The 57,734-nt window shown below is 31.7% G+C and overlaps 3 protein-coding genes across 3 annotated transcripts in view; 1 reads left to right on the top strand and 2 right to left on the bottom strand.

The window, feature by feature from the left end:
* The window catches only part of LOC134695814 (E3 ubiquitin-protein ligase TRIM45-like), a 2,190-nt gene extending 2,077 nt beyond the window's left edge, over positions 1-113 (bottom strand). Inside the window, exon 1 of the mRNA XM_063557232.1 lies at positions 1-113. This exon is cut by the window's left edge and continues 2,077 nt beyond it. The gene's annotated coding sequence lies outside the window, so the exon portion shown is untranslated.
* Positions 114-6,486: 6,373 nt separating this feature from the next.
* Positions 6,487-24,464, bottom strand: LOC134695592 (ribose-phosphate pyrophosphokinase 2). The gene is made up of 8 exons (XM_063556869.1): positions 24,194-24,464; positions 14,384-14,567; positions 13,974-14,072; positions 13,434-13,558; positions 12,388-12,561; positions 10,937-11,096; positions 10,255-10,350; positions 6,487-8,583 (listed from the first exon to the last, which is right to left on the bottom strand). The coding sequence occupies exons 1-7, from the start codon at positions 24,370-24,372 to the stop codon at positions 10,258-10,260; spliced, it is 1,014 nt and encodes a 337-aa protein (XP_063412939.1). The 5' UTR covers positions 24,373-24,464; the 3' UTR covers positions 6,487-8,583; positions 10,255-10,257.
* Positions 24,465-24,595: 131 nt separating this feature from the next.
* On the top strand, positions 24,596-40,826 carry LOC134695593 (ubiquitin-conjugating enzyme E2-22 kDa-like). Its single transcript, XM_063556871.1, has 6 exons — positions 24,596-24,851; positions 27,011-27,163; positions 27,717-27,799; positions 28,794-28,957; positions 29,915-29,979; positions 36,163-40,826. Exons 1-6 carry the CDS (start codon positions 24,789-24,791, stop codon positions 36,232-36,234), a joined length of 600 nt encoding a protein of 199 aa, XP_063412941.1. The 5' UTR covers positions 24,596-24,788; the 3' UTR covers positions 36,235-40,826.
* Positions 40,827-57,734: the final 16,908 nt, after the last annotated feature.

Below are 57,734 nucleotides of genomic sequence, written 5' to 3'. Positions count from 1 at the left end.
AAATCATAGCTTTTTGCACTGGTTACTGTTTATACTTGGTCGTTCACAAGGTGTGTCTTCTTCTAGTTGAAACTGTACAACTTTTATGCTCTGCCTTTATGAGCAAGTTGACCAGTAATTTGTGAACCTACATATAGTGCGATCTCAATATAAAATATAAATCAGTACACTTTTTTTTCAAATGTAATTCCAGGAATTAGTCAACTGATGATTTCTACAGTTTTGTAGATCTTGCTAGGCTGATCAGTTTTGCTATTTAAAATTTCTTCTCTCCATCTACAGTAATAGTTTCTGTAAAATTACAAAAATGGTCAACATAAAATGGCAAATATCTACTAGGGAGTCCATACTGGATAATTATAATCATTTGACTGTGTTTTGCCGTTTAATTGGAGATTTTCACTGTAGTACATATATCAAAAAACGTTTCTAGGACACTTAATCCAACCAGATGCTCCGCAGGACGCAGCTTTATACGACTGCAGAGGTCAAATCCTGAACGGTTGCGGCTAGTATGGACACAACATTCAAATTGGATACAGCTCTGAATATGGATTGTGATTAAATAGTTGACACAGGATAGGTTTCTGACACAGAATGAATGCGGTCTAATTGAACTTAAAATGTTTTTTTTTTTTTTTTGCTTTTGAGCAATTCAGTATGCTGTTGAATATTAATCCTTTGATATTTGAAGAAATTTTATTTTTATTTCTGAAATCTGAAACCAGAAAAATTGAACCCCAACATTTTTTTTCACCTCCCCCTTTCCCTTATTCCAAAAATGATCTCAATTCAAATTTCTTATGGAGTTTTCAACAATAACTACTCATTTAAATACATCATAAAACATAAAATGTCATACAGTCATGATTAAAGTTAATTTAACTACTATTCTGGACAAAGAAAGATAACTCCAATGCAACATTTTATCTTTGCAAATTTCCAATGAAGTTCATTAACCTAAAGTTTTTGGCAAATTTCCAATGGAATTTATTAATAATAAAGTTTTTTGTCAAATTTCCAATATACATAATTTATTAAAGAGCAGTTTAGGTGAGATATTAAAATAAGTTTCAATTACCAACCTTACACTGCTTTTGAATTATGTTTTGTAATTGTCCATTAACCTGGAAACCCTCATCCCCCTTTTTTGCACCTTATTCCTTAACGGTTAGAGCCATAACTCCCAAAGACAATTATTATCGTCCCTTCGTGGTATTCCAATATCCAAAATCTAAATACATGGTTAGATTCATCATATCAAAGAACCCCAAGAATTCATTTTTTGATGAAATCAAATAAAGTTCAATTTTGGACCCTCTAGACCTCAATGTGAACCAATTTGATAACCGGTTCTAAATATCACAAATCTAAATGCATGGTTAGATTCAGCATATTGAAGAAACCAATATATTGAATTTTTGTTGAAATCAAACAAAGTTTTAATTTTGGACCCTGATTTGGACCAACTTGAAAACTGGGCCCATAATAAAAAAACTTACATGTTTAGATTCAGCATACCAAAGAACCCTAAGAATTCAATTTTTGTTAAAATCAAACTAAGTCTAATTTTGACCCTTTGGACCTTAATGTAGACCAATTTGAAAAGGGGACCAAAAATTAAGAATCTAAATACATGGTTAGATTCGGTATATCAGAGAACCCCAATAGTTAAATTTTTGATGAAATCAAACAGTTTAATTTTGGCCCCTAATTAGTTGGGACCAAAACTCCCGAAATCAATCCCAAGCTTCCTCTTATGGTCATAAACCTTGTGTTTAAATTTCATAGATTTCTATTTACTTATACTAAAGTTATTGAGCAAAAACTAAGAAAAATGCTTATTTGGGCCCCTTTTTAGCCCCTAATTCCTAAACTGTTTGGACTTCAACTCCCAAAATCAATCCCAACCTTCCTTTTGTGTTCATAAACCTTGTGTTTAAATTTCATTGATTTCAATTGACTTATACTAAAGTTAGTGTGCGAAAACCAAGAATAATGCTTATTTGGGCCCTTTTTTGGCCCCTTATTCCTAAACTGTTGGGAACAAAACTCCCAAAATCAATCCCAACCTTCCTTTTGTAGTCATAAACCTTTGTCAAAATTTCATACTTTACTATTGCCTTAAACTAAAGTTATAGTGGGAAAACCAAGAAAATGTCAAATTGGGCCCTTTATTCCTAAACTGTTGGGACCAAAACTTCCAAAATCAATCTCAACCTTCCTTTTGTGGTCATAAATCTTGTGTTCAAATTTCATTGATTTCTATTGACTAAAACTAAAGTTAGAGTGCGAAAACTAAAAGTATTCGGACGCCACAGATGACGACAACGCAAACATGATACCAATATACGAACGAACAAAAATTTTTCATTTTTTGTGGTCATTTGAAAAGAATTTGTTGTATGTTTGTGGTGCTTGATAAAATTGAGAAATTGAGAATTTGTCAAGATAAGATGAGGTAAGATAATTACTTACTTATTGGTTTAAAATTCAAAATTAAAGGATTGATACCAAGACAAAGAGACAACAACCCAACAAAAGAGCAGAAAACAGCCCAAGGCCACCTACAAGAAAATCCTGCACTTAGCCCTTGAACACAATTGTATACTTATTCAGTGAAAAGATACGTCACACTTAACTCGGAAACATATAATTGACATAAAATTAAAAAAAAAAAAAGACTAACACAGGCCAGAGGCTCCTGACTTGGGACAAGAGCAACCAGATGCTCCGCAGGGCGTAGCTTTATACGACCGCAGAGGTTGAACCCTGAACGGTTGGGGCAAGTATGGACACAACATTCAAGCTGGATTCCGCTCTAAATTTGGATTGTGAGTAAATAGTTGACACAGCATAGGTTTCTGACACAGAATGAATGTATTCAAATGAACTTAAAATTTTGTTTTCTCTTAGAGCAATTTACTATGCTGTTGAATATTAATGCTCTCAAAAAAATGTTTGAAGAAATTTTCTTTTTATTTATGAAATTTCAAATGAGAAAAATTGAACCCAATTTTTTAATCACATCCCCCTTATTCCAAAATTAATTTCAATTAAAATATTCTAATGGAGTTTGCAACAATTACTACTCATTTAAATACATCATAAAATATTAAGATGTAAAAAAACTGCTTGTTATCACTGAATGGTAAAGATTATTTAAATTTATCAGTTGGTAGTAAAAAGTGAATATACATTGTATATTGTATATAACAAAGATTTAAGTTGATTCTGGACAAAGAAAGATAACTCCAATTAAAAAAAATTCTTGCAGATATTTCTTGAGTACTATACTGGACAAAGAAAGATAGCTCTTAATTAAAAAAAAAAATTGCTATTTCACAATATTGTGAAATTAGATATTTCTTGCCATTGCACAATACTGTGCAATTGAAAAGACTTGCTATTGCACAATACTTAATATAATAATTTCAGATCCTGATTTGGACCAACTTGAAAACTGGGCCCAAAATCAAAAATCTAAGTACATGTTTAGATTCAGCATATCAAAGAGGCCCAAGAATTTAATTTTTGTTAAAATCAAACTTAGTTTAATTTTGGACCCTTTGCACTTTAATTTAGACCAATTTTAAAACTGGACCAAAAATTAAGAATCTACATACACAGTTAGATTTGGCATATCAAAGAACCCCAATTATTCAATTTTTGATGAAATCAAACAATGTTTAATTTTGGACCTCGATTTGGGCCAACTTAACAACTGGGCCAATAATCAAAAAAATCTAAGTGCATTTTTAGATTCAGCATATCAAAGAACCCCAAGGTTTCAATTTTTGTTAAAATCAAACTAAGTTTAATTTTGGACCCTTTGGACCTTAATGTAGACCAATTTGAAAACGGGACCAAAAATTAAGAATCTACTTACACAGTTAGATTCGGCATATTAAAGAACCCGAATTATTCAATTTTGATGAAATCAAACAAAGTTTAATTTTGGACACTTTGGGCCCCTTTTTCCTTAACTGTTGGGACCAAAACTCCCAAAATCAATACCAACCTTCCTTTCATAGTCATAAACCTTGTGTTTAAATTTCATAGATTTCTATTTACTTATACTAACGCTATGATGCGAAAACCAAGAAAAATGCTTATTTGGGTCCCTTTTTGGCCCCTAATTCCTAAACTATTGGGACCGAAACTCCCAAAATCAATACCAACCTTCCTTTTGTGGTCATAAACATTGTGTTTAAATTTCATTGATTTCTATTTACTTTAACTAAAGTTATTGTGCGAAAACCAAGAATAATGCTTATTTGGGCCCTTTTTTGGCCCCTAATTCCTAAATTGTTAAAACCAAAACTCCCAAAATCAATCCCAACCTTTCTTTTGTGGTCATAAACTTTATGTCAAAATTTCATAGATTTCTATTAACTTAAACTAAAGTTATAGTGCGAAAACCAAGAAAATGCTTATTTGGGCCCTTTTTGGCCCCTAATTCCTAAAATGTTGGGACCAAAACTCCCAAAATCAATACCAGCCTTCCTTTTATGGTCATAAACCTTGTGTTAAAATTTCATAGATTTCTATTCACTTTTACTAAAGTTAGAGTGCGAAAACTAAAAGTATTCGGACGACGACGACGACGACGACGACGACGACGCCAACGTGATAGCAATATACGACGAAAATTTTTTCAAAATTTGCGGTCGTATAAAAATGCGACTAGGTTAAACATGAGTTGTAAGATCTCTTGCCAATTTAGAACAAATACACATCAGTATGGGCTTCGCTCATTGTTGAAGGCTGAATGGTGACCTATAGTTTTTAATGTCTGTGTCATGTTGATCTCTTGTGGACAGTTGTCTCATTGGCAATCATACCACATCTTCTTTTTTTATATATAGGAAGCAACACGTACAGTAAACACAGTTTAAAAGAAGTCTAGTCTGATGTAAGAATGTAAGAAAAGGTAAATGTCCAGAACCAGAAAAACCTTGTCCCCCTTATTCCTGGATAGTTTGAGACATAGCCCCAAGCTTCAAACCAAACCTTCCCTTTATATGGAACCATATGTTTTAATTTCATACAGATTAGACATACTTAACTAATTGTCCATTCACCAGAAAAGCCTTATTTTTATGGCCCTGCAAAGAAGTTTTTCAGATATTGGGATGATTTTTGGCATGCGAGTTAATGAAGATGAGTTACAGGTCAAGTTTAAGTTTTGTTCTGCTCCGCTATTTATTGCCAAAATTACATCTATGGACTTTTCAAAAATTGTTAAATTTAGTTATAAATTTTTTTCTAAACTCTTCCAGATAATGGGCTGATTTTTGGTATGTAAGTAACTCATGATGACTTACAGATCAAGTTTAAGTGTTGTTCCCCTTTGCTAATTTTTGCCAAAATTAAGGGTTTACAACTTCAAAAATTGTTGAAAATCAGTTATATAGACTTTTTTCTATACACCTCCAGATTTTCAGTTGATTTTTGATATGAAGACTACCATCATGTTTGTGTTCACATGTAGTTTGGGCCATAACCTCCTAAGTCATTACTAACCTTCCAGAGATCCATACACAAGTTATTGTCTGGAAACTATGGAAAAATGATGTTTTTTTTACCTTTTTGACCCCCTAATTCCGAAACAGTTAGTACCATAACCCCAAAAATCAACCAAAACCTTATTTTTATGTTATCAAACCTTGTGTTAAAATTTCAAAAAGAAACATTTACTTATACAAAAGTTATTGTCAGAAAACCAAACATCTTCAGCCCATGATGACTTGATAACAGAAAGTTTAACTATTCAGTACTTACATCAATAATTTAAGTGTTGTTCCCTTTTCCAACTTTTAAGAGAGGTCACAGAAAAAGGGAAAATCCTCTTTTTTTTCGCTTTTGAAATATATGCGAGACAAGTCAGTGTTTATCAGTCTTTGTGAAATAATCTTTTTCATTTCCTGATAGACAACTTCAAGAGGCATTGCTTATTAATTGCTTATATGACAAAAAGAAAATCCTTCCTGCTGCTTTAAATAAACCCGACTACAATGTGGCTAAAGTTAAACAGTAAGCATTTTGAGATGACCTTCTTGCTAGATAAATATTGCTAACTTCTTCCAGAATAAATCTTTGCAAATATAAAACTTCAGAAAATGCCTGTACCAAGTCAGAAACATGGCAGTTGTTGTTCACTTGTTCTGTTGATAAACTGCAAGTACAAACTGGAAAATAATTATCGAGGACAAGGACAGACACCAATTGATGGCATTAGCTTAAAGGGTCCGCATTATTTGTTGACTATGTATGGCAATATTGGTACACTATTAAGGGTACGTCTAAACACCGCTCAGGACCTCCTGAGTGCACTCAGAACATACAAAGTGCACTCAGGACCCTTTATAGTCATCGTATCTGCACACAGGATGGATGTATGTATTCATAATACGCTTCTTATTTTAGAGTTAAATTTTGGTGTTTAGACGTACCACACTATTAAAGGTAAATTGAAAAAGATAGTTGTCAATACTGAAGAGTTTTATTTTTAACATGTGAATCCATGAATTTCAAAACATAATTACATGAGGTCAAAACCTTATTCAAATTGAATATATCTGTTAAACAGGTTCCAGGAGTTGGTTTCACATTAAATTTACAACTAAGATTGGTTGTAAGTATACTGAACTGTTCATGACTTATGATCAATCTTAGTCACCAGGTTTTTTGTGTGAAACAGGTTCCAGGTTACTATACATTATCTTATCACATTAATATATAAACATCATTGACTGGCACAATCTAGCACTTTCTTAATAACAAATATCCTTTGTTAATCATTCTTAATAAAAAATATTAGCACTTCATATGCTAATTATTATAATTTTTATGTTGTAATTCTTAAAAATTTACATACTGACCTTTTTTTCATTTTGCAGATATTAAAAAATATAAAGATATTAAAGAGTAAACAAAATTATGAAAAAAGACACAACCTTATACATGTACATCTATTCTATCTATTTATGAGAACATTTATCATGGAACCTATCTATGAGAACATTTAGCATGGTATAATATCAATTTAATGTGTGAAATGTGCACATTGAAATTCTATTTATTAATAATAAGTAAATTGAAATTCTCTTTATTAATAATACGTAAATAAAAATTCTATTTATTAAAAATAAGTAAATTGAAATTCTCTTTATTAATAATAAGTAAATTAAAATCCTATTTAAGAATAATAAGTCAATTGAAATTCTATTTACTTATAATAAGTATATAAACATTCTATTTATTAATCATTTGTAATAGATTATTTCCAGGTATTTTAGATCCCGGGAGATTCACACTCCAGAACTAGCCATATTTAAAATCCCTTCCCCAGATACGGTCATATTAACCCCTTATTAACATTAATTCCTCAAAATAACTACAGAAATTCCTTTTCAATACAGACTTTCTTTTACAAAACATATAATACAACACATTGTATACATGAAATGTCACTTCAAGGTCAATAAAAATTAATTTCAAAAGTGCAAAGTTTTAAAATGACATATTATTTATAATAACAACAAAATCTGATGACAATTGTGAATTTTCAATAAAAATTGATTGTAATTCCATAATATTAATGAACAATTTTACCCATTGAAATGCATAAAACATACAGAAATTAATAACCTGACCAACAATTAGATCATGTTTTCAAATTACCCTGAGTGCAATAAATACTCTTTTCTAGAGCTGCTTAGTTTAAACAATAGACAGTTTTTTTGAATGGAGAACAATTTTTACTCGGTTTTTTAGTTTTAGATAGTGTCATGGGGGATTTTTTTTAAAGGAATGTAAAACAAATTGTTAATGAAATGAGACAAAATATTAAAATGGTCAAAGAAGAATAACAGCATGATGTTGAAACATTTCACAAATATAAAATACAATGGTATAAACACATGATGACATTTAGTATATTATGGAAAAAGAAACATTTTTTATAGTTAGACAGCTTTTTTTTTTTATAATTTTTTAATAATTTCACATACATGACATACTTAATATCAAAACAAAACATTCATTCTTAAATTCAATGAAGTACTTATTGAAATTTTCTTTTGTGAAAATTTTGCAATTCTTTGTCAGTAATGTTATAAAGTAAATTGAAACATAATTATCAATAGCACTATATTTAACCCCATGTACAGTTTGAATCATCATTACTTCAAATCTTCTTAATCGAATCATTAACTAATAAAATTGTGAACTTTTAATTTCAAATTTTCCCCCTACTTTTCTACCATATTTTTTTTATTGAAACAGTCAATCTGACATTTATATCTTAAGTAGATCCTCTACAATCTTACAACACATTGACAAATGATAGATGTTTGAATAACAAGGTTTGTGTATGTACATCAGGTCATAACAATGTGACAAATAAAAATAATAGGAAAAAAGAAATATGAAGTAATGAAAATTTAAATGTTTGCAGTAGATACACATAATCTTCCTAAACATCAAACATGATTTTATAACAATCTATCCATTAACATGATGTGTTTTACTGGTGAAGTCTTCTCACTAACAACAACTTGATGCAGTACTATAATTCTTCTGAAATCATAATAATACAAATTTAAATAATAGTATACACATAATGTGACAACTTTAGATCACACAATGAAGTTATAAAACAGGTACTGTAAATTCTGAAATTACTGAGTGCATTTATTATTGCAATTTTATCATTTATGACTTAAATGCGATTTTAGTTTTTACCATTTTGAGAAAAATACTGTTAAATTTATATAAAATACAATGTACATCATGTGTATTTTTATGCATATTTCGATGTTAAGAATAAACATTGTACTCACAAAATATTTCACCTTTTCCTTACACTACATTGTCCATCTTGGGCATTTGTGAATTATAAGTGCTAATGTACATGAGGGCTATTCCAAAAAAAAAATGTATGGGGGGGTTAGAAGGCAGTTTTTGTCAGCACTCGCCACCCAGACAATTGTAATTGAGAATTATAGTGCATAATAGTTGAAAAGTTGCTCTGATACCCATCACCCATGTATTATTATTAAAATGTGCCTTCCAACTCTCCCATACATTTTTTTCTGGAATAGCCCTCATGTAAAGCCTCAATGTTTTATGTCAATATCACAATTGTTTTCCAAAAGATAAACTAAAGAACTCTATCAGATACTTAGGATATCTGCAGGTCATTGACTTATGTATATGAACTAATAAGACAGTTTACTGCTTTAAAAAATTTGTAAGGGTTCCGCGGAACCCAGTGTCTCGCCTACTTTTGCTGTAAATCGCATGCTCAACAAAAATGAGGAAAAAAAATCAATAAAAATATTCCTCTTGATACAATCTTTTGATTGTAAGAAGCTACTGTCCAAGTTTGGTAAAAATCCAGCATAGTTTATGAATCTAATAAATGCTTTAAAAACTTTACCTGCAGACTTTACATGTCTGTATGTTAAATGAAAGAAAATCTAAGTCCATTTAAAAGTAAAATACTGAAAAAGTGGATTTTTTTTTTCAAAATTTACTTCTGGATTCTATCTTATGATCATAAAAAAGCTTCTGTCCAATTTTGGTACAAACCCAGGATAGTTTAAGAAAGTTATTAAAATTTTAAAAACTTTAACCACAGAGTGAATGTAATGTTTCCCCGCAGAAAAACTAAATCCATTTACAAGTAAAATATGGATTTATTTTTTTACAAAATTTACTTCTGGATACTATCTTATGATCATAAACAAGCTTCTGTCCAAGTTAGGTACAAACCCAGAAGAGTTTAGGAAAGTTATTAAAATTCTAAAATCTTTAACCACAGACTCAATGTACTGTTTACCGCAGAAAAACTAAGTCCATTAACAAGTAAAATATGGAAAAAATGGAATTTTATTTTTACAAAATTTACTTCTGGATACTATCTAATGATCATAAACAAGTTTCTGTCGAAGTTTGGTAGAAATCCAGTTTAGTTTAAGGAAGTTATTAAAATTTCAAAAACTTTAACCACAGAGTGAATATTTGTTGACGCCGCCGCCGACGCCGACGGAATGTAGGATCGCTTAGTCTCGCTTTTTCGACTAAAGTCGAAGGCTCGACAAAAAGAATGCAAGATAGAATTAAAATTGATAATGGAAATGGGGAATGTGTCAAAGCGACAACAACCTGACCATAGAAAAAACAACAGCCGAAGGCCACCAATTTAGTGAGTTACTTCATGATTGTATGGAAAAAATAATTGTTTACCTGTTATAATGGTACATGACTAAACAAATATGAGACAGATTCTCCATTGTGTGTTCTTCTCACAGCCTCAGCTAGAATAACGGATATATCTATACACTGAAAAATAAACAAAGAAAAAATGGCCCAATAACATCAAATACAGTTCTTCTTTGGACTGTTTCATTTCAATAACTGATAAATCTGTACACTCATTAATCAACGAATATCTGCTTTACTTCAGACTATCTAACCAAGAGTTATTGAATAATAATAAATATGTGCCCTAAAATATTACACAATATTGTCACATTCCTGTTTTAGCTAGGTCAGTGGATATTACACAGTATTTCATGCAGATAAAAATTTAGATGCAATATTTGCTGATATTTCTACTGGTCTTTAAAATTAGAGCATTTCGAATTCATAAGTTTTAAAAATATTGCATCTTGACTAAATTTGAATTCTCTACTTTTGCCATATGGTTTAAAACACACTAAAGAGATTCCAGTGAAATGGTATATATATGTATGTATGTATGCAAGCATAAGGGAAGGAATAAAATGCCAGCCTAAGCTCATTATGTCGACCTTGACCAACCAGTCTACTCTAAATAGAAAAGTTTTAAAAGTTTTTCAAGGTTAGAAAACTTTTAAAAGAAAGGAATCAATATTTTAACCATTTTTTGTCTAAATTTAAACCGTACCTGTATTTTTGGAGCTTGTTTTTGCCTTTCTTCCTGAGGTACTGTATTGGTTACAACAACAGCTTCAAACACAGATTCATTGATGCGTGTAATTGCTGGACCAGAAAATATCCCATGTGTACAGATGGCATAAACTTTACTGGCTCCAGCTTCTATCAATCTAAAATACAAAAAAAAATGTACTGAGAGCTATTACTCCATTTTTATTTTTATCATACCCTCACCCTATATATGTTGTTGACTCTTTTGAAGTAAATATATGTGCATGAAATCTTAAAAATGTTTTTGGCAAACAGAAATTTAAAGACAGTAAGGCATTACCAAATGCTTGAAATGGTGCTCTTTATCAAGAATCAATATGGTTTTTTTTTTACTTCTATTGTAATTTTTGTACAACTTAAGGTCAAGGAACAGTAAATGGGCTATGTCGCAGATTTTGCTCAAATTTTGCATACAATCTTGGCTCAGTGAACTACAACTGACAATCGAAAAAATAATGCATTTATCTCTTTTATTATCTGAAATATTGCAGATTGATTTCTTTTAATATGGATGAATATTTGTATAGAAAGCACTTAAAATCAGCGAAAAAACATACAAAATTTGTCTTAAAATCGCTAAATCTTTTATTCTACTCCATAGATTTTTCTTTAAAAACTGTATGTTGTTGACACATAAAATTCCGTTAAAATGATGCAAAATAAAGATAGGGTCACCGACTTCGTTTGTTGTCTAAAAATCTTTTTTACACCTTGTTTGTAGTGAAAAACGTCAAAAATCAACGTTTTACGGCCGGCAACACGGCGACATTTCAATTATTTCGACGTTTTATAGTATTTTTTCACAAAGAACACAACATTGAATGATCTATACCGTAAAAACGAAGTCGGTGACCCTATCTTTATTTTATATCATTTTAACGGTAATTTATGTATCAACAACATATAGTTTTTTAAGAAAAATCTATGGAGTAGAATTAGAGATTTTGTAATTTTAAGACAAATTTTAGAAGGTTTTATGCCGATTTTATGTGCTTTCTATACAAATGCTCACCAATTTTGTAAGAATTCAATCAGTAATATTTTAAATAATAATAAGATAAATGCATTATTATTTCGATTTTTAGTTGAAGTTCATCGAGCCAGAGTTGTATGCAAAATTTTACTGAAATCTGTGACATAGCCCATTTACTGTCACTTGACCTTAACACTTTATAGACAAATATCTAAGAAAATTTGCATGAGTTTTTATTTTCGGAATATTCGAACTTTTTTGAATTTTATTTTACTTACTTTAAAAAAATGCTCATCCCTATTCACATTGTTAAAAGTGTTTTTATTCTGTTAGCAGTTTACATGACATTATATTTTCCCCAAAAAATATAAGTACTATTTTCCCCAAAAAAATATAAGTTCTATCATGTCTATAGTTTAAATCATCCGATTACATACTTTTCAGCAGCATGACAGAATGTACCACAAGTATCTGCCATATCATCCAATAAGATAGCCACTTGGTCCTTCACATCTCCCACCAGTACCATTGATGCCACCTCATTGGCTCTCTTACGTTCTTTGTGAATCAAAGCAAAGTCAACATTGAGACGATCTGCCATAGAAGTTACCCTGTGAAAAAAAACATCCTTTTATTAATCATTATTTTATTATTTTTTTCTAGAACAGGTATGGCCATGCAAAAATGATTGTTTGTACCCGATTTAAAACCAAAACACTTTGGTATTAACCAAAATAATTAAAGATTTTCCAGTCTGCCAGCCTAATAATATACACATGTAAGATGATATCAATATTCATTTTTCCATGGCCCTACAGTGATAGGGCCATGGAAAAATGTATTTTGGTTTCCCCTAACAAGTGAATATTATTAGGGCTGGCAGGCTGGAAAATCTTGAACTTTTTTGGTTAATACCAAAAATCATAGACCTACCAATCTTGGTTGTTAATAAACTAACCTAATTTCAAACTAATACATTTAAACTTAGCAAAAATTTTCAAAGACAATAGACAATGGCTTGGGTCCAAAAAAATCTCCATGCAAACAATAAGTACAATACTGGTAGCATATCAAATTTCATTGACCTCATCACAATCTAATACATTGTCGACGCAATCTGAAACAGCAGCTGCATAACTATGTTGTGCTTTTTTTAGGAGACAAAAATTGGAATGCATTAACAGTTCTTGTAAGTGCTAACAAATGCAGTACTAGTAATGGCGGTTAATATAATCATACTGTAAACCAAGTTATTTTCCTAAGCATTTTATTTTCGTAAGTAGAAAAATTATGTGAATATAATAAATTTATAAGACAAGAATATGTAAAACTTGGATCATTATATCAAGTTTAATTGAAAATTGCAAAACCTAATAGCCTTGACCTGGACTAGAAAGTGAAAAACGCCAAATAAATCATCCACAAAAATAAGTTGGCTTACATTATTCAATAGTTAATATGATGCTAGTTGCCCAAATCCTACCTTTTTGCACCTCCAGCATCAGGGGAAACTATACAACTGTTTCTCCAATCCTTAATATTCTCTTTAATCCATTTAATAACAGCTGGCTCTGCATATAAATTGTCTACTGGAATGTCAAAGAAACCCTGCAAAGATAAAACAAATTAATCAGCTAAAAGTATTTAGGTCTTTTAAAGAGAAGAATGTAATGGAGTTTGATAGTCGCTACATTTCACTGTATCTACAGATTATTTTCAAAATCTTATTAAATACATCCATATGTCAAAATGACTACTAAAATTGTCTCTCTTTTTTATTTACTGTGGATTCATTTATTTTCGTGGGTACCAATTCTCGTGGATTGATGAAAACTTGGGTATTCGTGGAAATGTAATTTTGTGGTTTAGCCAAATTCTGCATACATTCCTTTAGAAAATCTGTATTTTGTTGAACATTGAAATTCGTGGTTTCCCTGTCCCCACAAAATCAACTAAAATTAGTATCCAACGAAAATTAACGAATCCACAGTACCAAAAGCAATCCCAAATAAATGTGACCAACCTGAATTTGAGAAGCATGTAAGTCCATAGTGATGATGTGATCTGCACCAGCTACTGACAACATATTGGCTACCAATTTGGCAGATATTGGAGCTCTGCTCTGAAATACAAGGATGAAAGTCAATATCACAGCATATAAAATAACATTTTTTTTTTTTTCCAAAACCTCTCAAAGGATTTTTTTACATGTTCATGATGATGCCAGGCTATAACAACCAAATACCAAACCCGAACAAGGTCCTTTCAGTTACCTTTTTTCCACATAGAAGTTCTAAGAGCAAGTGCTGACAGTAAAAGGCTTGCTACCATAGAAGATTAACTACTTAGACATCTTAATCACTTATATTTAAATAGATATGTTTAAAACTTGAAGTAAAGAAAAATTGAGCAGGGTTCTTTATAAGTACTTACTTTATCTTTTTTGTCCTGTCTAGCGTATGGGAAACATGGAATGAGAGCTGTGACACGACATGCAGATGCTATCTTACAGGCATTTATCATGATCAACAATTCCATCAGCATGTCATTCACTTCATCACAACCACTCTGTACAATGTACACATCTTCTCCACGGACAGACTCTCCGATCTCAACACTGAAAATAAAGATTTATAATTAAATACTGCTTCTCAACAAACAAATTGTATAATCTCAACACTGAAAAAGGATTTTCTCTCTACATATCATAGTTTTTATGATAATAGGCAACAACAAAAAACTACAGGCTCCAAAGAGGCTGAGTCTGTGCCTGTTACATGATATTTTTATTTACAATTGATGCATGAAATAATGAAACCATTATACTCTTTCTCTAGTTTAAGAGGTAATTACTCTAGTTTTAGAGATATTGATACAAGTAAAAAAAATGCCTTTTTCGGCAATGTTCTATTTTAGCAGTGTCTGTGCATACCGTCATGCCTGTACAAATAGTCAAATTGCCGTTCATAGGCTACGTGTTCCAGCATACAGTTTTATAATAAAATAGCATCAGATCGTTAATGAAACCTGAATACGGAATTTGTCGCAATTAGTGAATAAATTGATTATAACAACTGACTTTTATAAACATTTATGTAAGTGAACAGCTTTTCTCAGTTAATAAAAATTCTTCAAATGGAAGAGAGTGATATACATGCGAGGAGACATTTCAAAGTTATCATGAATCGGAACAATATGTTCAAAATTAAAGTATCAGTCAATTTATTTTATACATTTGAATGAAAGAAACTTTGAGTCAATTGCAGCTGCAGAGAAAAGAAGAACTGGAAACACAAAAACTAAAGAGGAATGAAACATTCACAGAGACAAAAAATTCCAAACAAATTTGACTGGAAAAAAGCCTAAAGTAATACCAGGTTTTTATTTTAAATTGTAGTTTTAAATAGACTTTGTTGCATTGCATTTATTAGTTAAGTTTTTTGGTTGATTTTGTCGAATACTTCTAGTTTTCCTATTGTAAACTGTTCATGATATAGAGGATATATCATGTCTACTTTCAGTTTTATACTGAAAAGTATTAACTTTTATCATGTTTTTCTTTTACAAGGACTGTACAGTTTCATTTTTCATCAGTGCAATTAATTTGCAAAGTTTTATTATCTGATTATGTAAATGTATTATTATCTAATTATTACAATTTTAATATATTATTTTTCACACTCTTCACTTGTTCTACACGAAATTATCAACAATTTCTGTGAATATTTCATGTTTCATTCCCAAGCCATTGGCATTTTATTATAAAACCAGGTGTGTGTGCGGGTACATATATAGCCTATGAATGGCAATTTAACTATTTGTACCCGCATGCTGTTACGGGCAGACAATGCCTTCTACTTTTGTCCATGTCTGTGGCCATGTTTGGTTTAATTTGTCTCCGTTGTTCAGGAGAGGACTTTTGTAAAAGATTACAATGATTTATGAAAAGTTGTTAACTCCTTTAGTATGGGGTCAATTGGCTATTTTGGTCATGTTGACTTATTTGTAGATCTTACATGTACTTCGCTGAACATAGTGACTGTTTACAAATTATCTTTATCTATGATTATTTTCAAAATAATAACCAAAAACAACAAAAATTCTTAAAAATTACTAATTCAGGGACAGCAACCCAACTAGGGATTGTCTAATTTGTCTGAAAAAATCAGGTCAGAAAGATCTTGACCTAGGGACAATTTTACCTCAAATCAGACTTGCCCTAAATGCTTTGGTTTCAGAGATATAAGCCAAAATCTACATGTTATCCTTCATAGATAAAATGTATTAATAATTTTTCATATACATGTAGGTAGGGAAATACTCTATGGTCGAAAGAACTCAGGGAGAATAGACCCAGGGCCACCAAAACCTATGTCTAAGCCACAATCCCACATAATTTTACTATCATATTCATAATGATAAAATCAAATGCCATATAAATTTTTTGAAAACATGCAAAATCCAGAATCCATGACAAATTGCCCCACTGGCAAATCCCCCCACTTTTTCACAAACTTGTCCCACTTTATAAATCAAAGCGCTGTAAGCACTGAAGGCAGTTAACCAAAAACCAAGGCAAATGTAATCATGAAAACTATTGCAATGTTGCTTCAACATTTATCATTCATTTAAAGTAAATTTATATTAATCTAATGAGTTAATTATTAAGGCAAATAATTCATATGTAATCAAGGTTTCAAAAGCAATGCATATATCAATGTATATTTTTATGGTGAGTCTGCAGTGATACAAGTTTGCAATGATTGCAGTTATTCTACTTGGTAGTTAACATTGGTTTTCGTTGATTGCTAGAAGTACAAGTTGAGGTCTGACTGACTGGCCCATATTAATCAAAGAGCTGAAAGCTCTGAAGAAAAATGACGCCACTGTCTCTAATATTGGGATAGCTTTTATGCAAGTCTTGATTTTCACATACCGTAATTAGTTTAACAATGCAACATGTATCGTGAGCATATAATTGATATTCGTATATGTGTGTGTGTGTGAAGTGAAGGTGACAACTGGCTGTTTTTTTAAGACAAATGAATAGGTCAAGACTGAATTGTACAAATAAATACCGTAGAAAGGCTTGTATACTTCTCACTGGTACATAGTCTGAATCTGGGTCCGTTCGCTTCCATTCATGTTTGCGCCCACTCATTTTCACCCCTTTCACTTTCACACCCTACATGTTCGCACCCAATCTTAATTGGTTTTGTGTTTAATAACTCTGTAAGCAAGTGTTTTCTTATAAGTATAATTGTTGTCATTGTCTCAAAATAAAGTGAGACAGCAATTTTTTTTTTGTGTTGAATAAATCTTAATCATGTTTTGGATAAGGTATTGCTAAAAATAATAATAATCCTTTCTAAATAAAGTGGTATTTTGTCAACGTTTTATTTTGTGTTGAATAACTCTCAATCATGTTTTGGTTAGTGTATTGCTATAAATTGTTTCATTGACTTGTTTCAAAATGAAGTGAGATTCTGACTATAGTTGTTTGTTTCTGCGTGTTGAATAAATTTAATCATGTTTTGGTTATATTAGTGGATTGCTATATTTTGGTTTCTATGTTTTATTGTTTCGTTGTTTCAGATCAATGGGACCAAGCTGTTAAAAACAATTATCTTTTGTGTTACTTCCTTTAAAATCTTCAATGTTTTGCTCATACCAAGCTATAAATACATTCAGTATTTACACCAAAGCAATTTAAAACAACAACCATGATTTTCCAATTATTCAACTTGAATTTGAATTAAAATTGGGCGCGAATGAGTAGAGTGTGAATGTGCGAATGTGTAGGGTGCGAAAATGTATTGGGCACAAACAGACCTGATACCACAAAGTCTGAACCCCCTACTCCCACAAAATATTAAGTAAATTATCTTTTTGTTACTGCTATCAAAGGTCTTATGAAACTCAGATAGTTTCAAACATTTGTCAAAGAATTCTAGTTTGAAATTCTAATTGACTTGTTTTTACAATTACAAAAATTGTCTAATTGTTAAAACAACAGCTTTGGTAAGGGCTTCGTTGTTTACCTTTATACACTACATATTCACTTTCGTTTCGTGGTTTACCAAAATACACAACAACATATTCACTATGTACTTGGTAACAGTAATTAATTAATTGAATAGAAAATATTATAACAAATATTATTGGATGCCGAATTGACGTCGAATAGGTGCCGATTTGACTAGATGCCAATTTGACCAGGTGCCGACTTGACTTGTACGTTTCAATTCCTCTGCGATCGTTTGCGGTATTTTCTTGAGAAAACCTATTTTCCATCATCAAAGAGAAGAAGAAACTGCTTTAAAATGATTCTGGAACGCTTCATGATTGTTAAAATAAGTTTAATTCACTCAAAAACAATTTTAAAACTTGCGATTAAACAGGAAGTTTCCAAAGCACGTGTAAAAGAAGAAATTAACCGGTGAGAGTGGAAATCCGTATATGACAGATATCCCTATAGTACGACTTTGAAAGTAAAACAGTTCAATCCTTTTGTAAAACAATCTTTAATATACCTATCACATTAATGTTTGAAGGGTCTTAAGCTTATTCAAACCATATAAGTCGGTATGAAACACCAAAACGGAATGAACAATAACCGATTACGTTTTGTAGTTTACAAATTCTAAAACTGGTTCCCGTCAAATTACAACAATTTGTTCAAGTGTAGTGGAATACAAGCAAAAACCAGTGTAAACTGGGTCCTGGCTGATTTAATACTACACAATGATGCATAATGATAACACAAGCAGATTCCAGTTTGTATGGAAAATAGGAAATACGAAACCAAGCGCGGTAGGCAGAGAAATGTAATGAAGTTCAGGTCGGCAGTTATGGAACAATGACTGCGTCATTTTCCAAAAATGTAAATGATTTGCTATTTTGTTCCATACATGAATATATATGGTTTAGGGTTGGGGATCTCAACGGTTTTCAAGTTCTCAAACAAGAAGGGGTAGGTTGACCCTAGGGACTTCCCCAAAATTTCATTTTATTTGTTATATTGTCCTATACATTAATGTATATGGTTTAGGGGTGAGGATATCATCGGTTTCCAAGTTCTCCAACAGGAGGGGGTAGGGTGACTCCAGGGACTCCCCTTTTATTTCATTCAACTAGCTATATTGGCCCAGACATTAAATGTATATATTGTTTTACAGTTGGGATCTCAACTGTTTCCAAGTTTTCAAACAGGAGAGCTGGGGTCACCACAGGGACTTCCCCTATATTTCATTTGATTTGTTATATTGTCCCATTCATGTGTATATATGGTTTAGGGGTGAGGATTCTTGACCATTTCCAAGTTCTCAAACAGGAAGGTGTACCGTGACCCCAGGGACTCCCCCTTTATTTCATCTGATTTGTTATATTGTCCCATACATGAATATATATGGTTAAGCTGGGCACTGGTGAATCTAGAAATGTTCATAAGTGGGGGCCCACTGACTGCGCTAAGAGGGGGCCCGCTCCAGTCACGCTTCAGTGATTCCCTATATAAGCAACCATTTTTTTTCCCAAAAAGGGGGGCCCTGGCCCCCCTCTGAAGGGGTGGGAATCTCAACCGTTTCCAAGTTCTCAAACAGGAGGGGGGTGAATCCAGGGACAACTCCTATATTTTATTTGGTTCATTATATTATCAAACAAGAGAGGGTAGAGTGGACGCCACTTATATATCATATTATTTGCTTGCATTCAGGTATTATATAATATAGTTGCATTATTAAAATAAAAAGTAAGAAACTTCCAGCTACTTTAATTGACCCTACAAAATTGAGAAAAAAAAATACCCCTTTAAAATTGCAGTAATTTGTTTACACTTTAAAAGCATCTCACATGCATTATCATCATTTATCACTGATAAAGAAAATGTATACTGTAGTGTGACCATGAACATATATATTGTTAGATACACTGTTCCCAGCTGTCACATTGTATTGGATTTTGACATTAAAATTTGTCACAAAGTATTAGTTTTGAGTGTCTGTATAAAATATTTTCTGCTGAACATTTCTTTCTTTAACATATATCTTTTGCTTTTAAAATCTAGTGTTTATATTCATTTACTATGCATAGATGTATTTTGTCACCTGTCTGGATTTTTTTGTAGTTGACCGCCAAACCCGGAATTACCATTATCCGCTTCCGGAATCGGATCCGATATTGTAAAATTTTGTCTTCACGGCAGCCATTTTATTGTGTTTACAATTTCTTCTTTGTCAATCAGATACGATTTTAGTCAAATTTAAACACTATTTGTCAGCGATTTTCTGTATAAAGCTAGCGGTTGAACAAAATAAACATCGCTGTCATGAATTATAATGATGAAAATAAGTTTTTAGATCTTTTATTTGAAGACTGTTGTGAAAAGGTTTGCAAAGTTTTTTCTTATTTTCTTTAATTGGACAGTGACTCCGTCCAGCGTACATATAGCTAGAAACCAAGTCAAATTTCTGCTAATTTGAACACCTGCCTAGAAATTGAAAAGATATAAAAATTTCGTCTGCTAATTTGAAATTGCCGCCAACAGCATGAACAGTTGATCTTATTATATAATAGACTACTAACGTTGTACTACATATTGACGACAAACAATATTCCTACGACTTTTGCAATTTGGTAAATCTTAACTACTTGTCTTTAGAGATTTTCAGCGATTTAATATTTCATACATATGTTCTTTCACATCTTATCCAAAAGCTCAGGTGATAATAAACTACACAAGGATTCTTAATGAGCTCTACTTCCTATGTGCAACTTAAAAACTTTTGGGAAAATCGACGATCATTTAAAGTCATAAGAAACCTCAAATTAAAAAAAAATATGCATATGTTTTTTGTAACTAAATGGATAGTTTTCATTATACAACTTATGTACATGTACTTTTTTCTGAGGAAAATTCTTTAATTTGTCCACATTTAGAAGAAGTTTACTTATTTTTCATTGCTTGCTTCCAGCAAGCAATTCGCCGACATATTTTCCGTATGCACAGTGACCCGAGCGTAACCCTCCTCGTAAAAATCCGGTGACCACAATATGCATGGATCTGTCATTGAAATAAACAAATATCTTATTATACATGTTAAACACGTGCTCAATACCCATGCTTTTTGTGATTTGTTTACTATAAAGTGACAATTGGTAAAACTTGGCTTCAAAACACGGCATTTAATGAGCAACCATATTTGTTAAATCATAACAAACAGAGAGAAAAAAAATTGACGATTATATGATATATTTGCGAAAATAATGATAAAATCGTGCACAGAGGACTAAGTTTATGATGTATACATGCATTGGTTCAAGAATTGAACATACATTATTTTTCACCACTCACTCGTTTCATATGACTTAAAGGTTTTTCTGTTCATATTCTTTTTAATCCAGAATGTAAAGTATGAAAAAACAGTCAAATAAGTTGTAAATAATATAGTAACCAGCTAGATGATAACAATGGCACGTATTTCAGCATTTATTGGGTAGGACACAAATCCAGGGTGCTCGCATAAGGCAGCTTACTCGAGCTTACCAATTCATGCCACTTGGTTGAACAACATAACCCACTTATGAAAAGGACTGAAATCCCGCTAAAATAAGGTTTGCCAACTAGCCCCACACGAGACAAATAGATAAACCACAATGAATTTATTAGTGTCAAATGCAACCCACCCCTTTTATGAAAAAAGATGCAATCCAGTTGTAAATCTATAATGTCCCTGTCCCACTTCAATACCTATGAAAACCTTAGTGAAGTGCTATAACATCAAATTGCTGTTAATTGAAATCCTTCAATTGTATGATTATGATTGCTATACAATAAAATTTGTAAGGGTTCCACGGAACCCAGTGTCTCGCCTACTTTTGCTGTAACTCCCAGGCTCAACAAAAATGAGGAAAACAATCAATAAAAATATTCCTCTTGATACTATCTTTTGATTGTAAGAAGCTTCTGTCCAAGTTTGGTAAAAATTTCAGGATAGTTTATGAATCGAATAAATGTTTTAAAAACTTTTACTGCAGACTGTATGTAATGTTAACTGGAAGAAAAACTAAGTCCATTTATAAGTAAAATACAGATACACAGGTACCAACTATTAACAAAATTTCCTTTCTAGATACTAGCTTTTGATCATAAACAAGCTTTTGTCCAAGTTTGGTACAAATTTAAAATAGTATAAGAAAGTTATTAAATTTTTTTTAAAATTAACCACAGAGTGAATGTGTTGTTTCCTGGTAGAAAACCTAAGTTCATTTAAAAGTATAATATGGAAAATATGGATTAAATTTTTTACAAAATTTACTTCTGGATACTATCTTATGATCATAAACAAGCTTCTGTCCAAGTTTGGTGCAAAACTAGGATAGTCGAAGAAAGTTATTAAAATTTTAAAAACTTGAACCACAGAGTGAATGTAATGTTTCCCCGTAGAAAAGCTAAGTCCATTTATAAGTAAAAAACTGAAAAAATGGAATTTTATTTTTGCAAACTTTTCTTCTGGATACTATCTTATGATCATAAACAAACTTCTGTCCAAGTTTGGTAGAAATCCAGTATAGTTTAAGAAAGATATTCAAATTTTAAAAACTTTAACCACAGAGTGAATGTAATGTTTCCCCGCAGAAAAACTAAGTCCATTTAAAATAAAATACAGAAAAAATTGAATTTTATTTTTACAAAATTTAGGTCTGGATACTATCTTATGATCATAAACAAGCTTCTGTCCAAGTTTGGTAGAAATCCAGTATAGTTTAAGAAAGTTATTAAATTTTCAAAAACTTTAACCAGAGTGAATATTTGTGGACGCCACCGACGACGACGCCGACGACGGAAAGTAGGATCGCTTAGGCTCGACAAAAAGCTTACAAGTTTAAAGTTATTCTCCAATGAATGATACGAAAATGTATTTGCAATTATATTTTAAGAATGTTTAACTTAATTCAACTTAGAAACTAATGGTTTAATCAATTTTGTTTTTTTTTGTATTCTGTGTAAATTAGTTTTCATTTTAAGTGGGGCCACACTTAAAAATATTTTGATTAGCCCAAACCCTACCCAAAGGTTGAGAGAGTGGGTAGGTAGGTAGGCATTTTCTTTCTTTTTTTCAAAAAAAGAAATTGAAGTATCATATGTTTATTAGTCTTCATGCCTATTTGATTAAAAAAAAACTTCTTCAAATCAGGACAATAAAAGAATTTGAGTAGGCAGCTTTTTTCTGGGTAGGTAGCGTTTGGGCAAACAAACCTATTATTTATTATAGCCTGGGGCAGAGACATATATACACATATATGTCTCTGAGTTGGGCTAGTTTGAAGACCTGAAAATTATATATTGAATTAGATTTTACCTGTTTACCTTTTTTCAATAAGTGGAGCAAGTTGACCGCGGAAAATTAACGGGATTTTACCCTTTTCACAATTGAGGCTATATTTTTTAAAAGTGGGGCGAGTTGGTAAACCCGTTAGGGACTATTTTTTAATAGTGGGGCGATTTGGTATGGGGAATTTTGCCAGTGGGGCGATTTGTCGGTAAACGGACAGAAAGTCACAGGACATAAAGTCACAAATTTGGTAGGACAAAAAGTCACAGGACAAAAAGTCACAAATAATATGTTGACAATTGTCTGAATATGTAAGAGAAATATCTTGAAATATTTACTTTTAAATACATATATCCATATTAAAGTTAAGAAATGTGTCATTATACTTGAAAAATAAAGATTTATTTAGTTTTAATCGTGCAAAAGAAAGATTTCTTGGCACCATGAAGCCATTTAAGTGGCAAACCACTTTGACATTTTGTTTTTTTAACAATTATTTATCATCTTTGATATTTTTTTGATAAATGTTGTTTACAAAGTTGGTTTGTATACAATAGTTCAAGAAAAATACAAAAATATTTTTGTAGAAATAAGCGTTTTTTATTCAAAGAAAATAATCAGAAACAAATAATTGTGACTTTTGGTCCTGTGACTTTTTGTCCGTGACTTTTTGTCCTTTCTGTCCTGTGACTTTCTGTCCTACATTCGATTTGTCCTGCTTCCCAAAATCCACTATAGTGTTTTAAAAACCAACTTTTATATAACCTATCAATACGTGGGGCAACTGTCTCACATCAGAAATATCAACTACAAAGCCTAATTTTCAATTAATGTCACTATTCAGGTCAAATAGTCTGTTGGTGCCCCATGGGCATGGATACAAAATAAAGATAAAATCACTCATGATCACCTGCATTCACCGTTGCTAAATTTTTTGGTAACAACTTTTCCTTGTTCTATTCCAAGACGATCGCAGATTTTCTGTGCAAGATCAACATGAGAACTTCCACTGAAAACCTTAATGTTAGGCATTCTTCCGAAATCTGTCAAGCTTTTTGATTCAGAAATTTGTTGACGAATACCCAACATTAAACACGTTTGGCCTCAGGATGCATGTGAGTATTTTCGTTTCTGTTCTGCGCTTGATTGTAACGGATTTTACTGCAAAGCGTGAACATGATTAAGACAACTTGACCCTAATATTGACCTTAAATGACCTAATATATTCCAACTAAACGTAGAAAGAGTTAACCTCAATGAAACATAAGTGGAATCATATATAATTTTATTTTATTTTATCGCAAATATATTTAATTCAAAAATTTCTGTGAATAAAGTAAAAAGTTCAGTTTTGTATTCAATGCGCAACTTCTTTCTATGTGCTCACTTCCGGAACAAGCACTGTTGAAAAAAACATTGAAAGTGTTACTCATCCCGTTAAAATTAGTTCTATCGATTTATTTTGCCCTTAACTTGTGATTGATGTAACATTTTGTCTTGTAAATATGGCCAATATTGCTGCTGCTCGAATACAAAGAGAATTCAAAGAAGTGGTTAAAAGTGAAGAGGTACAGACTGCTAGTGCTATGTGATCCTATGTTTTTTGAGATATTATATTTATTTCATGGTCGCACTATCTCCAAAGGCCAAACTTTATCATGAAATCGTTTCAAAGCTAGAACCATGTATTTACTTATTTCATCATGAGCTATTCATTTCCTTATCAGAAGTGAATATGAGTTGCAATGTATGACCAAGACATTTTAACAGGACAAACTGAAGATGACTATTCCAAGTTACCTAATTTCCTGATAGCTGCGTAACTGTAGCTCTTAGGTCCTTATGGTATATTTTGACTATTTGCAGACCGCAAAATAAAATAAAAATAAAAAAGGACCATAAGAGTAACGGTTCCGCAGCTAATTTCCTGATTGATGGGTATAATTCCCCAAATTCATTGTCAATAGCTCTGATCGCTCTTGTCATTGCCAGTGATGCTAAAAGTTGTGAATTTTGTCTGCTGGCAAAATTTCTACATCACTATTTAGTAATATCACCACTTAAGCATATTCATACTCATACTACAATGTATAAAAAGAAAATGCTGTATGATTGCCAATGAGACAACTCTCTGCAAAAGACCAAAATGAAACAGAAATTAACAACTTTAGGTCACTGTATGGCCATCAACAATGCCCAAAGCCAACACAGAATGGTCAGCTATGAAAGGCCCCAAAACGACTTATTACATGTACACAGTGTCACTGATTGATAGCAGAAACCAATATAGGGAAATTGAGTTGACTGCAAATATGCATGTTCTGATAATCACTTGTACAGGCTTATATTTTGTTTGACCTTTATAGAATCTGGCACGTTTCACCTTGATTAATGCTCATTCTGGGAGTGTGTCTGACTTCCCCAATACACATTTTATTTTGTAAACCATATTCAGGGGTGGATCCAGCCATTTTAAAAAGGGGGGTTCCAACTATCCCATTCAAAAGCATTGATCAGCAAAAAAAGGGGGGTTCCAACCCGGGGAACCCTCCCCCTGGATCCGCCACTGATATCATGTCACTTAATTAGCAGTATAGGTTTATTTAAAATTTAAATTTCACACATAATTTGATTAAAGTTATCTGATTATTGTGAGCTATCAAGGTAAAACTCTGAAAAGGTGTAAAAAGTTTATGCATCTATTTCTCATACATAAAAGATACTTACATGTGAATAAATGAAAAATACCAATGTCCTAGCTATATATACAAACAATTTGAAGTACAGACTTTATTCTGGCAAATTTAACAGTTAAAATAATTGTTCTACATCTCTGGCTGCATGGGATTTTTTGATTGATATAAAATGAAAAATGCTGTTGTTGTTAACGCTTTTATCATTTGAACTACTGACTGCAGACATAAAACAATGCCAACCACTGGACTACAGTAAGCCACAAATAGAATTGGTAGGGTTAAACATGTTCTCTAACCTAGGACAGTAATGTAAATGCACAACACAGAACAAACTTAACAAAACTAATTATGATAAAGGGAAAACAAATGAGAAAACAAAAAACATTACTACTCTATTACAGGCTACTGACTATGGACATATGTTGGTCAGGCATATAAAGATTATTGCATGGTTTTAAAGATGCCAATGCAACCCTCAATTAAACTGGGAAATTGATGCAACATAAGAACAAATACTTAAAATCAGTTGAAAAAGATCTAAAACTTGTTACAGTGTTGAATTGCATTTGGCAACCTTTTAGAATAAGGTATTCAACATGTTCAAAGGATTAAATAAGTTTATAAGTTTCTGCACTCTTACAGTGAAAGTTACTCTACCAGGCCTCAAACATATATTATGAAACTTTAACACATTGGCTTTTACCACCAAACACTGGTCATGTTTAAATTTGAGTGGCATCACTTTCACTGTTCTTGAGTTATGCCCCTTTATAAATGAAAAAAAATATAAATTGCCATACATTTACCAGCCCTAGGCATCTGTCCCGTGGATAAATTCTTCATTTAATTCAGTTTAACAAAAATAACATAAGCGAAGTGACGGTCGGGAAAGCGACTTCTTCGCCGAAGTCGCCTGGTAGCGTGAGCCCTGCAAGTGGAAAGTGATGATGACTTTTAGTAGACTTTCCTTCTTACAGATATATAACATGTACATAATGTATAAAACACTGTATTTTTCTTTTATAATCCAGGTGGAACGATGTAAGATAAAAGTTGCTCTGAAAAATGATATGTATAATGAGTTAGAAGGGACAATAGCAGGACCTCCCGACACACCATATGCTGGAGGAACATTTAAACTAGAAATTAAAATACCAGAAACATATCCATTTAATCCTCCTAAGGTAAACTGAAATATTTACTTGTATTTTATCATTTACTAGGCCAAAAAAATAATGCTCATTTTTGATGTGTTATAAAAGCTAAACAATAATTAGATATCATTGCTCAGGGTTTCTTTTGCAGTTTACATGAATACTTTAAATACCAATTAGTTCTAAGGATAAAAATGTATACCACCATTGTTAAACATTTTATAACCGAGTTACATGTAAAAAAAAATATCAAATTTTATCATAAAACTGAAAACATGTTCCTCTTGATTTCTTATTTATAAATTTACAATAAACTTGTACATATTACAATAATATGTACCCGAAATTTTATTATTTGAGAGATTTTAGGCTGGATGAATATTCAGTCCAAGCTAGACCATAGAGAAAAAAGTTTAAAGTTAATTCCCTGTAACAACCATAGGACACTGTATAGCCTGCAACAATGAGCAAAACCCATACCATTATTTGTCAAAAATTAAAGTTAGAATTCTAATGAGAAAACTAATGGCCTAAAGTCTCTTTTGTTGTTCAGTATAATAAAAGTAAACAATCTTTTTTACAGGTAAAATTTACGACAAGAATTTGGCACCCAAATATTAGTTCTGTCACAGGAGCTATTTGTTTAGATATTTTAAAAGATCAGTGGTGAGTTTTTGTGATTAAAAGACCTGTTGTTTTGATATAAAAATTGAAGGTAACTGAAAATCTGCATTATGTCGTTTGTGAACTTTTAAAATTAAATGCCAAATTCTATTTTTTTATGCCCTTGCCTTAGCAGAGAGGGCTTTAAGTTTCACCCTTGTCTGACTGTTGAAACATACCAACATCCCAAAATTGACTTACGTTTTCAAACTTAAAATTGCCTCAACCAAATATTATGAAAGATCAAAATTATACACAAAGCTTATACTGTCTACAGTTATGCCCCTCTACAAATGAAAAAAAATGATGAATATTTCATTTCTGTTTTCTAACTTAAGTTTGCTTCAACCAAATGTAATGAAACTTAAACTCAATGCTTATTTGTACAAAACACAGATCAAGTTTGAATTTTAGTGGCATCACTTTTACTGTTCTAGAGTTATGCCCCTTTACAAATGGAAAAATTGATTAATTTTACAATATCCGTTCTCTTACTTTTATAGTTTGAATGAACTAAATGTTATAAAACTTATATACAATGTTTGTTACCACAAAACTCAAATGAAGTACACATTTGGCCAGTTTCACTTAAAGTCCTTGAGTAATGTCAGCTCATAACGTAATATTCAAGCGGGGGCATCATCCCCATTTATTTACCAAATTTTGCAATTCACAGAAAACTGAAATTTGTTTGTACGAGCAAGGAACCTCCAGTAGGATTTCCCTCAGGTCACGCTTAAAAATTAACTCAAGTCATGTTTATGCCTTCTACACAGTTCTAAAGTAATATCATTCTGGTTTTAATAATAAAAAAAAATCATAAGTCCTTTCAAATGAGATATCTGGTCCCAATTTCCCAAAGCCACAAGTCTAATTTGACCATGCTGAAACCACAGATGACAAGCTGCACGTGTCACATAAACACATATTCTTATTCTTTTCTACAATGTATATCAAAATTTAAACTCTAAATTTTATTCTGAAATATTTTTTACAGGGCTGCTGCTATGACATTAAGAACAGTTTTATTATCGTTACAAGCTTTGTTAGCTGCAGCAGAACCCGATGATCCACAGGATGCAGTTGTAGCCAAACAATATAAAGATTGTCAAGAAATTTTTATAAAAACAGCCAGACATTGGACAAATATATATGCTGGTGGTTTGTATTATATATATCTTTTTCAAATTAAATAATTAATAATTCGAGACATTAATTATAAATGGAAATATCATCATTGTTCTCTTGAATATTAAGTGTTTTGGTGAAGCCAGTTCTTAGATCTGCATGTTCAGATATTAATATTTTGCTACCAGATTACTACATGTAGCTAGTGGGTTTGTTATCTGTATCTGTATCCCCTGCATAATGATTTTTCATTAAAAACTTAATTTTATAAAGTTTCATTTCCTTGATACTTTGATTAGATTTGATAACATAGATATTTTAAGTTTCATATATTATATATTTAACCTAGAATGTATAAGCATTTAAAATTTTAAATATTGACAAGTTAAATTTATTAACCATGAAGACAATACTCTGATAATATGATTTTTCGATCCTGTAAATAAATTGATGTAACTTAAATAATCCTGCTTCAAAAACGGTCACCATGTCTTACATTTTGATCATGATAAGTTAAGTTCTCATTGCTTTGAGAAGCTTATTATCTGATTTATTTGACACTTAAAAAGCTGTTGTTTTGAGGTTAAGATGTAAAGTTAATATTGAACTTTTCACATGCTTCAGCCAATATGATAGGGTTTAAAAGATTATTCATCATAGCACATTTCAGTTCCAGGGAATCTTGAAGGTCCTGCAACAATTTACAGAGAGGTCCAACCTTCAAATTATTTATTTAGAAGGGATTACATTTGATTATGGAATTGTGCAATTGCTTTTTGGTTGAATTTCCCCAATTTGCCTTTATAATCTATAATCAGAACATCACTATTTTTAATAATAAAAGAGGGATATAAATAGCAAAAATATCTAAAGTAGAAGAACAAACAAACATGATATAAAACGGAAACATATTTTTAAACATTGTTAAAATATGATTAAGATAAACAAAAAACAAAATGATGTTATAGGCTATGAATTATATTTTTGTAGGTCCCCATAGAGAATTGGATTTAGAAAATAAAATTACACAAGTAATGGGAATGGGATTTGATGAGGTAAGTACTAGGTAGAAAATGCTGTTACTTGTTTCTTTATCTGCATTGAAGGTTCTGTTCACAAAATATCTCTGCCTTTTGTTACAATTGAAATAAATGTTGGGACTCACCAACAAATACTGGTATTACCAGGGTTTCCGCTGGCGGTCGCCATTTTCGCAATTTGCGAAAAAATAATAATTGTGGCGATAAAAATTCGTCATTTGCGAAAGAATTTGGCAAAAGAAATATATAGAACGATTTAAATATCCTCCATCTTGTTTATTTACTTTTTTCGAGTTTCTCGGACTTTACCCGATCAAACAATACTCGGAATTCACCTTGACCTCATTAAGGTTTGGACAGAAAATCAATTATCAGCTGATTGCATTTTAAAGCTATCGACAACAAAGGAATATATTAATAAAGGTGTTGATTGAATTGTTTGACAAAATGATATGGTTAAATGGCTTCTGCTAAATGTCACATACAGAATTTATTTACCACTTTGCGACGCACATGTTTGAAGCAAACTTTTGACGTCTCCTCCGCTTTAAAAGATACAGTACGCCCAGAGAGTATGTAATCGCGAACTCTAATCACCGATTTCCGTGTGTAGCGGATTGACACCGCGAATCACGGATTATACTCCCAATTTCCTCCAAAGATTCCCTCCCAACACCGCGTGGCTGTTAATTGGTTTATTGCCCATCGTATGAACTGAAAATTAATGACGCGTGACAACATCATCGGATTAGCCAGATTTATTACCTTTGTACATTTAATCGATCTTGATTGCACCTGTGTTCTTTAAAATACGGTATTTAAATGTCCTTTCATTGTCAGATAAAAGTGTGACATTTTTATTTAAAATAAGATAATTATTTTTGTATGTATATGCCCATGTCATTGTCTTATGACAGGCAACGTACAACGTATAAAAATACGAATAAAACACTTATTTTGTATTTTCATTATAGTCCGATCCGGTCATATTTTTTGTTTTTTTCAACAAAGATGATTTTACCACAATCAGAACCTTTTATGACCTACTCAGTGAGCAATATTCGGTTCATTAATAGTTCAATATTATATAATTAATATCAACTGGCTTAAATCAAAATGATGTGTTTACGGTTATATGTGTGAGCAATATTCGGTTCCTTAATAGTTCAATATTATATAATTAATATCAACTGGCTTAAAACAGAATGATGTTTTTACGGTTATATGTTCAATCTAAATTAAACCCAAGAGTTAATTTATCAGATCAACAAGTGAACTCTGCTTAAAACTTTCAATTTATTTTGAAATGTAAAATATTATGTTTCACTACCTCGGTAGATTACCGACTTGAAATATTTGAATTTAAAAAAGAAACTGTAAAGTGACAAATAGTTTTGTATGTATGCAATGTGGCAGCCCTATATTCATAAATACTGAGATACATTCGCCGCCTAGACACAACACAATAATCACAACCTTATTTATTTATATGGAGAAAAAAATCATGTGTTTTTATCCGTAGTGATCTGTTATTGATCTTTAATTATTTAGAATAAAATTGGATTAGCGCAATCCCTCCGTATTTAACTGCTTGTTAAAATCCTCGGCGAAATATAAAAAGAAGTATTTCAACAATTTATAAAATAGAATATTCAAATGAAATTATATCGTATTTCAAGAAAGAAATATGTAAAAAAGCAAATTGTGGATCGGATTTTTACGATATCGACAAATTTTCACAGAGGATCTCTACCAACGCCCATTAGGAACTGAACGACATGCATCCTGTTTTCATCTACCATTAATATATAGTGTTGACTATGGACGTATAAATATATAATGTCCGGTTTTATGTCCTCTGTTGACTGAGAAACGTAAAAAGAAAAGACTGATGTTGGTTTATTCAGAAAAGGAATATAATTTAGAATCCGGTTAATCTATTGTAAAAGGACCTTCTAGAGCCTCAATCTTAACGCACACATTTATGTCAATTTTTTACAAAGCAAGTTTAAACCTTGAATGAACTTTCCCACGGTTATCCAGAAAGGTCACCTGAGTTTACTGTTACATGATACTATTTCCCGCCAAATAAAAATCTCGTGGACAAAATTGATGTCACTATTTTTAGCATTCAATATTGTGAGCGAAGTCAAGTTCAAGTTCAACTACGCACTGTTGATCACTGAGATGCGTATTTTCTTCCCACGGCAATTAATTGCTTTAAAAATATTTAAAGATCACTCTTCTAAATACAACACAAAAGTTTACATTCATTGTGCGTAAATGAATATTATGCAACGACGAGTTGATGCAGCTATAGAAGTAATCCTGTTGTAGCCGAAATGTATTATTTTATCCTAAAGTAGTGCTAACAAACCGTAAGAGAAAATGCCGTAGACTTAATAAGCATAAGGAATGGTGAATAGTATTTTCTTTTTTTCTTGCATATTGCATATACAAGTTTTAAAACGTTATTTTCTTTCTTTCTCACATTTTATACCTTCAGCGTTAATTTCCGTTTATTTTTACGCAAGTATGTCTCTTTTCATAACTTAAGTTATATAAATTACCGATAAAATAAATCGAGATCATAATCAAGTATAGATTTTTTTTATAAAACTTTAATGCAATTGTAAGCATTAATAACAACCTTTTGCTTTTTAAAACTTTTATTTTGTTATCGTAAAATGGAAATTGCGTAGACTTATTAGCATAACAGATAGTGAATAATACTTTCTTTTTTACTTGTATAAACAATTTTGAGACCTGTAATTTATTCAACGATAGTCTCTGTTTATTGTTTCACAATTATACTTCTTTTAGTAAATTAAATATTTATTAACTGATAAAAAACGGAAGTCAAAATCAAATATAGTTTGTTTTTAAAACTTGATTTAAATGTACAGAGTCAGTGCAATTAAAAGAATTAACAACAACGTTTTGATTTTGCTTTAATCTTTCAATTGTTTAAAGCAATCAGATATAAACGGATAATAAATAGACAGGAAATGCAATTGTTTAATTACATAAGAAATCTCGCATACCTTGACTGTCGCTTGCCGGCATAGATCAGAAGGATTAGGGCAATTAATTACCTGGTGTGACACCGCGTCACTCCAGACTGGGAGAGATGTCGCTAATACAATAAACAAAAGGTAACGGATTTACGCGAAAGTCGGAGGGAATACTCCAAAATTTCTCCGAGAATTTAGGGAGTGATGTCGGAGTTCCTGGTGTAACACCAGGAAAAAACACGGTGTATGGAGTATGGGATGGCTTTCACGAAAACTGTACTGTAGTTTAGAATAGAAAGCTGTTGTTCTGACAAAAAATGTCCAAAAGCAAGAAAAATCTCGGATTTAAAACTTTAATTATCCTTTGACTTAAAAATCGGTAACTGATAAGGAAGACGTTTTTAAAGTCGTTTGAGTGACACACGTGTTTTAAGCCTAGTTTTACGTCTCATATTTTTTTTTTATTAACGATGGTCAAGAAAAGAAAACTGTCGTTATGAAGAAATCTATCCAAAAGGTTGGCTTGAATGAGAGTAGCCCTTCAATGTAATGACTACACATGAAACGCGGGATCAATTTCATGTGATAAAAGCTTTTGTTTTGTTGTAAAAAAACCCTTCTTAGTACAAAAGGGAACATCAGTATTTTTCTTTTAAAGAAACTTTCCCTACGAACTATACTGGTATTATATAATCAAAACATGTCCATTAATTTTGTTATATTCCAGGACGTATATCTTCTTTATTATTAAAAGTATAGTGGCCCAATCAATTAGAAAAGTTGTTTAAAATACAATGAATAGTTTTCCCTTTTAAATTAAAAAAATCTGTTGTTTTAAAGTAGATTTTTAGTGTTTATTCATTAACAGGTAAACTCTAAAATAAGTTTGAGAGCATAATCATAGACACAATGGGCAAAATCATCCTATTTAAGGGAAAGGGGAGGGGGGTAGAAAAAAATGTAAATTTTAAACGAAAAATATAGTTATGTTATTTGGCGAAAAAAATAATAAAGTGGCGAAAAAAATATTGTTTTGGCGAAAGAGGTGGCGAAAAAAATAATTGACCCAGGGGAAACCCTGGGTATTACCAAAAGACATCTAGAGGGCAACACACTTTCTTCAACAACAGGCAGACAATCAGATCATATGTCAAACCCTTCATCATTGTTTTTAGTTCATCGTTTCGAAGGAACTGTGAGCTTTAGCCATCACTTGGCATCCATTGTTGTCCATCTGGTGTAAACTGTTTTAAACATCTTCACCTTTGAAACAACTGAACCAATTTATCTAGAATAAAGTTTGTGTTTTATTTTCTGTTTCATAAAAAAACATTGCTGTCATGTCTAAAAATTGAATATTGGGGTAAAATGCAGTTTTTGGCTTATCTCAAACACTGAAACATTGAGAGCAAATCTGATGTGAGCTAAAAATGTTCATTAGGTGAAGTTCTTTCAGCCCTGAAATTTTCTGATGAATCTATCAATCCATTGTTGGATCACAGGCACTTGTCTCAGAATTTTTTTCCCTATATACCTTATTATAACACAAGGTACTTAACTTGCATTTTAGAAAAATGTTAGGTGGTGACGAAGTTCCATTATATGCCGCTTTATAGGCTGTCAACCCCACTAAAGCTTGTTATATCGTAAATCTAAGTTGATTTATCTATACAATGGTGTATAACATGCATACATTTGTTGTCTGAATCATCCGTAGCAATCCTACCAAAGTATGTCAATCGTAATAATTTTGCAAACCGCTGAAGAATTGGCAATAAACGGCCGCAGTAAATGATTTATTATAAAAATCGTTTTAAAAAAAAACTGATAGTTCTCGTATGAATAGAACTTATCATACAGTTAGTAAAATTGTATGATATACCGTGACAAAAATCTAACAAGTGTTGTTTGTGGTATTCTAATAAGTTACAAATTTTCCCATGACGTCAATGTCTTTCAGACTCTCTCTTGACTTTACGTATGAAATGAAACAAGATCAGATAACTCCGAGAATCATTTAGACTTTCCCATAGAATTGACCAATCGGAAACCGAGATATACAAGGAGCATGACGCGTTTATGCCAATTCTTCAGCGGTTTGCAAAATTATAACGATTGACATACTTTGGTAAGATTGCTACGGATGATTCCGACAATAAATGTAGGCATGTTATACACCATTGTAAAGATAAATCAATTTAGATTTACGATAAAACAAGCTTTAGTGGGATTAACAGCCTATAAAGCGGCATATAACGGAACTTCGTCACCACCCAACATTTTTCTAAAATGCAAGTTAAGTACCTTGTGTTATAATAAGGTATATAGGAAAAAAAAATTCTGAGACAAGTGCCTGTGGTTGGATGACTGCCACTAATCAATAATTGTAAGGAAATATTGCAGTTTTGCGTTATTATCTTGAATATAATTTAAAAGAATAAACATAAACTGTTAACATATAAAAATGTTCAGAAAAGTAAGATTTACAAATAAGTTTATATGATCAATATTATCAATTGTCCCTTTTAAAAGGAGTTAAAGCCCTTTAAAGAAATGTTTCACAATTTGTTCATCAAGGTTATTTTAAAAATCTTGTCCTATAAATCAAGGCAACAGTAGTATACTGCTGTTTGAAATTCATAAATCAATAGAAAAAAAACAAATCCGAGGTACAAACTAAAACTGAAGGAAAGGAATCAAATATAAAAGAACAATGACACAACAGAAACACATAAAAATGTTACACACACAGAAATGACCTATTATATAACAATGGCTATTTCTCTGACTTGGTACAGGGCATTTTAAGATAAATATGGTGGGTGGAACCTGGTTTTGTGGCATGCCAAACCTCCTGCTTTGATGGCAATGTTAATTATAACATTAAAATAACAATGTTATTGTCCTATAAAACTGTTGAATGGATTTAAATAAACTAAAATGAGTTTCAGAGTATCTAGTACAATTTTTGTATTTTATTTCCAAGTAACATAGCCACTATTGCTAAAATTAAACATAGGGTCAGAATGATTTAAAATGTCTATCATTTTAAAATGGGGTAGTTGGTCGGGGCTTTCTTGTGTGTAAAGAAAGAATTGAAAAACAGAATGAACCAATTGAATTCATATGTATTCACTAACTTTTTATCATATATTGAAATAATAAATTTTCTGATTTTTTTCAGGGCAAGGCTAGAGTAGCACTATCATCACATAATTGGGATATAGAAAGAGCAACAGAGAATTTACTCAGCTAATATTCATGTGTTATAGACATTTTAACAAATCTACGTCCTTTTGTTATTTATGTTGATGATGAAACTCATATGTGATATTGTTATGCTGGAGGGCAAGGAGAAGGGTAACGCCAATACTATGGAAGACATCATTGTTATAAATCAACTATTTGTCAGAATAGTTACCAATCATCATGTACAGATTTAAATCAAAGGGCTGTTCCATAATTGGTTTTTGTTGGAGATGGGAGACACTCATATTGTGGGTGGTTCTATATTCCATAGAAAAGGATAAACAAAAATGTAAATGAAAAATTAATATAATCGTAGGTTGAGGTCTTAAAAATAGGTACTTCTCATGTCCCCCATGATTTTTGTTCTGGAACAGCTCTAATGATTTTTCAATAATTTCATTTTTTTATGGGCAATGTTTATAGCGACTCCTGAAGTTGTTACATGTACAAAAGTTATATAGCTTGTAATTTGGAAGATTTTTCTTTATAATATCTGTTTTTATGTTAAGGAAGATTGTACCTTTTAGAGTTGAACTTCACCTTTAAATAGATTATTTTTCAAAATTCTACCCATTGCTGAAATAAATGTTGAAAATCTATGCACTGAAAACAATACAGCCATGAAACAAAATAAAATAAGTTAAATGGAAAATATGATTTTAAAATCTTCACTGTATTAACGTTATATGCTGAGAAACACTATTAGATATAAACCTTGGGTTAAAAAAATCACACTCAAAGTGTTTTATCCTGTTTATTCCATGGAGGCATAAGTGTGAAAAATTGTGATTACTAATTATATCATACACATTTTTAAATTGGTGAAACAGGCATAAGAAAAAATATACCATCTCTTTTTGAACAAATGACATGTGATTGACCTTTGTATGAACTTTCAAAATGTTGACAAAAAATAATCATATATGACAAACTAAATAATGTGTTTTTAATAAACATTGTTATTGTATACACAATTGTCAATCTTTATAGCATTGCACAAAGTTCTGATGCTATCTCTAAAATTTCCCCATAACATTAAAAAGTTGGAGGATTTGCATGAACTTTAATTCAGATCAGAAATAGAGTTTTCTTAGCACAGGAAACAGAAAAAGGGAGATAACTAACGTGACAAAGTAGTATTAACCTTTAACTCTGGTCTTGCCCTCCATAATATCACCTCATTGTATGTTATACCTACTTATATCATGTGATCACTATGTCAACAGAGACTTATGTCATGTGATCAAATAACATTATGTCAACAGAGACTTATGTCATGTGATCAAATAACATTATGTCAACAGAGACTTATGTCATGTGATCAAATAACATTATGTCAACAGAGACTTATGTCATGTGATCAAATAACATTATGTCAACAGAGACTTATGTCATGTGATCAAATAACATTATGTCGACAGAGACTAATGATTGCTTGTACAATTACTGTTTTATTGAAGTTTAAAATTGATTGTTTTTGTTAGAACATTACATAACATGGATCTCCACAGACTAACATTAAAATTGTTTGCACCAAATATCTATGACTACATGTTATATTGGATTACTAGACAAATTATTTATGGCTTTTGACTGCTTTCTTTGTCTTCATTATAGATTTATTTCAACATTTTTTTAATGTTTTCTCTCATTTTGAGTCATAATTTTAAGGATATGATAAGGTCCACAGTCTTCACGACGAACTTTTAAATCTACAGACCCAGAGCTCAATTTTTGAAAATTTTTAGTTAAATTCTGTTGGCCTGTAGATATGATTTGTACAGGCCAGAGAGCAATCTAACTAGCCTGGGCTGCCACTCAGCGTGAAGACTGGGTCCATAGGATATGTTTTACTTAAGGAGAAACAATGTAAGGTTTACATTTTTAGAATACAGATTAAACCTGTTAAAGGATCAGACAGGCAGTGCATATAAAGTATGAAATGAATTAACATTGGTCGTAATAGCAACAATGTATTTTACCTTAAATTTAGAAATTGGATGGGTTTGCTACCTATGTTTTCTGTCAAACTTCTTTATTTGAACTAAGGCATCCATTATATTTGTAGATGTCAAATATAGTCAATATTACAAAATTTATTTAAGTTGATCTAGTATCTGAATGTTTTTCAATTGCATAGTTTACAAAGGACTAAGATTTGAAAACAATCAAAAATTGTCTATATCAGTAAATTGAGATTTTACTGGACCAAATGCAATTTTTAATTGTTTAGCGATATGATTATGAATTAATTAAGAGGGTCTGTTTTAGGTAGGAAAAACACATCATCAGATTTTCAAACTTTCATATAAAATTCATTATAATTGTTATAAATATTAATCAGTTTTTGAATTTTGCATGTATGGCAAAATAAGATTGCATTATATAATCAATTCACTTTCAATTACATAAGAAATCCTTGGCAAGTAGGGTAGTAGATTTGTGAAAATAAACCAATTTTCTTTGTATAGTATTAAAACACAGAACAAATTTTATTAATGCTCCACTTTATAAGTAATATATAAACATTTGTAAGATTTAATAGGGACAAAACTCAAATGTTGTAGCTAACTGAGTTTTCTAATAGAAAACCAATCACATTCATAGAAAACTGATTTGAATTTCCAAAGAAGAATCCATATTTTTAGCCTTATGTTTTCATATTAAGAAGAGATCATCGGTATTGTTATTCATTAAGCCTGTGATTTTAATGTCTTGAATGTGTTGAATGTGAAGTATGATTGTACTCTTAGATGCATTAAACCTATCCTATAGATCTCTTGTTATTTAAACTGTTATCAAGGTTTAAGAAGTCCGTTCAGTAGCGTAGAAGGGACTTATTATGGTATTCTTTTGTCGTTCCTTTCCACAAAGGAAGAGACTGTTTTGATCATTTCATAAATTGAACATCAAAATATTTAAAAATCCTCAGAAAATATTAGTTTTTGTTCTTTTGGCCATTCAACTTTTTTGATTGGAGGGTCACTGATGAGTCTCTTTGTAGAAAACACAAGTCTTGTTTATAAATAATAAAACTCTTTGATGATTTGTTTTAGTTCCTATATGTAATCTTTATTATCTATTCTTTAAATTGCATATCAGTTATTTGGCATCTGAATGGCTGTTGGTCAGAATCTAATAAAAAAATGCTTCATGTGAAGTGAATGTGATTATATATATACAGGTTTGGTTTAGATCATGTTGAAACTATGAATGGTTAAAAGTTGTTATTTAGCAGATGTATTGCTAATTTTACTATAATTATTAAGGGATGTAATTGATTCAAGTATTAGCAGATGTCAAATTTTCAGATTAATTGAACAGTTATTTTGCCTTTGTAAATAGATTTCAGGCTTATCTGAATATATTTAATGTATAACACACTTGTTAATTTGTAAGACCTTTGCAGGAGCAAGGATAATTAAAAACTTAAAATTTTGAGATGAGTATTATTAAGTTATGAATGTACCAAGTTCCATGCTTGCTTGAGACTATGATCTTGGAAAGAAAACAAACATATAATCACACCAAATCTTTCTATGTCTATATAAAATATTTGAAATTATATAAAAAACACCCCAAAAAATTACATTATATAACAAATTGTCAACATAATTTTAGATCATGTTTAAATCTTATTGTCAATTAGAAGAAACAAAAGGTTAAGAATATGAAAAGAAAGTTTACTGTCTCACTTTTACAATCAAAAGTTGCATTTATTTAAATCATTCATAGGTGAATGAAAAGTCTAACTTTCTATTCCACAATACTTGTATGACTCTATAGAAATTTAATTTTTTAATTTCACAAGAACTAAAATTCAAACAATAATAGGAATTGAATTTTGGCAGTATAAATGTAAATGAAGTTGTAGAGAAAGAGTTTATGATCCTGCTTGCTGATTTGTGTGAGAAAATGTCTTGATTATATCTTCACCATTTTATCTTAGGTACAGAAACAACTAAAAAGTGAATTTTGCCTAAATTTAGGTCCATATCAGCATCAACTATAATAAAAGGTTCTACAATTGGTAGATGCCAAATATAAGTTTTCCTTCACATAGATTTGCAATCAAATTTTGCATCAGGTTATAGTCCCAAAAGATAAAAAATAAATGGGAAACCATTTAATTTCCAAAAGAAAGAGTGGAAATACATGTTTTATCACTAATTAGATGTGTGATAAGTTTGAAAAAATTGTTATTTAGACAATATTTACATCCCTTAGTCTTGACTTAAGTGTTTTATTTGTAATATAATTATATTTGCTTCATTGTGTATATTCCTTAATGAATGACATCTTATTGGGCACTTGGATTTGTTTTTAATTATAAATTTATTTGAAAAAATACCTGAATTATGATATGATGTGTGAAAGAATCATTTAAGTTTTCCCTATATATTGAATTTTTTAATATAATTTATGACAGAAACTATTTAGGGACAATTCAGTCTTATTTCCCGAATATTTAAAATTTCGTTGCAATTTACCAAGTACCCTTTAAATTTAGATACAAAAAGATCAGTTCACACAATATAAACGCTTGAAACCAGCATAAGATGTTAATCAGTTGTTTATTAAATAAACTTTTTTTATCAAGCTGAAAATCTTATTCTTTTCATTAAGAAAAGGGGACAGGCAGCTTCCAGTGTTGTTCCTTAACATGAAAACACTTTGATGAAATCTTTTCCAATCTATATCCTTTTATGTTGTTTCCTGTGACTAAATGAAGGTCAAGTTCAATTTTCATGATTTTAGCTGCTCTAGTTGTTGAATTTTAGACCTTACAATGTCAAAATTGCTTTTATGCCCCATTTATTATGTCCCATTTGGGCATTATTTTTTGGGGTCTGTATGTCCAGGAAATTTTGGTTGCTGTCAATCTGAAATTCTTTTGTCATATTTTTTGTGAAGCTAATCTAATAATATCATGAACATAATGGTTTACTTTTATAAATTGTGACTTGAATGGAGAGTTGTCTCATTGGCATTCATACCACATCTTCCTATATTTATATACATCAGGTAATAGAAAATAGGGGAAAAGCTCTTGGCATCAGACAGCACATTACCAATGACACAATAGAATAAATACAATTTGAGCCATAGTGACCCCTTTTCGTCTTTGAATGGATTATAAAACATTGTTGACCTAAGAAGAATTCAAATGTAAATAAGATATTTATCTAAAAACATCGAAGACAACGAACAGCGCCATGGCAGAAAGGAAAAGTGACAAAAAGACAAACAACTGTCTACTAAACACAACATCGTAATTTAAAAGACTGAGTGTGAATTACTTACCAAACCAAAAATCGGCTGAGATTTCATAATTAATCAATACAAAAATTTAGGGTGATACTGCAGCAACCCCTTGATATAGAACTATCAACAGGAAGTTATCATAAAAGTTCACTGATAAATAGTCATACGAACAACTGTATACCTTTTATCCACAGGGAAACTGATATTTAACTCACCTTGTCTAAATTGTCAGGATAAGTGGACTATTAAAATTGGATAGAAATACTGAAGCCAAAGTGTCTCATTTTTATCTAATCAAATGAAAAACATTACTGCTTTGTTAATTATTTGTTTTCATTTATCAATTTCTTTTCTGTGACCAGATTGAAGATTTTGATACCCTTTACAGTGACTCCTCATGATGACAAAGTAGTACATGTGATCATCCTAGTAAATCTTAGGGAACATCACATTTTGAAACATGGAGAAACTGAACAAAACTTGCCAAAAAAATGCACGAAAACTAAATATTTTCCTTTCCACCTTTCTCTAGTATAACGTAACAGCCAAAGGCAAATATTGATTCTGATTTGTCAGTTTTCAATTTGTATTCCACTTTGAAACTTCATGGTGACTGAGTAAAAATTGTCTTATTCCATTCTGTACATTTTTAGTGGAAGTCCCCTTCCTCCTTTATAGCTAGCCTAGGCCAAAAGGTTATGTGAGCTTTTGTGATTCCTTTGCATCTGTTGTCTGTCCATTCTTAGACCATGGTTGACGTTGTCAAAAATCCCATCTGAAACCACAGGACCGAAGCGTTTTTATTTTGTTTTTATTTTTGTCAAAACAAGATAGTCTATGGCCAAAATGGAACAAAATTTTTAGATTCATCTGCCACACAATTTTGACCTATCGGAAAACCCTTTTTATACAACCGCAAAATCTGTAAAATTTTTCGTCGTATATTGCTATCACGTTGGCGTCGTCGTCTGCGTCGGCGTCCGAATACTTTTAGTTTTCGCACTCTAACTTAAGTAAAAGTGAATAGAAATCTATGAAATTTTAACACAATGTTTATGACCACAAAAGAAAGGTTTGTTTGTATTTTGGGAGTTTTGGTCCCAACATTTTAGGAATTAAGGGCCAAAAAGGGCCCAAATAAGCATTTTCTTGGTTTTCGCACTATAACTGTAGTTTAAGTTAAAAGAAATCTATGAAATTTTGACACAAGGTTTATGACGACAAAAGAAAGGTTGGGATTGATTTTGGAAGTTTTGGTTTCAACATTTTAGGAATAAGGGGCCAAAAAGGGCCCAAATAAGCATTATTCTTGGTTTTCCCACAATAACTTTAGTTTAAGTAAATAGAAATCAATGAAATTTAAACACAATGTTTATGACCACAAAAGGAAGGTTGGTATTGATTTTGGGAGTTTAGGTCCCAACAGTTTAGGAATTAGGGGCCAAATAGGGACCCAAAAAAGCATTTTTCTTGGTTTTTGCACCATAACGTTAGTATAAGTAAATAGAAATCTATGAAATTTAAACACAAAGTTTATGACCATAAAAGGAAGGTTGGTATTGATTTTTTGGAGTTTTGGTCCCAACAGTTTAGGAATAAATCTTTGTTTGATTTCATCAAAATTGAATAATTGGGGTTCTTTGATATGCCGAATCTAACTGTGTATGTAGATTCTTATATTTTGGTCCCGTTTTCAAATTGGTCTACATTAAGGTCCAAAGGGTCCAAAATTAAACTTGGTTTGATTTTGACAAAAAATGAATCGGTTGGGTTCTTTGATATGCTGAATCTAAAAATGTACTTAGATTTTTGATTATGGGCCCAGTTTTCAAGTTGTGGTCCAAATCAGGATCTAAAATTATTATATTTAGTATTGTGCAATAGCAAGTCTTTTCAATTGCACAGTATTGCGCAATGGCAAGAAATATCTAATTACACAATATTGTGTAATAGCAATTTTTTTTAAATTAGAGTTATCTTTCTTTGTCCAGAAAAGTAAGCAAGAAATATCTAATTGCACAATATTGTGCAATTGCAAGAATTTGTTTTAATAGGAGTTATCTTTCTTTGTCCAGAATCAACTTAAATCTTTGTTATATACGATATACAATGTATATTCACTTTTTACTACCAACTGATAAATTAAAATAATCTTTACCATTCAGTGATAACAAGCAGTTTTTTTACATCTTAATATTTTATGATGTATTTAAATGAGTAGTTATTGTTGCAAACTCCATTAGAAATTTTAATTGAGATTAGTTTTGGAATAAGGGAAAGGGGGATGTGATTAGAAAAATTGGGTTCAATTTTCTCATTTAAAATTTCATAAATAAAAAGAAAATTTCTTCAAACATTTTTTTGAGAGGATTAATATTCAACAGCAAGGTGAATTGCTGTAAGAGAAAACCAAAATTTTAAGTTCATTAGAACACATTCATTCTGTGTCAGAAACCTATGCTGTGTCAACTATTTAATCACAATCCAAATTTAGAGCTGAATCCAGCTTGAATGTTGTGTCCATACTTGCCCCAACCATTCAGGGTTCAACCTCTGCGGTCGTATAAAGCTACGACCTGCGGAGCATCTGGTTGGAGCTATTGCCCTTCAATTTTATAATTAACTTTACGACAGTTCTGTTTTTGGTTATTTCTTGAAAAAAACTTTTCAAGATACAGAGAAACTTCAAAAAGCAAATATGTCCAGTAGGTTCAGATATAGAAAAAAGTAAAACTGACATAGAAATGATCTCTTATATAAGTTATAGCCCTTATAAACAATAATTTAAAGGTTTCTTACAAAAACCATAAAAGATAGAGAGAAACTGGGGTAAAATGTTCCGCATATACTTCTAAGTTGAACATGAACGAAATCGTAAACTGGTTATTTTATGGAGTTATTGTCCTTGAAAATATCTTTTTGGAGACACTACGATTGATACAGATCACCTTTATACATGTTATATATGCTAAATGCAGAGATGTTTAGCGAATTTAAACCGACAATTACAACTGTAAGTCAAACATGAACGAAGTTGTCAATTATGGCAAGCCGTTGTGGAATTTATTCCCTATTTATTAATATTAAAAAATCATTTATTAATATTAATAAATGATTTTTTAATATTAAAAAATCATTTTTTAATATTAATAAATCGAATTTTTAATATTAAATAATACGCTGATTTTTTGGAAAATGACGCGTCAGCGGCATTCTTCCATTACTATTGACCAGAACAACAGGAAGTCGATTATTGCCTCTGCCTACCGCACTTGGTTCCATATTTACTATTTTACAAACTAACTGGTATCTGCTTGTATTCCGCTACACTAGAACAAAGTTTGTTAGTCGGGTGGGAACCAGTTTACATACTTTATTTTATTTAGTACAACAAAAATGTTGACCTGTCCATAGGAAGTCTTGTATAGTCCGCGCTTTTATTTTCAACAATTGGACCTTCCAGTGGGGATGCGCACTAAATAGTACAATTAGCAAGAAATAAGAGAACAAGTTCAATATTCGCGGCGAGGTTGTTTGTTTACATTCCGCCATCTTTGTTATTGATAATGTAGAGGGCGCTCTCATTATTTTTCAAACTAATTATTTTAACTCGTCCATATTAATAAGTTATTTCTATATAATATCAAATTAAAAGTGATAAATATAAAAACTAAACCTTTCATTACAAATTTCTCCTTTCTGTTCAATGCATTTAGAATTTGTAAACTACAAAACGTAATCGGTTATTGTTCATTCCGTTTTGATGTTTCATACCGACTTAAAATTGGTTTGTATAAGCTTAGACCCTTCAAACATTAATGTGATAGGTATATTGAAGACTGTTTTACAAAAGGAAGGAACTTTTTTATTTTCAAAATCGTATTATAGTGATATCTGTCATGTACGGATTTCGACTTTCACCGGTTAATTTCTTCTTTTACACGTGCGTTTTAAACTTCCTTTCAAAACATCGCAAAGTTTCAAAATTGTTTTTTAAGTGAATTAAACTTATTTCAACAATCATGAAGCGTTCTAGAATCATTTTAAAACAGTTTCTACTTCTGTTTGATGATCGAAAACAGGGTTTCTCAAGAAAATACCGCAAACGATCGCAGAGGATTTGAAATGTTCAACTCAAATCGGCACCTGGTTAAATCGGCATATAGTCAAATCGGCACCTATTTGAAGTCAATTTGGCATCCAATAATATTTGTTATAATATTTTCTATTCAATCAACTTATAACTTTCACAAAGTACATAGTTAATTAGTTTTTGTGTATAAAGGTAAACAACGAAGTCCTTACCCAAGCTGTTACTTAACAATGAAACAATTAGAAAAATAAAATGGAAAACTGAGTCCCTTTCAATAAATCTAACTTTCATGCCAAATAATAGCTAATTTTATGTGTTTTTTTCAGGACAGTTTAAACAACATCAAACCAACAATCCTGTAAAATGCTCAACTGGTTAAAAAATGCATAAAAAATGAATATTCAATACCTTTAATTCCTAAATATACCTCATATATATAATTAAAAATACATGTTCCAAACCATGAGTATTTGGACTGTACGTTCCGGACGGTATACGTATACTCGTATGACAATACTCGTATGGTTGGACCGTATGAGTAAAACATGTATGGTCCAGTACGAGCTAACCATTTATCACAATCTTTATTTTTTATTTTTTATAAATTTTTATCATTACAATTACTTTTAGATGGATCAAATGAATAATTGAACAATTGAATTTAAATAATTGAATATCTGAATCCTATTTTGGTACTCTCTCCCATGGTGACTCTTACTACCACAATTAATGATAAATTATTTACATTTACATGTTTGCATGAGTTCATTCATGTTCCTTTGCATTTGCATTATTTTATAAAGTTTCTAATATTCTAAAATTGTAGTTCCACATCATGTTAACTTTCGATAATGTAAATTTCTATGATCATAATTCAATTAATGTATTACTGATCGACAAGCTAAATACAAGATATTAACATGATGAACAGATTTAATAAGCGTGAATTTTTGTATAAGTTAAAAAATTACGTTTTTATTCCAATTACTATTGGAACTTTTACATATTAATTTGAGAGTTTAGTTATGTTGAGCTGTAAATGAACTTTACATGCATTTGTAACTTATAAACTTAAGCAACTTCTTAATGATATTAATCAGATTATTTTGAAAAAGTACTCATACGGTCCAGACCGCATGCGTACGGTCCAAATACTCATACGGTCTGGAACATACACATTTAGTGGAGAAAAATAAATATATACAAAATGTACATGAACCCCCAAAAATGTGAAAGTAAATATTTTCAGACAATCCTTTCCTTAGGTACTTAACTCTTTTTGCTTAGATACTAAAATACTAAAAACAAATCTGGCAACCCCTTTCTTATTTTTACTGTTTTTGCTTAAAATACTGTTAAAAATATATATTAAACATGGGTGACAAATTGACTATATAGGGTGTCGATTTGACCAGGTGCCAATTTAACCAGGTGCCGGTTTGACTATATTTTTTTTAAATTACCTGAGTTTCATTAGATCTTTGATAACAGTAACAAAAAGATTATTTAAAATTAATTTAAATTTTCTGAGAGAAGGGACTATGTACCAGTGAGAAATATACAAGCCTATCTACGGTATTTATTTGTACAATTCAGGTAGTTTTGACCTATTCATTTGTCTTAAAAAAAAACAGTCATTTCACACACACACATATATATACGAATATCAATTATATGCTTACAAGACATGTTGCATTGTTAAATTAATTACGGTATGTGAAAATCAAGACTTGCATAAAAAATATCCCAATATTAGAGACAGTGGCGTCATTTTTCCTCAGAGCTTTCAGCTCTTTGATTAATATTAATAAATGAATATTTAATATTAAAAAATCATTTATTAAGATAAAAAAATCATTTTTTAATATTAAATATTCAGTCTGATTTTTTAATATTAATAAATGAATTTTTAATATTAAATAATACGCTGATTTTTTAATATTAAAAAATCATTTATTAATATTAAAAAATCAACATCAATGTAACCTTAGCGTTTAATATAAGGCAAATCAATCATTATCTGTCAAACGCTTTAATGATGATTATTAGACAAGTCGGTCCGTAGAAATTTTGGAGACTAGTCTATGTTAAGTTAACTCGGACCATCTTATATCGACCCTGACAAGTATTTTAGGAAAGTTTGAACTATTTAATGATTATAAACTATTAAATATTAAATGTTTAATTAAATTTTCTTTTAATAGTTTCTGAACTTGCCAAAATAAAAGCGTTTTAGGGACAAAACAAATTGACAATGACCGATATTTGGCAAACATACCACAGTACCGTGGTTCAATATTCTGCATTGCCCCTATCAGAGCTTTGAAAAGATCTATTCATATCAATATTTAAGTTCATGAAAAAATCAAAACATAATTAATGTCACATTCAAGGATCTTCAAGTGTACCACTGACTAAATTCTCGATCAATTTATTTACTTGGGTCGACAATTCGACATAAGCGATTTGTAAAAAAAAATATCATGTATACACTAGTAAGCATTAGTGAATGGAGCATTGGATATAATAATATGTCAACATATCTCCCTTTATATAGAAAATATAACTAGAACTTTCGTTCAGATCATTTCGCTTCTAACAACAAATGCTAGAATAAACCTCAACTTAGTTATAATTAAATGAGCTGTAATGACAAATTATTCGCCAAAAGAGAAGCTGTTCATGTCCCTCTCTGGAACGCGGCGTGAATTTAATTTTTACGTAAGGACTTATTGAAACCTCAATTACATACATGATTTTTTGTTAATTAGTTGCTGGTTTTCAATTAGCTTCCCACTTGGTCTCAGTCATTCTACCTATATAAATGCGTGCCAAAGTTGGGCGTCCGTTTGTCTGTACAGGATGTATACAGACGCAGTCAATTCAGGTAAAAATGGTGATGTTAAATCGGATGCATGATGGAGAGAGAATGCCACGCTCTCTACACGTTAAGAAACTGGCAACAACTCTTTGAGGGGTTCGTAGGCCAGTGGTCTACTGAAATTCTAAATTTATGTTCCTATCCATTAAACCCTCATTTGCCAATGCATGGGATTTCCAAATTCCCAGACCTTCGTCCTCAACGACCCCTATTACAGGACTTAACTTACTGTTATATTTATCATTATTTGGATTTTGTCCTGAAAATGCATGAACTATTTGCCACTGGACGTTAAACAATCCACCAATCAATCAAGCTTTCTTAAATTTTGTTCGAAAGTATAAACAGAACTTCTGCGCGAGGCATTGACATTAGCATGTGTTTGTGTAGCCAGGGTCAAGCTCGTCAATATACATGTACTTTCAATTGACGTATATTAATTATTCACAATCAGAAAGAAAAAGATGTGAAAATACTGTATAAGTTATGCTGCTTAATAAAGGGCTTATATTAATAAAGAAAATGTTGTATGATAACCAATGAGACAACTCTCCATAATTGTAAAAAAGAAGATGTGGTGTAATTGCCAATGAGACAACTCGCCACAAGAGACCAAATGACACAGGAAGTAACAACTATAGGTCACCGTATGGCTTTCAACAATGAGCAAAGTCCATACTGCATAGTCAGCTACCCGCACTGGACAACACATATTGTAGATATTTTTATTGCACTGGCTACATCTAAATTACAAAAACATTATTGTTACATTGGAGACTACTAGTAGTTGCCGGAATAAATGGTTGGGTAGGGATCTGAATAATTACAAATGTAACATATTTTATAGGTCTACGGCTATCATGTTACATTGCGTTATTGTTACATTAATGCACTTCAATGTAACAATAATTTGTATACGACCGCAAAAAAAATTTGCAGTCGTATTGTGGTATCATGTCGTCGTCGTTTGCGTCGTCCGAAGACATTTAGTTTCCAGACAATAATTTTAGTTTAAGTAAATGGATCTCTATGAAACCACAAAAAGAAGGTTGTGATTGATTTTGGGGGTTATGGTCACAAGTTTTAGAATTTTAAAAGGACCTAAAAAGCGGTCCAAATAAGCATTTTTTGAGTTTCCAGACACTAACTTGTGTGTAAGTGTATAGATCTTTCTGAAATTGTACCATAAGGTTCCATAACGGATGCATTTTGGCGGTTATGGCCCTAACTGTTTAGGAATTAGAGGCCAATCAGGGTACAGAAACAATTCATTTCTAATACTATGTATAAATTGCTTATTTCATGACAAAATATCGAAGTAGGTACTTGTTGAATTTCATCTAGTTATATCAGGTGTTTGTTGAATGTCCTATAGGTATAGCAGGTACTTGTTGAATGTCCTAATGGTATAGTAAGTCCTTGTTGAATATCCTACAGTATGACAGGTTCTTGTTGAATATCCTACAGTATGATAGGTACTTGTTGAATGTCCTACAGTATTTACTTGTTGGATATCCTATTGGTATAGAATGTTCTTGTTGAATGTCCTACATTATAGTAGGTTCTTGTTGAATGTCCTACAGAATGTTCGGTACTTGTTGAATGTCCTAATGGTATAGTAGGTTCTTGTTGAATGTCCAACAGTATGACAGGTGTTTGTTGAATGTCCTATTGGTATAGTAGATTCTTGTTGAATGTCATACAGTATGACAGGTACTTGTTGGATATTCTATTGGTATAGTAGGTTCTTGTTGAATGTCCTTCAGTATAATAGGTACTTGTTGGATGTCCTATAGTATGTTAGGTACTTGTTGGATGTCCTACAGTATGACAGGTACTTGTTGGATATCCTATTGGTATAGTATGTTCCTGTTGAATGTCCTACAGTATAATAGCTACTTGTTGAAAGTCCTACAGTATGACAGGTTCTTGTTGAATGTCCTATTGGTATAGTAGGTTCTTGTTGAATGTCTTACAGTATGACAGGTACTTGTTGGTTATCCTATTGGTATATAATGTTCTTGTTGAATGTCCTACAGTATAATAGGTACTTGTTGGATATCCTACAGTATTAGAGGTAATTGTTGGATATCCTATTGGTATAGAAGGTTGTTGTTGAAAGTCCTACAGTATGAAAGGTACTTGTTGATTGTCCTACAGTATAGTAGGTTCTTGTTGAATGTCCTACAGTATGACAGGTTCTTGTTGAATGTCCTATTGGTATAGTAGGTTCTTGTTGAATGTCATACAGTATGACAGGAACTTGTTGGATATCCTATTGGTATAGTATGTTCCTGTTGAATGTCCTACAGTATAATAGCTACTTGTTGAAAGTCCTACAGTATGACAGGTTCTTGTTGAATGTCTTACAGTATGACAGGTACTTGTTGGTTATCCTATTGGTATATAATGTTCTTGTTGAATGTCCTACAGTATAATAGGTACTTGTTGGATGTCCTACAGTATTAGAGGTAATTGTTGGATATCCTATTGGTATAGAAGGTTCTTGTTGAAAGTCCTACAGTATGAAAGGTACTTGTTGATTGTCCTACAGTATAGGAGGTTCTTGTTGAATGTCCTACAGTATGACAGGTTCTTGTTGAATGTCCTATTGGTATAGTAGGTTCTTGTTGAATGTCATACAGTATGACAGGTACTTGTTGGATATCCTATTGGTATAGTAGGTTCTTGTTGAATGTCCTTCAGTATAATAGGTACTTGTTGGGCGTCCTACAGTATGAGAGGTTCTTGTTGAATGTCCTATTGGTATAGTAGATTCTTGTTGAATGTCATACAGTATGACAGGTACTTGTTGGATATTCTATTGGTATAGTAGGTTCTTGTTGAATGTCCTTCAGTATAATAGGTACTTGTTGGATGTCCTATAGTATGTTAGGTACTTGTTGGATGTCCTACAGTATGACAGGTACTTGTTGGATATCCTATTGGTATAGTATGTTCCTGTTGAATGTCCTACAGTATAATAGCTACTTGTTGAATGCCCTACAGTATGACAGGTTCTTGTTGATTGTCCTATTGGTATAGAAGGTTCTTGTTGAATGTCCTACAGTATGAAAGGTACTTGTTGGATATCTATTGGTATAGAAGGTTCTTGTTGATTGCCCTTCAGTATGACAGTTACTTGTTGAATGTCATATTGGTGTAGTAGGTTCTTGTTGAATTCCTACAGTATAATAGGTACTTGTTGGATGTCCTACAGTATTAGAGGTAATTGTTGGATATCCTATTGGTATAGAAGGTTCTTGTTGAAAGTCCTACAGTATGAAAGGTACTTGTTGATTGTCCTACAGTATAGGAGGTTCTTGTTGAATGTCCTACAGTATGACAGGTTCTTGTTGAATGTCCTATTGGTATAGTAGGTTCTTGTTGAATGTCAAACAGTATGACAGGTACTTGTTGAATGCCCTACAGTATGACAGGTTCTTGTTGATTGTCCTATTGGTATAGAAGGTTCTTGTTGAATGTCCTACAGTATGAAAGGTACTTGTTGGATATCTATTGGTATAGAAGGTTCTTGTTGATTGCCCTTCAGTATGACAGTTACTTGTTGAATGTCATATTGGTGTAGTAGGTTCTTGTTGAATGTCCTACAGAATGACAGGTACTTGTTGGATATCATATTGGTATAGTAGGTTCTTGTTGAATGTCCTACAGTATGACAGGTACTTGTTGGATGTTCTACAGTATGACAGGTTCTTGTTGAATGTCCTATTGGTATAGTAGGTTCTTGTTGAATGTCCTACAGTATGACAGGTACTTGTTGGATATCCTATTGATATAGTAGGTTCTTGTTGAAAGTCCTACAGTATGAAAGGTATTTGTTGATTGTCCTACAGTATAGTAGGTTCTTGTTGAAAGTCCTACAGTATGACAGGTTCTTGTTGAATGTCATATTGGTATAGAAGGTTCTTGTTGAATGTCCTTCAGTATGACAGGTACTTGTTGGATATCCTATTGGTATAGAAGGTTCTTGTTGAATGTCCTACAGTATGACAGGTACTTGTTGGATATCCTATTGGTATAGTAGGTTCTTTTAGAATGTCCTACAGTATGACAGGTACTTGTTGGATATCTTGTTGGAATAGTATGTTCTTGTTGAAAGTCCTACAGTATGAAAGGTACTTGTTGGATATCTATTGGTATAGTAGGTTCTTGTTGATTGCCCTTCAGTATGACAGTTACTTGTTGAATGTCATATTGGTGTAGTAGGTTCTTGTTGAGTGTCCTACAGAATGACAGGTACTTGTTGGATATCATATTGGTATAGTAGGTTCTTGTTGAATGTCCTACAGTATGACAGGTTCTTGTTGAATGTTCTACAGTATGACAGGTTCTTGTTGAATGTCCTATTGGTATAGTAGGTTCTTGTTGAATGTCCTACAGTATGACAGGTACTTGTTGGATATCCTATTGATATAGTAGGTTCTTGTTGAAAGTCCTACAGTATGAAAGGTACTTGTTGATTGTCCTACAGTATAGTAGGTTCTTGTTGAATGTCCTACAGTATGACAGGTTCTTGTTGAATGTCATATTGGTATAGAAGGTTCTTGTTGAATGTCCTACAGTATGACAGGTACTTGTTGGATATCCTATTGGTATAGAAGGTTCTTGTTGAATGTCCTACAGTATGACAGGTACTTGTTGGATATCCTGTTGGAATAGTATGTTCTTGTTGAAAGTCCTACAGTATGAAAGGTACTTGTTGAATGTCCTACAGTATAGTAGGTTCTTGTTGAATGCCCTACAGTATGACAGGTTCTTGTTGAATGTCCTATTGGTATAGAAGGTTCTTGTTGAATGTCCTACAGTATGACAGGTACTTGTTGGATATCCTATCAATGGTATAGTAGGTTCTTTTAGAATGTCCTACAGTATGACAGGTACTTGTTGGATATCCTGTTGGAATAGTATGTTCTTGTTGAAAGTCCTACAGTATGAAAGGTACTTGTTGAATGTCCTACAGTATAGTAGGTTCTTGTTGAATGCCCTACAGTATGACAGGTTCTTGTTGAATGTCCTATTGGTATAGAAGGTTCTTGTTGAATGTCCTGCAGTATGACAGGTACTCGTTGGATATCCTATTGGTATAGAAGGTTCGTGTTGAATATCCTACAGTATGACAGGTACTTGTTGGATATCCTTTGGAATAGTATGTTCTTGTTGAAAGTCCTACAGTATGAAAGGTACTTGTTGAATGTCCTACAGTATAGTAGGTTCTTGTTGAATGCCCTACAGTATGACAGGTTCTTGTTGAATGTCCTATTGGTATAGAAGGTTCTTGTTGAATGTCCTACAGTATGACAGGTACTTGTTGGATATCTATTGGTATAGTAGGTTCTTGTTGATTGCCCTTCAGTATGACAGTTACTTGTTGAATGTCATATTGGTGTAGTAGGTGATTGTTGAATGTCCTACAGTATGACAGGTACTTGTTGGATATCCTATTGGTATAGTAGGTTCTTGTTGAATGTCCTACCGTATGATAGGTACTTGTTGAATGTCCTACAGTATGACAGGTTCTTGTTGAATGTCCTATTGGTATAGTAGGTTCTTGTTGAATGTCCTACAGTATGACTGGTACTTATTGGATATCCTATTGGTATAGTAGGTTCGTATTTAATGTCCTAAAGTACGATAGGTACTTGTTGAATGTCCTACAGTATGACAGGTTCTTGTTGAATGTCCTATTGGTATAGTAGGTTCTTGTTGAATGTCATACAGTATGACAGGTACTTGTTGAATGTCCTAATGGTATAGTAGGTTCTTGTTGAAAGTCCTACAGTATGAAAGGTACTTATTGATTGTCCTACAGTATAGTAGGTTCTTGTTGAATGTCCTACAGTATGACAGGTTCTTGTTGAATGTCATATTGGTATAGAAGGTTCTTGTTGAACGTCATACAGTATGACATGTACTTGTTGGATATCATATTGGTATAGTAGGTTCTTGTTGAATGTCCTTCAGTATAATAGGTACTTGTTGGATGTCCTACAGTATGAGAGGTACTTGTCGTAACTTGAGAACGACTTATCAAAATTTCATGAAACTTAATATAGTTGTTGCTTATGATGGTCAAATCATCTGTATACTTTTTTTGTGAAAATAAGATTAAAATTTTTTGAGTTACAGCACTTTGTAACTAAAACAGGGGTGTGTTTTTTTTCACATGTCGCACCTTATCTCAAAAACGATTCTTGACAATGGCTTAAAACTTTAAATAATTCTTAGTTATATTAATCTTAATATCTGTATACTTTTTGTGATGATTCAAAATTTCATTTTTGAGTTATTGAGTATTTTGTAAAAAAGGGGGAGGGTTTTATACATGTCGCACCATCTCAAAAACGATTTATGATTATTGCTTAAAACTTTACACATGTCTTTGTTATATTAATCTAAAGATCTGTATACTTTTTGGTGATGATTCCAAATTTTATTTTTGAGTTATTGAGTATTTTGTAAAAAGGGGGGGGGGTACATGTTGTGCCGTATCTCAAAAACAATTTATGATCATTGCTTAAAACTTTACACACTTCTTTGTTATATTAATCTAAAGATCTGTATACTTTTTGGTTTTGATTCAAAAATTTATTTCAGTGATATTTAGTTTTTTGTAAAAAAAAAACAGGGTTGGGGGTTTTACATGTCCCGGCGTGACATGGTTATTGCTTAAAACTTTCTCAGAAACTATTTATGATTATTGCATAAAACCTCCAAAAAGACGTCGGGCGTATCATGCGCTCAGGGCGCAGCTGTTTATTAATACATATATTCATATTAAATTATAAATGTGTAAAAATATGTTTATATGTATATAGTATATCTTCAAAGTCTCTCGTAAATATTTTTAAGATTGATGCATGCAATGCAAATGTTTTAATGTTTTAAATCTATGTATGTGAATCTCATTTTATGTTTGTATGTGGTGATACTATAATAGAATATTGAATCTGAATCTGAATCTGTCTCATTGGTAATTTCTTACTTTACAAATCATAAATTGCTATGAGGAACAATAAGAGCATATGGTGCAATAAAAAAGGTGTAGTAAAAACGGACTGCACAGCTGTCTTTTGGGTACTAGTAGATGTTTCTTTGGGCTGTTTGATGAAATTGAAATATAGCTGTTGCAGTCTAGATAGTTCCGATACGTAATTGTAATAAAAGTGTATCATCATGCCGTGAAATGTATGGCCTTGCAGAATGTATTATAAAAAAACCTCTCGGCTTATTTTATACCCTCTGATAAAATTTAGGTTGAAATAGTTTCTGTTTCTTTTTTTACATCAATAAACGATGACCGATGTCTTTGGTCAGCGCTTGTGTGGTCTAGTCTTAGAAAACTTGTATATTTTGCATATATTTCTTTATTCTACATTGGCTTGAGGTATAGGGAAGGGTTGATATCAGATCTCACAATACATTCAGGTATCGCATCTCAAATTTATTTGTTCATAGTGTGTTAAATTAATCTACGTATTTTTATTGAGTTAAGCCTCCCAATTGATCATGTGTTTTTCTATGTTGTGATGTTATACTATTGTCTCAGTAAAAGGGAGAAGGTTTGGTACCATTAAAACGTGTAATCCCGCTGCAAATGTTTGCACCTGTCCTAAATCAGGAATCTGATGTACAGTAGCTGCCGTTTGTTTATGTAATTTATACATGTTTCTCGTCTCTCGTTTTTTTAAATATAGATTAGACCGTTGGTTTTCCCGTTTGGATAGTTTTACACTTGTAATTGTGGGGCCCTTTATTATGCTTTATAGTTTGTTGTTTGGTGTGAGCCAAGGCTCTGTGTTGAAGGCCGTACCTTGACCTATAATTCTTTACTTTTATAAATTGTTATTTGGATGGAGAGGTGTCTCATTGGCATCCATACCATATCTTCCTATACCGATTAACCCCATGGCATTTGTGTGTCTGTTCTAAATAAGGAACCTCTGGCATTTGTTACTGAGTCGTGTACGGTTGTTTTTTTAAATTGTATTTCATTTATATGTTTTGGAGTTTAGTATGAAGTCCATTTTCACTGAACTTTCTTTTCTAAGTGTTCTTCGACTATTTTGAAGAGCTATTAATTATTGTAGAAAGATTATTTCCTATGACCTGGTAAACGGACAGAAAGTCACAGGACAAAAAGTCACAGGACATAAAGTCACAAATTTGGTAGGACAAAAAGTCAAAAATAATTTGTTGACAATTGTTTGAATATATAAGAGATTATCTTGAAATATTTACTTTTTAATACATATATTCAAATTAAAGTTTAGGAAATGTGTCATTATACTTGAAAAATCAAGATTTAATTTTGCATTTGCGCCGATCTGCATTTCATTTGCGCCGATTTTTTCTTTCATTTGCGCCGATTTTTTTACAGGTAAATAACAGGTAAATTACAGGTGAAGTGATATAAGAAGATGTGGTATGAGTGCCAATGAGACACCTCTCCTTCCCAGTAATGTTATTTTCATTTATCATTAAAGACCTCTTCCGCTAGCCAATTGTACATTTGTTATAAATTGTCAATCATAAAATGTATATAACTGTTGTCTCCTGCTTAAAATCAAGAAGTAAAAAACCTCAGATAAAAAAACTTTGATTATACTATAATGACGAATTAAAAATAAATGTAGCAGCATTCAAATCCATAAAAACGGAATAAACTCAAATCATAAATCTATTCTTGCCGAGTATGTATAGGCAACACTCTAATATATTCATTCCTTATAATTTCGTCTCTTCTATATTTGGCAAAATTGTCGATAACGAAGGCCATTTTTTCTTTGTCTGGCATACGTACTGATGGGTCATTACTAGAGTTCGCATTTTCTCACAAGGAAGCTATTAAACCAAGAGTTCCAAATGATGAAGTTGAAATCATCCCTTCTTTAATTTTATGGACGCCATCACGAATTGGTTGACCGTTATGGAATGTGTCCTTGTACGTTGTCTAAGAATGTATGACATACAACATTTGTCATCAAAAGGAGCGTCTGCTCAGACAATGTCAAACGTGAAGCAGTCATCGATTTCATTTAGGGAAAGGAAAGGTAACCCGAAACATTGGGATATGATATACTAGTAGCCATTTACCAATTGCAATGTCACTTGCTCTGTGCTCATCCAATGTAAAAGTATGAACTTACCTGTAACTTACCTGTAAATCCATTAAGAAAAAATATAAAATCGGCGCAAATGAAAAAAATGAAATCGGCGCAAATGAAAGAATGAAATCGGCGCAAAT

The sequence above is a fragment of the Mytilus trossulus genome, chromosome 14 (assembly GCF_036588685.1).
Source record: "Mytilus trossulus isolate FHL-02 chromosome 14, PNRI_Mtr1.1.1.hap1, whole genome shotgun sequence".
In the NCBI taxonomy this organism is placed as follows: Eukaryota; Metazoa; Mollusca; class Bivalvia; order Mytilida; family Mytilidae; genus Mytilus; species Mytilus trossulus.
Note: the sequence above shows the minus strand (reverse complement) of the source record. Positions and strands in the feature narration are given on the sequence as shown.

Coding starts and splice junctions, on each gene's coding strand:
- LOC134695592 (XM_063556869.1), bottom strand. CDS start 24,372: ATGTTGGGTATTCGTCAACAAATTTCTGAATCAAAAAGCTTGACAGAT. Junction 14,073..14,383: donor GACAGGACAAAAAAGATAAA/GTAAGTACTTAT, acceptor CTTGTATTTCAG/AGCAGAGCTCCAATATCTGC. Junction 10,351..10,936: donor AACAAGCTCCAAAAATACAG/GTACGGTTTAAA, acceptor TTTATTTTTCAG/TGTATAGATATATCCGTTAT.
- LOC134695593 (XM_063556871.1), top strand. CDS start 24,789: ATGGCCAATATTGCTGCTGCTCGAATACAAAGAGAATTCAAAGAAGTG. Junction 27,800..28,793: donor GATATTTTAAAAGATCAGTG/GTGAGTTTTTGT, acceptor TATTTTTTACAG/GGCTGCTGCTATGACATTAA. Junction 28,958..29,914: donor GACAAATATATATGCTGGTG/GTTTGTATTATA, acceptor ATATTTTTGTAG/GTCCCCATAGAGAATTGGAT.